At 39.0% G+C, this 72,089-nt stretch overlaps 6 protein-coding genes across 16 annotated transcripts; 2 read left to right on the top strand and 4 right to left on the bottom strand.

Annotated features, from left to right (window-relative positions):
* The first annotated feature begins 8,532 nt into the window (after positions 1 to 8,532).
* LOC148800956 (uncharacterized) lies at positions 8,533 to 9,912 on the top strand. Its single transcript, XM_088899721.1, has 2 exons — positions 8,533 to 9,165; positions 9,286 to 9,912. The coding sequence occupies exons 1-2, from the start codon at positions 8,533 to 8,535 to the stop codon at positions 9,910 to 9,912; spliced, it is 1,260 nt and encodes a 419-aa protein (XP_088755847.1).
* Positions 9,913 to 14,222: 4,310 nt separating this feature from the next.
* LOC104595998 (metalloendoproteinase 1-like) lies at positions 14,223 to 17,048 on the bottom strand. The gene has a single exon (XM_088899884.1). The coding sequence runs from the start codon at positions 17,046 to 17,048 to the stop codon at positions 16,098 to 16,100; it is 951 nt and encodes a 316-aa protein (XP_088756010.1). The 3' UTR covers positions 14,223 to 16,097.
* Positions 14,502 to 15,816, top strand: LOC104596008 (metalloendoproteinase 5-MMP-like). Its single transcript, XM_010256979.3, has one exon. The coding sequence runs from the start codon at positions 14,502 to 14,504 to the stop codon at positions 15,636 to 15,638; it is 1,137 nt and encodes a 378-aa protein (XP_010255281.1). The 3' UTR covers positions 15,639 to 15,816.
* A 13,071-nt stretch (positions 17,049 to 30,119) lies between the features above and the next one.
* LOC104602765 (metalloendoproteinase 1-like) lies at positions 30,120 to 31,089 on the bottom strand. Its single transcript, XM_010266568.2, has one exon. The coding sequence runs from the start codon at positions 31,087 to 31,089 to the stop codon at positions 30,133 to 30,135; it is 957 nt and encodes a 318-aa protein (XP_010264870.1). The 3' UTR covers positions 30,120 to 30,132.
* A 3,545-nt stretch (positions 31,090 to 34,634) lies between these two features.
* Positions 34,635 to 35,654, bottom strand: LOC104595993 (metalloendoproteinase 2-MMP-like). Its single transcript, XM_010256954.3, has one exon. It carries the CDS (start codon positions 35,652 to 35,654, stop codon positions 34,725 to 34,727), a length of 930 nt encoding a protein of 309 aa, XP_010255256.1. The 3' UTR covers positions 34,635 to 34,724.
* A 3,107-nt stretch (positions 35,655 to 38,761) lies between these two features.
* On the bottom strand, positions 38,762 to 67,356 carry LOC104595979 (zinc ion binding protein). 11 transcript variants are annotated; one of them, XM_088901274.1, is made up of 11 exons: positions 67,095 to 67,352; positions 66,813 to 66,893; positions 59,430 to 59,511; positions 50,736 to 50,842; positions 49,831 to 49,982; positions 44,420 to 44,519; positions 42,313 to 42,529; positions 39,939 to 40,284; positions 39,331 to 39,406; positions 39,158 to 39,204; positions 38,762 to 39,044 (listed from the first exon to the last, which is right to left on the bottom strand). In XM_088901274.1, exons 5-11 carry the CDS (start codon positions 49,920 to 49,922, stop codon positions 38,864 to 38,866), a joined length of 1,059 nt encoding a protein of 352 aa, XP_088757400.1. In that variant the 5' UTR covers positions 49,923 to 49,982; positions 50,736 to 50,842; positions 59,430 to 59,511; positions 66,813 to 66,893; positions 67,095 to 67,352; the 3' UTR covers positions 38,762 to 38,863. The 11 variants fall into 11 exon arrangements, with proteins under 11 accessions (XP_088757400.1, XP_088757402.1, XP_010255244.1 ...); XM_088901276.1 differs by having other exon boundaries at positions 50,736 to 50,859; positions 59,473 to 59,511; XM_010256942.3 differs by having other exon boundaries at positions 59,473 to 59,511.
* Between the last annotated feature and the right edge of the window lie 4,733 nt (positions 67,357 to 72,089).

The following is a 72,089-nucleotide window of genomic DNA, read 5'->3' as shown; positions in this document are numbered from 1 at the left end:
ATTCGACGGCCCGCAGTCGCGCTAACCGCACGTCCCCTGAGACCGAGATGTGATTGGCGCACGTCTTTATGAAACTGACAGAGCGCCAGCGCACGTCTTTCTGAAACTAACAGAACGCTAGCGCACGTCTCCTCACATTTAAGGCGGCAGCGGCACGTTTTCAAAATTTGAAAGGACGCCTGCTGTCACGTCTCCCAGCGGCGCGCTTTTTTGATTTTGAAATAAAGCGCGCGCTGTCACGTCTCGCAGCATTTGTAGGCAAGTCGGCGCATTTTCCGTCTTTTGGGCACTTAAAGAAACTAACCCTGACAACGCACCTCGCGCTATTAGTCAACCGAGATTCAAAGTACGGGACAAATCCACCTGCCACCTTGTGAACTCCCCGCGCCAAGGCAAGACCCTTAGCACGAGGAGTGGGGGGCAATTGATGAAGGAAGATTTGGCCCAACCTCGTAATCACTCAACACGTGGCAAAGGCAAACAGCTTGGCACAACAGCGCGCCCAGGGCGCAAGCACCAAGGGAGGAAACCAGTAGTCCGAACTCCCTACAAGGAGCCCGAACTCCCCACCAGCAATCCGAACAAGGAGCCCGAACTCCCTACAAGGAGCCCAAAACTCCCTACTAGGAGCCTGAACTCCCTACAAGGAGCCCGATTTCCCTACTAAGAGCCCGAACTCCCTACGAAAAGCCCGAACTCCCTACTAGGAGCCCGAAACTCCCTACGAGGAGCCCAAAACTCCCTACGAGGAGCCCGAACTCTCCCTTAGGCCCCGAGCCACACAAGGCAATGACCCGAACTGGCCCGCCTCATTGCAGTTCGGGACACTCCCCTATCCGAACTCAAGACTTCACCTCGCTCGCCACTCCTGCACTTCGCCTCCAGGACGCCGAACTGAACAAACGTACCATACCTGACTCCGAGGAGGTCCGTATCCAAGGGCGGCGCACCTGACTAACTTGGGATCTGACGTTTGACAGTCGCACTTCAACGGTCACCTGCCACCGTCATCACCAGTCGTAAAGACGACTCCGACAAAAGGGAGCAGTGGCGGTTCTGTCCAGCAGAGGGGATGACACCCAAACTGGCAGGAGCCCAAGGTAATCATACCCGACCTGACAGAAGCTTAGGAGTGAGTGCATGAGGTGGTTATAAAAGGCTCCCTACCCCCCAAGAACAAGGTATGTCAACTTTGCGCCATCTGGTTTTATCTTGCCTTTGAAAGAATTCTAACTTGAGCTTCGGAGCATTCATACCGGGTTCCCCCCGGAGCTTCCTCATCTTCTCTGTTTCAGGCTCCCTGTAGCTCCGTTCAGAGGCAAGGTCGTTGACAGCTAGGACCAGCCGGATTGCGCACCATCAAATACTTTCTCACCCAACACTTATAAACACCTATCATAAAATCACTTATTTATCCAATAAGCATCCCTAAACGAGAGCTTATTCATATGCACCTTATATACACCAATCAAGTGCACTACATATGTACACAATGAAAATCTTAGATTAATCGAACGTAATAGCTGTTCATCAGCAGCCTGTGGAATCAATGCTAATGCCCCACACCAGTGAAAAAAATATATGAGCTCATGCATTCTATTATTGGCGTGAAAATGTATCATTGGTTCCACAGCCCGCTAAACAATTATTGCCATCAGCTAATCCTTATTTAGCTCATAATCGTAAAATTTCACAATGCCACTCGTGATGGAAGGTTCAACACGACAACACCCACCACAATCCTTATTTAATCCTTCCAAACTGAACCTAGGGGAGACTTCAGAGCGCAAATGGGTGAGATTGAAGTAGCTGAGATTTACCTACGAACAATGGGATTCGGTTGCAACACTCAGGTTTCAGCCCAATCCCAATACCTGGACACAAAATCTTATTCTAAATCCCCTTTAATAGGCCCATCTCAGGCCTGGCCATATGTTCCCCTAATCACATATTTGAAAGGCAATAGTTGTTTGTTTTTTTTACTATGCCAAAGTAGTATTTTGCTTTCAAAGCTTTTAGAATCCAAAAAAAAAAAAAAAACCTGCTCTAAAAAGCTTAACCCCAGTGAGGACTAAAAGACTTACTATGTTCCTCTACACGATAGAAAAACAATGTATTTAGACTATATATGTATAGCTTATAGGTAACATGATATTTGTTGACAAACAGCATTAGGAAGCATGGTACCACTTCTAACTGATTAAAAAGCTCAAGGTTAATTCAACTTAGAAGCTGCTGACAAGTGATCCCCATTTTGAGTGTTTTTGTCCCTACAGTAACCGAACCTCATCTAGTGGGATATTTCAAAGTCAAAACCAAAATCTTAAAGCTAAGGAGTACAAATATAAAAATATACCGTTTAAATATTCAAAATGTAAGATTTTGCACTCTATACTCCTTTCATATTGAGCTTAAAGAACACTTAAAAAGATGGATTCTGAAAGAATGGTAGGATCCATCTAATGGACACTAAGAAGGTTGCGGAATGGGTGGGCGAATTTCAAAAATTTTCCTATCTTCTTCTAACTGGGAATCATATTCCCTAAATTTAGAACACAATATTCAATGATCCTACTTGAACCATAATCGAACCAGATCTGAACCAAAAAGAAAATGGAGGAATATACCTAATCCAGAGAAGCAGTATCTCCCAAAGTTGGTGTTCACGCCCAAAGAAGACACCAAGATCCGCTCCTGCTGAATATGACACAGTTGTGGGTGGAACGGAACCAGCAGAGTGCGTCCTACACAGTGGATCCTTCGCAAGAATCCTCTGGAAGCTCTAAACACCGAATCCTTTTCAGTCTTTTCTGCAAGACTGATGTCAAGAACTGATTTCTTGACTTCTTTCTTCTTCAAAGATCAAATCTTGCAAGAAGGAATGGCGGCGGTTGGAGGAGAACTCCAAGGACGAAGATGGCTGAAATTGCTTCTCTTGTCTATGGAGTGTGAATGAGATCTGATCTCAGTTCACAGGAAGCTTTCTTGCTTTCTCAAAAACCCTTGTTCGAAATCTGATATGTTTCTCTTAGGGTTTCTCCTATTTTCTTCTTGATTAAGAAACCTCCTAATTAGGAGTTATCCCAATCCAAATCAGTATTTGGATAGGGGATGATCTTAATCCTATATGCAGATTAAGTTAGCTTACTCCTGTTCTTATCAGGAGGTTACCAGATTCAAATCTCATTTGAATTTGGTCTCCCAGAGTGTATAAGGTTAAAAGGCCCTATCCTTTTGCTAACATTAATCTCAGATCCGCCCCATAGATGGGTGTCATATCAGCCCAGCTCGAAATGGGCTTTTGGCCCATTAAGTGTTCAGAGCTTAACTAGTTTCCAGTCTGCTGCCCAGTTGGGCTTCTTTGTGTGGCGTGGGACCCAAGCATTGATCTACAGACCAACCACATGGGTTCGGCCCAGCCGAATTCACTGAAAAGCTCAATAAACCCCTGAGCCCATCACATGGACCCTATGGGCCCAACACTTACATTAAGTGGTCCCTGGGCCAAGCCATCTTATAAAAACCCAGGGACTGTGGGTAGGTGCAAGATTAGCCCATCAAGTACTATCCTAAATGGTCTTACACTTAACCTCTCAGCCCATAATGATCAAGCACTATCCGACAAGAGATGACCTCTCCCTCGGCTGCAAGGAACAGTGCCACACTCTCCACTCACATGGATCCTGGGAATTAAAACCATTTGCAAACATTTCGAAACCGTACATATATATATATTAATTTTGCAAAACAAAATTTCAACGATTGAAATCAACTGCCGACAGTTTGGTTTCCATCAGAGAGAGTGCATTTCCCAATCATTACCTTTGTCCGACAAAGGGGCTGATCCTATCACTATGATCACCCACTCAGATGAATTCTCAGACTGTCCCAACATACCCAAGTTTTGATCCCCGCTAAGGATCTCACTGATTGGCATATCAAAGACAGCCCGATCCGACACCTAGTGAAGTGTCATAATTGAGTCTAGGGGTCAGGTGTAACTTTCCAGTTTTTCCCATCTGTCACCAAGGTCCAGGGCAATACTGAAAATCTGGTCCGGTTCAAGGATTCGAGTAATCCCATACTGCATGTGCCTTGGGTCTTACCCTGGTGGCCGAGACAGGCCATCCCAACACTTAGCGGCACACCAGTATCAGCCTTGGCAGGATAAATCTCCCCAGACTTATCCAATGGCTGTGAACATTTAAAACTAACACGAGTCTCTATAAGTATTCAATTTTAGGGTCTTACACAGAATTATACCAAACAACATGAATCAAACATACACTTTATTTATTTACACTAAATGTCAAAAGTACATCAAATCGGATTAAAATTTAGGGCATACCAAACTGTCTAACAGATTCATCCAAGTATCATCTGAACATAAACCGCTAACAGTTGCTGTTACAGAGAAATTAATTAAGTGACAAGGCAAGCAAAATATGAACTTGTCCCAATAACAGACAACCAACAAATCTGGGTTTTACAAAACATTATACAAGGAAAATGAAAATATTGAAGCATTCTTACCAATATTAGCTTACAATAAAAATAATATTTAAAAAAGATTCTAGAATATCTTCCATACTCGTATATACTTCCTTTAGTATCCAAAGTATTGTACTAACTTCTTGTCCCACTTCTTTCATTCACTCTTTTTCTGTCTTTTCTGCATCAATTATCAGTTTCCTTGTTCCATAGTTTTCATTGGGTTTCATCAACATGTACTTCCATAGGCACATTTTCAGGTGCAAGAAATACATATGGTGCAGGTTTAATTTCAGATGCCATGATGGGAGTAAGTGAAAATACAACTATAAAGGGGTCAGATAGCTTTATGAGTTCTTTTCTCAAGTTAAAAAAGCAAACTTTAAGAAAAGGAGTACTGGGAAAAAGAACTTTCTCAGTTCTTTTATGATGATGTGCACTGAATTTGCAAAGCAGAAATAAGTGATTTGCAGATTTTTCGACCTCATAACAAAAGCACACAAGTGGGGTTAGCAACATAGGCTCCACAATATCTTTGATTGTGGCCTTTCCAAGGTTAAGAACTAGAAGTGCTATCCGCACCAAAAAGGATATCTTTGATTGTAAGGAAATCACTACAAACGAACTCACAAAGAAAACAAACATGTTGCATCCCATTTCCATGTCCAACCATCCTTCTGATTACGTTCAAGCAGGCAGCTAATACTTAGCTTGGATAAAAGGGAAATCAAAGATTCTATTTCCATGCTTCTTTTCCAAATCATTAACATCACTCCAAAATATGGGGTGCCAGACTAAGAATCCTATAAAGAACTTGCTCTATTTTGCATCCTTCACACATATTTGTGTCAGATAAGTTTATATATGGTATATGATTCTATGGCTCAATTTGGAAAGAGTACAAGTACAAATATGTACAGCACAAATACCATGCAAAATACAAGGCTTTACACTCTACATATTTGTTGTACTCTTTCCAAACTGAGCCTTGAGTCCAATAGTTCTAGACGTTCCTTGTGGTCAACTTTATTAAGCTCTTGATACAAGAAAAGTGCAACTGTCATGCTTATTCAACAAAAAGATGTGCTTCTGCCAATCTATACAACAAGCTATCAGTTTTGTCACTCTAACATTATCGCCTACCTAGTTGTTTCCATCTTTTTACAACTTAATTTTTCTAGATCTAGTTTCTAAATTACTTTCTTGAATTTACGATGCGTTTGGTTCGCGGACAGGATTGCAATCATAATCAGAATCCCCAGGAATTGGAATCGGAATCACTTTTTTGTGGCACCTGTTTGGTTCAGTCAAGAATCGAATCGGATTCTGATTGTTGCTGTTTGGTTCAACTAGAAGTTGAAAACGGAATCAGCCAAAATTTTCAATTCTAACCTTGTTAATAGAACCTCAAAAGCATCTACTTATTATATATTTTCAACATATACACACATACATAAACAAACAAAAATCTCTCATAATGGTGAAAATATTGCTAGTACAACATGAATGTTTAAAAACAAAATTATATAATAGCAAAGAAAAATTCTTTGCTACTAAAATTTACAAGTTCTCTAAAATTCCTGATACAGGTTGTGCGTCCATAGCCGACAATATGTATGCAATGCAAACAGTTCAAGGGCATGAGTTGTTGCTACCTTTTCATCCAAGACCCCTGTTCTTATGCAAATGTTGCGCAATCTTGGTTCATCATGAGCATCGTCATCAGAAGAAACTCCACCAAATCCCTGGCTCGTGAAAGTCCCCATCTTTAGTAAGCACCATGAAAACTTTCATCACATCAAGAACCCTCTCAGCAAATGGAATGAAAGCATGTTCTGCAGCAACTGCTATAGAACCAACAGCAGACTGCAAGGAAAATCATTTGTTCATCAAATGGGAATCTTAACTATACATAATCAAGATTTTTTATCTATATTTACCTCTACCTCATCGGGTGCATCTTCAAGGGCATTTAAAATGCAAGGAAGTACACTTTCATAGTGAGAAATAATCTCAAGCTGCAAATGCTCTGCAAATTGACCCAATGCAATCGATGTAGCCCCTCTTACCATTTGCTCTTGATCCTTCAATGCTCCTAAGACAGTAAGAATAATGGGTTCCAATAACTTATCTTTCATCAACTCAAAACATCTTTTTGATATGACACCTAATGTTGTCACTGAAGCTTCCCGATATTTTGGGTTAGTGATCTCGATGCTTAATGAAGAAAACTCAAAAACAAGAGGGAAAGCATGCTTGGAAAGATTCAAAGCCATTGTGTCAAGAACCTCTTAAGCATCTCTATCATATGCAAGGTCATCATCCTCATCCCCCTGAGTTGAGTAGACCTCCAGAGAAAACTGCACAATATATCTCATAGATTCTCTAAGAAGGGGTGCAGGAGATTCAATGAGCTCATCAAAAATTTCAAAAGAAGGTACATTCATCAAAAAACTTATGCATATTTTTTATTTACATGTACAAGCATAATCATGTAAGTGATTAAGGGAAAAAGAGAAGAATGGTCTGGGTCCTGGAGCAAATCAATGCTCTAAATAACAAGATTAAGGGAAAAATAAGATAGCAGGTTGAAGTTATGAAAGATACTAAATGACCTGATCTAAGAAAGAAATAGATCTGCACTTAGTTGTAATGTTAGAGTAAAATCCACTATCAGATCCTATATAATACAATATGAGGCTCTAATTGAGTTCGGTTGAGTTGACCTCAGAACTAAAAGAATATTTCTGTGCACAACAAAATTTGCAAGTTGTGATAGAGAAATGCCAAACCAGAAAAAAGAAAAGTCTTTACCTTTTTTTTGTTTATCAGATGATTTATTATCATTTTAACGGTTTCTGGAGTGCAATCTTTATAAACATTGTTCTAATCCAATGGCACTACTCAATCTCATTGTACCAAATAAGTTGCCAGCCATGGTTTTGTTAATGCTCACCTACTGATTGTTGAGTTGAGGTATCAGGCTGAATGTTATCACTAGAGTTTGGGTGCTGAAAGGGACATAAACATAGCTGTGAAGGCAGGGGCTTTGAATTTAAACCACTCACCTGAACTGTCATGAATAAGTTTTGGAAACTATCATTTTCACTTTAGATGCATAAAGGATCTCAGGTTCAAAATTTTTCTTTTATATTCTTTCTTTATCCTGATGAGCACTTTAGTTATTTTTATTTGGGGGTTTGTTGATTAATGATTATTAAATGCTAATTCAAAGTTTGCGTTCTCCTCTGGGTTCGTAATCTATTAGTAAAACCGGTAGAAACATTATAGCCATAAAAAAGCATAAAACACAAATAAAAAGTAGAGATAATAACAACAAGCCTAAGTATATAATGATACGGGAAGGAAGGGTGGAGAATGGTCGTTGGTGAAATTTAAGTATGAAAGGCTGAGCCACTTTTGTTTCATTTGTGGCTTATTGGGGCATACAGATCGATTTTGTGACAAGTTATTCTCTGCAAACGGCGAAGAAGTCACGAAGGAATGGGGGCAGTGGTTGCAAGCGCTGGATAGACGAACCACCATGCATGGTGGGGAACGGTGGTTACGGGATAATGATACGGGAATACAGGGTGAAGAAGGTAAGTTGCATGAGGTTAGGGCGGAAAATATGGAATCGTGCATGGCTAATATGAATAACGGTTATGGAAAGGCTTACACTGTCGAATTTGGAAACTCCAATAAAAGAAGCAATATGCCGAAGACTTTGGCAACGTGTCTGCGTGCTTCTATAATTAGTCAGAAAGATCATGAAGCTGGTAAGGAGCACGTGCAATCAGATAAAGAAAGTGATATGGGCCTGGATCGTGAAGATAATCGGATGACTTTGCAAGATGATAGGAAAAAATGAAGAGCAGTGGAGACTTCAAATTCAAAACTAAAAACGAACCATATGGTCATGGACAGTGAAGACAAAAATGGTGAAGTTGGGAACAGTAGTGTTCACTTACACAGTGAGGATGATATTCTAGCTGGTCATTTTTTAACAGCAGGACCTAGTTCTCAGGCCTACCAAGAACCATGATATGTTTATGTTGGAACTGCCAAGGACTTGGCAATCCTCGTGCAGTTCGTGCTCTTAGAGAACTTATCCATTCTCGTAAGCCAGATGTTATATTTTTAATTGAAACTCTTGTTCATGTCAATAAAATTGAAGAAATTCGAATTCATATTGGCTTTGCTGATGCTTTTGTGGTGGATAGGGAAGGGAGGGGTGGTGGTATTGCTTTTCTTTGGAAAGCTCCTAATATGTGCTCTCTGTTAGATTATTCGAATAATCATATTAATGTGCAGGTATGTGATGATGAGAAGGGTTCTCGGAGATTAACAGGCTTTTACGGTTATCCGGATAGAAGTCGTAGGAGGGATTCATGGAATCTTCTTCGTGCTATTTGTGCTTCTTCTAGGTTGCCATGGTGCTGCATTGGAGAATTTAATGGCATGCTTTCTCCTATGGATAAGCGGGGCAGATTGGATCATCCTAACTGGCTTCTAGCTGGGTTTCGTGAGACTATTTCAGATTGTCACCTTCACGAGATTTCTATTATTGGCTCTTGTTTCACATGGGAGAGAGGTAGAGGGGCTGAGGCATGGGTCCAGGAAAGAATTGATAGGGCTTTTGCTTCAGGAGAGTGGTTGGGGTTACTTCTGGACGCAAAGCTTTGAAATTTGGTTGCTCCTGTTTCGAACCATAATCCAATCCTATTAGAAACAGTGAGTGTTTCTCGTATTCATTGTCAGTTGTGCTTTTGCTTTGAAAATGTGTGGTTACAGGAGCCAGGTTTGAATAAAACGGTGGAGGATGCGTGGAGTTTGTCGAGGATGGGCGATGTTTCTTCTCATTTGGATCAGTGTGGCAAAGCTCTTGCTAAATGGGGTTCAGGTCTGAATCAGAAATTCACCAGGGATATTGCTCAATGTAAAGCAGTTATTGAGAGGCTCAGGGACAACAGTATTCCTTCAGATATTGAGACTGTTAAAGAAAAGAAAATTGAATTTTTAAAGCTTTTAGGGCAGGAGGAAGATTATTGGCGTCAGCGTAGCAAGAGTTTTTGGCTTCACGATGGTGATGCCAATACTAAATATTTTCACGCAGTAGCATCCACGAGGAAAATGACCAATAGAATTTTGAGATTGATGGATGATGAGGGTAATTGGCGTGATGATCCGAGTAGTCTTTGTCAAGTGGTCCAGGATTATTTTCGTAAGTTGTTTTCCTTGTCTTCTAGTCATGCTATTGATGGTTTCGATTTTGTTGATTGTAAAGTTTCAAACTCAAACAATGAGAAATTGCTATCTCCATTTTCTTTTGAGGAGTTTAAGGAAGTTGTTTTCCAAATGCATCCAGACAAGTCCCCAGGTCCGGATGGCCTAAATCCAGCTTTCTATCAGAATTTCTAGCCCTTAATTGGCAAAGATATTTTTCAACCTGTTGTGTCTTGGCTTTCCAAAGAAGAGTTTCCAACTTCACTAATTGACACTACTATAGTGCTTATTCCGAAGTGTGAGTCCTCGAAAACTATGAAAGATTTGAGACATATTTCTCTTTGTAATGTGTTGTAGAAGATCGTCTCAAAGGTGCTTGCTAATCGTCTTAAGGTTCTTCTTCTTAACATTATTTTGAATGCTCAATCTGCTTTCGTGTCTGGGAGAGCTACACTGATAATGTCTTGTTAGCTTTTGAGCTTATTCATTTTATGAGGAGGAAGCAGAAGGGTAAGGGTGGCGAGGTTGCTCTCAAAATAGACATTAGCAAGGCTTATGATCGGGTGGACTGGCAGTTTCTCAAGCTTATGATGCAGAAATTGGGTTTTTCTAGCAAATGGATTAGGTTGATCATGCTTTGTTTCACTACAGTTTCCTATTCTGTGGCTTTCAATGGCATGGAGGTTGGGCCTATTATTCCTGGTAGAGGTCTTCGCCAAGGTGACCCGCTTTTCCCTTATTTATTTATTTTACGTGCCGAAGGCTTATCTGCTTTGATGTATACAACTGAAAGAGAAGGTCTGATTTCTGGCTGTCGTATTTGTCGGGGTGTGCCTCGTGTTTCTCACCTTTTGTTTGCAAATGATAGTTTTTTCTTTTTCAAGGCAGAGGAAAGGGAATGTAATGCCATGAAGAATATCCTAAAAGTCTTTGAAGAAGCATCGGGGCAAGCCTCAGGATTTTCTTTTTCTTTCTTTAATTTTATGCAACTTGGGCAGCTTGGGTTGAGTTGAGGTTCAACCCAGGCCCAACCCTAAGATGTAAACTTCAGGTTTGGCCTTGACCCAACCCTAGTCAGTTCGGATTGGGCTCAGGTTTGGGTTAGGTCAGGCCTGCTGGCCTGCTGGGTCGGAAAGGACATATTGGGCTTAGGCCAGGATCCATTGAATTCTGGCTACCTAAGGACAGCCCAACTTTAGGGTATGGCCCGAGTTGTATATTCCAGGGCCAAACCCTTTAAAAGCTCAAGTTGGATAAGGTCAGGCTCTAAAAAGTCTTTCGTATCATAATTCTACATTCAAGGCCACACTGGCTTCCTATTACCATTCCAGCACTACCACTACCACTACCACATGCCGATGTATATTGTTGCATTTTAAATTGAGAAGATCCTCAAGATATCTCTATAATTAAGATGTGATTTATTATAAGTTTGAAATGATGATAGCTAGGTTAATGGCTTTTTGATGCTGTAGATTTAAACTATATATTAACTCACTTATTCAACAACATAGAGTAGAATTTAAATGGTTTTAGGGTAACCACAACCACGTACTCTGTTATTTATGTAATAGGGTCAGCTATCAAGCATTGGGCATATAAGGGAATCGGTCACATATATAGCAGGGTGAAACAAACTGGGTCCACCAGATGCAAACCTACTTTGATTTGTAGAGTAGAAAAAAGGCGAATGTTAGGGAATTGCATATTCTGTTGGGCCAACCCAAGCCAAACTCGTTAACACTCTGGCCTCACTAAATACTTGAGTGTACTCTCAATAGGTGTTCTATGTGATGTAGCAATCTTGTTTAAAACATGAATGAAACATTATGGTTATTAGAAGCTGGGGATCCTTCTTTGTAGAAAAGGAAGCTGGGAATGTATATATGACATATATCAAACAAGTCTTTCTGAGAGCTAAAGAAATTTATATGCATCTTTCCATTAATTGTGCAGAAAATTCTAATGCCCTAATCTACCTAAAATAATTAAAGGGGCATTTTATTTTAGGATTGAACATAATATTTTAGTTCAAATATTCAGAACAAGACATTGTATTTTGGTCATGAAAAGTTGGCAGTTATTGTTTGCCGTTTTATAAATTAGGGGTGTCAAAGAACCAAATTTGGGATGGATCCATCCAAATCAAGATCAATTTGAACAAAATGGATAGACCAATATATAAGACATTAGGGCATATTGAATTGGACTAATCCAGACTTGATGGTCCAAAATATTTATTGAATTGGATTGAACCTGGTCCATTGTCTGATCGGTCCAAACAATGAATTGGACCAGTCCAGTATTTGGATTGGACATGGTCCATCTATAATTGACTTATACTGGACCGGATCAGATTGGAACACTATCCGGTCCATTGACAGCCCTGATATAAATCATGGTGGTTCAGTTGTTCTTCATAAACTGTGACTTTGTGAGGCGGAGTCTATTGGTTAAGTAGAAATTGTAATTTCAATTAAACCTGGAATAATTCAAGATACCAGCATAAACAAATTCTAGAAAGGAGAAGCGACATGTATTTTGTGACAAAGAATAGAGAGCCAAAAAGGGGATATTTTCTTCAGAAAAAAGTGATTACATCTTTCATCGTTTACTTTTTACGCTTCATTTCTGGTTCTCAGCCTTCAACTGTTCAATGTAACCCCATCCCTTTGTTAGGAAGACAGCGACTTGATTGGTGGTGATAGGGGAGAGAGAGGGGTCTGTTTTCTTTAACATCCCATCATATTTTGGACACATCCCATCCCCAAATTAAAATACATACATACTTTTCATCTATTAAAATATCTAATTCTTTTGAGTAGCAATTAGTGGTGTGCCCCTATCAAAAATGGGTTGTGCCCAAATCTCACCCTTGTAAGTTGTATCCCCATCTCCAAACCCTTTTCCAATGATAGTTTGCAACAAGAGAACGCTCTATTGTGTTAAATACATGCAAGGGGATTGTAATCTAATTATATAGAGGTAAGACATCGATATTGGCCCCAAATTGTTCAATCTAAATTAAATCAAAACCAAGGATAATATGGTCCAAGAAAAGTATGGGAAAATCAATGAATTTATCAAATACAACAAAAAAAGACACAAAAAGGAATTGTAAGATCATAATTCCCTTCGCATTTCCTTATTTAATTTGTGGAATGCATTATTAGAAGTTAGAAACTTTCAAACAAAAAGAAATAACACAAGGAATTGGAATACATTTGTTATTTTTTTCTTTTTAATTTGGTTCATAGTTGTTGGGTTTAAATCTGATGTAACACCTAAAGGAAAGATTAACATCATAATAGTCAACTGAAAATTTCAAACTGTTGAGAAAAAAAGTATATAATAAGAAAGTTAGGTCATCTAACAACAAAGCTTCTCTCTTCATTCTCTTCCTCTACTTTTTTTTTTTTTTTTTTTTTTGAGCCAATAAGTAGACGTCATGATGGAGCCACCATATGAACTCTTCTAAATCCAATTAAGAATATGACGCCACGTGGATAGACACGGCAAGAAGCAGGACTCTTTCCACAAGACTTTGATGGACAGAGAAGCAGCTGAACCCCCCATTTGACCGTGAAGAGTATAATATTTCAACTGAAAATCAAAGGAAAGAGTTCCAATTTTCCAAATGCTGTATGTTTACGCAGGTGGAGACTCAATTTTTGAGTTAAAAAGAAATAAAAAACTAAAATCTCAATTATGATGAAATTTACAGTAAATATTCCAAAAATTAAGTTAAGACATTAAAAGCATGGTTTTCAAAACCGGATTAGATCGGACGGTCGGACCGAAAAAACCAGGAACCAGTAACCTAACTGGTTTCGTTTCCTCCAAAACCACTTTTTTCTCCAAAACCATTGATTTTGGTCAGCAAACTGCTGAATTGGTCGATTAATCGTTCGAACCGTTTGAAGGGTTTTGACCATTTTCTATTTTTTTTTATTTTTTTTGTCAGAACGGACCGGCTGTTTGGATCAAACGGTCGGACCATCTGAACCAATAACCGGACCCCTGATCGGTTCGGTCACCGGTTCGTTTTTAAAAACAATGATTAAAAGCACTCATTTACAGAGCTGACAAGGAATTGCCCTGAACATCTTAGAAGTGAGTGGTTAGAACTTAGAGCTTTGAATAGAGAGAGGAGGTGGTTGCTGGGTAAAAAGGAACGATTAGGGAAAACACAAACATCATTAATAAATTGATAATACCAGTGAACACCCAAAGGGCGCGCTGCGGTGGGTTTCAACGTAAGCGATTCTAACATTTCGATCAGACCTCCATTTCCTTTCATTAACCTGTAATTTGACATTTTATAATCATTCAATCCTTTTCTCACCCTTTTCTTATTACTGTGAGAGCTTAACTTTCTTCTGATCCTGAAAAGAAAAAACTTCAATTTAGAACTCTGTATCGTCTACAGCAAGGAACAAAAGATGTCCCACTGACCCGAAATTCCTGTAGTTGCTGAAAATTATTTTACCAAATCAGAAATATAATTCCGAGCGTATACTCAGTCCTTTTTGAAAAAAAATCTACTTCGAACAGTAAATTTCAACACCAAAACCCAAATTGCTTGACTTGGACTTCTCAACTAATCTAAGCTGCTTCTATGATTCTAATTTCATACCTGAACCTGACGAGCGATTTCTACGAAGCCCATTATTATTTTGTTAAAGTGAAAAATAAAATATCCTCGCTTCCCATAAATTCACATACAAACCCATTCTTCTATTCTTCCCTGGTTCAGTCATTCACCCCGAGGAGCTGAGAGAAAGATGAAGAGGAAAATGAGATTCACCAAAGATTTTCTCTTCGCAACATCAATTATTTTGTGTCTGCTATCAACGCCCGTCTCCGGCTTCCCGTGGTTGTTTCCAAACGCCTCGTCTACAGTGCCCCCATCGTTCCTTCCAAACGCCACCTCCTCGGTTTGGCAGTCGTTCCAGAAATTCGCCGGATGTCACAGCGGCGAACGAGTCGACGGCTTGGCTGGACTGAAAAAGTACTTCCAGCACTTCGGTTACATACCAGACTCACCCTCCAACTTCACCGACGACTTCGATGATGCTTTCGAATCAGCTCTCAAGAAATACCAACAGAATTTCAATCTAAACGCTACTGGGGTCCTCGATGAAAGTACTATACAGCAGATGGTTCGGCCCAGGTGTGGTGTTGCAGACATAATCAACGGAACAAGTACGATGAATTCCGGCAAATCTGCCAAGTCCACCCATAGCATCCACACTGTTGCCCACTATTCCTTTTTTCCTTACCGCCCCACTTGGCCCCCTTCCAAACGCGACCTAACGTACGCCTTCTTGCCTGCTAACCAGTTATCAGATACCGTTAAGGCTGTTTTCGCCCACTCATTCGCTCGGTGGTCGGCTGTGACACCGCTATCCTTCACGGAGTCCTCGGTTTACCTGACGGCGGATATCAAAATCGCGTTCTTTAGAGGAGATCACAACGACGGCGAACCATTTGACGGGGTCCTAGGGACGTTGGCCCACGCGTTCTCGCCACCAGACGGGCGGTTCCATTTGGACGGAGCAGAGAATTGGGTTGTGGATGATGCGAGGAAGTCGTCCATACCATCTGCGGTTGACCTTGAGTCGGTTGCCGTTCACGAGATAGGGCATCTGCTCGGATTAGGACACTCTTCCCAGGAAGAGGCAATCATGTTTCCGACGATCTCGTCAGGGATGAAGAAGGTTGAGCTTGCGAACGATGATATTCAGGGGATCCAATTTTTGTACGGCTCCAACCCCAACACCGACGTTACTTCATCAACGGCGACAACGATACCATCCAGTCGAGAAAGGGAGTCAACAAGTGGAGGGGGCCATGGATTGGGCAACTGCTGGGGTGCCATGATAATGATGGCTGTTCTTTCCCTGTTCTTCACGTTGTAAATACTGATTTTTTTATTGTTTACTTACAGCGGATAGACATTTTTTTTTCTTTTACATGTTGCGAGCAAATTGGTTCTGGTCATAACTCACGAAGAAATTAATCGACAATGATATTCTAATGTCGACCACACCCACTTTATTAACAACCAATCAAAAATCGACAACTGAACTTTCGTCCATGGTTGAATGTTGGGAATTTTGTAGACGATTGGACAGGATGATCAAACAATTTTCAAGCATTGGATTTAAATCATATCATGCACTGCAGCTATAGAAATTTCAATAAAACAACGAGGAATAGTGACTAATGCGAATTGCACTCTGAATCTACAAAACCTGTAGTAGTGTTATAAAGCTTTATTAATCCTAGTCTCTCCCTATTAGGCTATTATACGGTAAGCGACTATTATCCGCGATTAAAATCCTAGTAATTTCTACGCGTAGAAGTAGAAGTGATAATCAATGAATGCCGTAAAGAGCTCGTAATCCATCTATGTCATCTTGGTGCAGATTCACCTTTTGAGTACCATCCTTTAGGTAGGCGAACATGACAGCTTCGGTCACAGGGGTGTGCCAAAGCCCAAGCAAGTGACCGATTTCGTGCACCGCCACGGATTCCAAATCAAACGAACCGGCTCTGATACCGGCTACCCAGTTCTCCTCCAAATCGTAATGCAGTCTTCCACCGGTGGGTGCAAAGGAATGAGCAAGAACCCCTCCTGGTCCGTCAAACAGATGTCCGTCGCCGTGATCACCTTTGAAAAACGAAATTAGGATGTCGGCACTGGAAAGGTCGTAAGTCCTTTCGAACGTGAAATCGCTTATCGCTGCCCACTTGTCGAATGCGACATAACAAAGGGGATTCATTACTACGTCGTCAAATGGAACATTAGTATCAAGCGCGTATTTGAGATGCATCTTAGAAGGTGGCCACTTCAGGGAGTTGTTGAAGAAGGCATAATGAGAAGAGAAGCCGACGGCAGTCTTTCGTCCACCAAGACGACGGTTCTTTTCCTTGCCTGATCTCATCCATGTCTCGCCGTTTATGATGTCGGGAAACCCGCATCGAGGCAGCATCATTTGTTTCACCGTCTCGAAGTCCAGGCTCCCCGTCTCGTTCAGATTGTAGTACAGCTGGTACGTCTTGATGGCCGACTCCAAGTGATGGTCGAAATCGTCATCGTCGTTATGGTGGTCGAGGTAGCCGAATCTATGGAGATAGCGTTTGGCTTCGTTGAGACCTTTTACTCTGTCACCCTTGCGGCTTCCTTCTAAGTGACGTAGAAACTGAAAGGCTTCTGGTCTGTCGGCTTCGCCATGACCATGAGACTGAGACAGGAGGAGGGCGAGGAGGAGAATGAATGCCAAGAGAGAGGACTGTGTAGCTGCCATTACTAGGATCTGGTTCATTCACGTATGGTTTCTGTTCTGCGTCATTGTCTGTTTATATAATGAACCTAAGCCTACTATTTAGGAAAGAATTTAAAGATTTCCAGACCAAATCTATTCATAATGACCATAATCTACGCCTGCGCCCTCTCTCCTCTCTTCTCTTGCTTGAATTGAATGTTCCCTTTTCTATGCCTATGAATCTATGATATGATTTCCTCTATATTTCCATAAAGAGATATTGTGTCTTATTTTACTGCAATTCCTGCACTAACCAATCGCCCAGTGGCAAGTGTCCCACGAAATGTAAAACTCAGTTCAGAAGACGTTATAATAAACTTGATTGAAAATGTGTGGCAGAGTTATTGGCTAATGCACAAAAAAAAAAAAAAAAAAAAAAAAACAGGAAATCCGGGTTCAGATTGTGTGTGTCGTTAGAGAAAGAGAATCCTCAAGTTTAAGAGAGATATGTAACTCTAGAATTTATAGAAAAATATGCCAAACGCCCTAATTAACCGGCAATTAATAAATAGTGTTAATTTACATAGAACCCCTTGTACTATACGATCAGTGACAAAGGCCCTGCATTGTTTTTAGACAAATACCCCCTTGAGCTTTTACCTTCCGACAAATACCCCTTTGGCCGTTAAGTTAGATGACGGAAAGCTTTAAATTATCAAAATAGCCCACTGACCTTTTTCTATTTTCTTTTTCTTACCCTTTTCTCTTAAATCGTTACTGACCCAAAAATATATACATCTTTGATTAGTCGCCCAGAAAAGGAAAAATACCGAGTTGTGCAATCAATAACTTACTCCAAGATTCATTCACGCCATACTCGTTCATTACCATCAATACGAAACTTACAGTAATTACAGAGTATACATAAAGAAACGTCCTCTCAGAACTCCCAGATTCATATGAAAGCAATCTCGGGAAAACTAGGGAGTGGCATCACTCGGGATTCTTCGTCTCGGAAGATCAAAAGAATAGACTTGGAGACCTTTGAATCAGAATCCCATATTGTCCCTATCCAATGAAGCACAAATTGGCAAGCATCCCAGATACCTCGTATTGAGGCTGAAAGGGGCGTCCCCCAGCCTTTTCCAGGAATTGGAACTCAGGGTGTAGACCTTGAATCCAGAGTCAAAAAGAGTCATCATCATCCCCATAAAACTGGACAATCCTCACAACCTTATAATCGTCGGTGATGGGATCGTAAGCAAAACTATATACGATATAACGACATTCTCCTGGAAATTCTATATATGGGCGTATTTGCCCGTTAGGTAACTTCTGATGCTATCTAGTGGAGGGGTTCCAAAGGAAGATGGCCTCCTCAGCGTTGTACATACAGAGCAACCCGTCGCAAGAACCTACTACTTGGGTTCCATAATTACGAGACTTGAGTGGATGGTCAAGCTCTACAGCTTTATTACATGCATCAAACTCAAAGGAATAGTGGTAGCTGGTGGCATCCTCTAATAAAATGCTAATCTTTTCTTCGGACCTTTTATCTTATTTCTGTTAGAAAAATGGTCACAATCAAATGGTTATTACGTTTACAATCTATATTACACGACGGAATTGCGAGGAGAGTGTCTTGGCAACCGGGAGCAAGGAGGACGGGAAGAGAGGAAAGCACATAAGCATGACTGTGGTGGAGCGTTCCCCAAATGGAACAAGCAAATGTATCCTCACCGCGATTGCTTGGTGCTCCATTGTCGTCGTCACAATTGCTGTCATCAGCCAATTTGATGGTCGTTGTCATGCCATACCCAATCTTCTCTTTCATGATTCCCAGAAGGATAATTTGCAGAATCGGTATGGTGCAAGGCGGTTTTGAGTAATGAGTAACGACTACGATTATGCCACTTGAACACACAGTAATCTAATCTACAATACTATTTAGAAATTTAAACAGAAAAGAGGAAAAGCTGGAGGAGTACTAACTACTAAGGAGCTAGAGTGAAATACAGAGTTCATTCGCTCCCCATGGCTGAACCTTCAAAGATTATAAAAATGGGCACCACAACATCTAGAAACAAGCGATATATCAGGCTAAGATTTCCAATAGTTTCTTTTCAACTGCTGTAAAGCGAGTTGGGTGACTTGCTGCACCCAGTTTCTCTGTAAAGCGACATAAGATGATAAGATTTCCAATACAGAGTTCCTGTGATGCGAGCTACCAAGCTTTAGTGTTTTAAAACATAGAAGTGATGGAGGCCTATCCCAAGGCCCATCTCACCCCTAGGCGCGGCAGCTCCTAGGATAAGGTCAAGAGTCCAAGATAAGTCAAGAAAGGATAATAGGATAATTCAAGATCCATTAAGACTCTTCCAAGACTCCAAGACTTATCAAAAATCCAAGATTATCAAGACTCTTCCAAGATTAGCAAGAATTCAAGACTCCAATCAAGATCCAACAAAGACTCTAAGAAGCATCAAGAAATCCAAGACTCTCAAATTCATGCATAAGGGGAGCCAGGGAGATCGGACGGTGGAAGATCAAGCCCAAGAATTCCAAGAGGGTTCGACCTTATCAAGACAGCCCAAGAGGATCAAGACTCATGTTCTTTCCTAGTTCTTTTACAATTCCCAAGTATATTATAAATACTGCTATTTTCCCAAAGTTATTCATCAATTCATACTTCAAATTTTCAGAATTTCTTCAAGTTCTCTTCTTCCTATTTTCGCCACCTTTTCTCTCTCCTAGAGAAATCGGTGTTTTTCGCTAAGTGCTAGCAAACGCCCGGTGCTTGCATAGCCAGCCCCGGTTCTCATTGCTTCCACGCTACGTCAGGTGGTATCAGAGCAGGGAATTCGCCCAGTCATGTCCAACCCAGACGGTAGCAGTCGCAACCCACCCCGTGACGGAGATCAGGGGTTCCCAACTGTTTGGAGAGCAATCGAAGAGCAGCATACAGCCACACGTAACATTGAACGGCAGTTGGCAGAGGTGACTGAACAACTGCAAACCTTGTTACGGGAGGTGGTCCCACGAATCCGGGAAAATCCACAGCAGATCGCAGGAGACGACCACGACAGACCACCCGTCGCTACTGCGTCCCGACGTCCAGTTCTTGACGACGACAGTGATGATGATTTCGAATTTGGTGGTGCTCCAGTTCTTCCCGACAACGATAAAAACGGTAGAAATTGGCACAACCAAGGTAATTTCAACCCCCGTAGGAATAATGATGAATTTAAACTCAATGTAGATATTCCTACTTTTAGTGGAGATCTTGGTATAGAGGGACTTCTGGATTGGATCACAGAAGTCGATAGGTTCTTTGATTACATGGAAATACCAGAGTAACGAAGGGTAAAATTAGTAGCTTTCCGATTAAAGGGAGGCGCATCTGTTTGGTGGGAGCGGATGAGAGAGACCCGGATGAGAGAAAGAAGGGGTCCTGTTCGAACCTGGAGGCACATGAAACAATTAATCAGAGGTGGATTTTTACCTCCTGACTATGAATAATATATGTTTGAATCTTATCAGAGGTGTGCGCAGGGTTCTCGTAGTGTTAATGAATATACATCTGAATTTTTGAGATTAGCTGAAAGAAATCAATTATCTGAAAGTGATAACCAGCAGGCAGCCCGTTATCTAAGCGGTTTAAAACCGTCTATCAGAGATAAAATTGGGGTAGATGGTTCTTAGTGTGCAGGAAGCAAGGAACCTAGCCTTGAAAACAGAATTAATGTTCCAGGACAAGGCATGCAGTGATAATTATCGCCGGTACAGCGGGAGCGACAACTGTCGACGGGAACAAATCAGTTCCGGCAGTACAACCTTCTCACCCGGCAAGTACAGGAGGACATACTTGAGGTAATCCTTCCAACCCTCCTAAACCCAGTAACCCTTATGCAAGGCCTGCTCCTATTAAATGTTTTAAATGTAATGAGGTTGGACATAGATCCAGTGACTGTCCCAGGAGGAAGGCAGTTAATATGGTAGAAAGGGAGGAGGAAGAAGATATTGAGGAGGAAGTATATTGTGGACCTGATGGGGATGATGAAGAGGGTCCATATGAACATGAGGAGTATACTTGTGTGGTAAGAAAATTAATGTTGTCCCAAAAAAATAAGGATACTTCTCAAAGGCACAAATTATTTCGTACCAGATGTACTGTCAAGGGAAAATTATTTAATTTAATTATTGACAGTGGTAGTCAGGAAAATATTATTTGCAGGGATATAATCCAACAATTACAACTGATTCCTGAAAAACATCCCAACCCATACACAATTGGGTGGATCAAGGAAGGAGGCGGCGTACGAGTGGAAGAACGCTGCAAGGTACCTTTTTCAATTGGTAAGTACCATGATGAAGCATATTGTGATATTGTAGATATGGATGCTTGCCATATTTTGTTAGGGAGGCCTTGGCAATTTGATACAGATGCAAGGCACATGGGTAATAAGAATACCTACCAACTTGAAAAAGAAGGTACACGTTATACTTTGTTACCCATAGCAGAAAAAAATATTACAAATATTCCAAAGGCACATGAGAAAAATTTCCTTACCATCACCCATCATCATGCTGAATTTGTTAAAGAATGTAAGGATACTCATGCGATACATTTGTTAGTAGTAAAAAGAGAAGATGTTAATGAAGAAAATACAATTACAGCTAAAATACAGGGACTACTGGATGAATTTAATGATGTAGTTCCAGAGGAGTTACCAAATGAACTCCCTCCTATAAGAGATATACAACACCATATTGATTTTGTTCCAAGTGCTAGTCTACCTAACCTCCCACATTACAGGATGAGTCCTAAGGAGAATGAAATTTTACGAGAAAAGGTAGAAGAATTATTGAAAAAGGGACACATTCAAATCAGCATGAGTCCTTGTGTAGTACCTGCCTTATTAACACCTAAGAAGGATGGCAGTTGGAGGATGTGTGTCGACAACAGGACCATTAACAAGATCACCATTGGGTACAAATTTCCCATTCCTAGGCTGGACGACATGCTGGATCAACTAAGCGGAGCTGTAGTTTTCTCAAAAATATATCCCAAGAGTGGATATCATCAAATCAGGATCCGTTCCGGAGATGAATAGAAGACGGCCTTCAAGACTAGAGATGGCTTGTTCGAGTGGTTGGTCATGCCCTTTGGACTAACCAACGCACCCAACACTTTCATGAGGCTGATGAACCAGGTATTGCACCCCTTCATTGGTAAATTTGTGGTAGTCTATTTTGATGATATTTTGATATACAGCAAGTCTATCACTGAGCATGTGAGACATATCAGGGAGGTCCTGAAAACATTGAGGGAAAATAAATTATATGCTAATTTGAATAAATGCATCTTTATGAATGATAATTTATTATTCCTGAGATTTATTATAAGCAATGATGGTGTGAAAGTAGATGAGGAAAAGGTGAAAGCCATTAGGGAGTGGCCGACCCCATCCACTGTCACAAATGTCAGGCGATTTCAAGGGTTGGCAACCTTCTATAAGCGTTTTATTAAGAATTTTAATAGTATCATGGCTCACATTACTGAATGCTTGAAAAAGGGGAAATTTCAATGGGGAGAAGAACAAGAGCAAAGTTTTGCTCTCATAAAAGAAAAGTTATGTACTGCTCCTGTTCTTGCCTTACCAGATTTCAATAAATTATTTGAAGTTGAATGTGACGCCAGTGGAGTTGGCATAGGGGCTGTATTGTCCCAAGAGAAAAGACCCATTGCTTTCTTTAGTGAAAAATTATGTGAAGCCAAGAGAAAGTGGTCTACTTATGACAAGGAATTTTATGTTGTGATAAGAGCCTTGAAAACATGGGAACACTATTTAATTGCAAAAGAATTTGTTCTCTATACTGACCACCAGACCCTAAAATATTTTAGTGGGCAAAGGCAATTAAGGAGTGATTTACATGCCAGATGATCTGCTTTCCTAGACAAGTTCCCATATAAAATTGTGTATAAGACAGGACAGCAAAATAAAGTGGCTGATGCACTTAGTAGGCGTGTAGCTCTCATCAAGACCCTCAGCGTTGAGATTGTGGGTTTTGAATGCCTAAAAGACTTATATGCCCAAGATGAAGACTTCCAACAGGTATGGGAGAAATGTGTGAATAAGCAATCAGCAGAAGACTTCTTTATTTATGACGGGTTCCTTATGAAAGGGGAACAGCTATGTATCCCTTGCACCTCCCTCCGCGAAAAGATCATCAGGGATTTGCATGGGGGTGGACTACCAGGACACTTGGGAATGGACAAAACAATAGAAGCTGTTAAGGGGCGATATTACTGGCCGAAATTGAGAAGGGACGTGTCTACCATCGTAAGCAGGTGCTATGTTTGTCAGACAACTAAGGGACAAACCCAGAACACAGGTCTCTACATGCCTCTACCCGTTCCTACTGCTATATGGGAAGACTTGTCCATGGATTTTGTGCTAGGCTTGCCAAAGACCCAGAGGAACATGGACTCCGTTTTCGTGGTAGTTGATAGGTTCTCAAAAATGGCTCACTTCCTCCCATGCAAGAAAACAGCAGATGCATCCACAACAGCCAAATTATTTTTCAGGGAGATTGTTCGCTTACATGGGGTACCCAAGACCGTCACTTCAGATCGTGACACACGGTTCCTCAGTCACTTTTGAATGACCCTGTGGAGGTTTTTTGATTCATCACTTAATTTCAGCAGTACAGCCCATCCGCATACAGATGGACAAACAGAAGTGGTAAATCGAACCTTAGGGAATTTAATTCGCAGCATATGCCGGGAACGGCCGAAACAGTGGGACTTCGCCATAGCCCATGCTGAGTTCGCCTATAACAATGCAGTGCATAGTTCTACAGGCAGATCCCCATTCTCCATCGTGTACATGAAGGTCCCTAACCATGCACTGGATTTAGTGAAACTACCCAAGGTACCCAACGCCAGTATCTCAGCAGAACAGATGGCAGAACAAATCCGGTCCGTCCAAGACGTCGTGAAGCAGAAGCTAGAGCAATCCAACGCCAAGTACAAGATGGCCGCAGACAAACACCGCCGACCTCAAGTGTTTGATGTAGGTGATGAGGTTATGGTCTTCTTAAGGAATGAAAGAATTCCCGTAGGTACCTACAACAAGTTGAAGCCTCGGAAGTATGGTCCATACAAGATCGTGAAGAAGATCAATGATAATGCCTATATAGTGGACCTACCAGATCATATGGGTATATCCAAGACCTTCAACATTGCTGACCTTCACCGGTACCTGCCAGAGATAACACTTGCCTATCCTCGTCACGACTCGGGGTCGAGTTCTCTCCAAGTGGAGGAGAATGATGGAGGCCCATCCCAAGGCCCATCTCACCCCTAGGGGCGGCAGCTCCTAGGATAAGGTCAAGAGTCCAGGATAAGTCAAGAAAGGATAATAGGATAATTCAAGATCCATTAAGACTCTTCCAAGACTCCAAGACTTATCAAAAATCCAAGATTATCAAGACTCTTCCAAGATTAATAAGAATTCAAGACTCCAATCAAGATCCAACAAAGACTCCAAGAAGCATCAAGAAATCCAAGACTCCCAGATTCATGCATAAGGGGAGCCAGGGAAATCGGACGGTGGAAGATCAAGCCCAAGAATTCCAAGAGGGTTCGACCTTATCAAGACAGCCCAAGAGGATCAAGATCAAGATCAAGACTCATGTTCTTTCCTAGTTCTTTTACAATTCCCAAGTATATTATAAATACTGTTATTTTCCCAAAGTTATTCATCAATTCATACTTCAAATTTTCAGAATTTCTTCAAGTTCTCTTCTTCCTATTTTCGCCACCTTTTTTCTCTCCTAGAGAAATCGGTATTTTTCGCTAGGTGCTAGCGAACGCCCGGTGCTTGCATAACCAGCCCCGGTTCTCATTGCTTCCACGCTGCGTCAAGAAGCAAGGTGAGAAATAACAAAATCTAACAAAAAAAAAAGAGAGTAAAGCATAAAGAAAAGAAAACAAAGAAAGAGCATGGCCACTACTGAAAGAAGAGAAAGCTTGTTCTTCTTCTTCTTCTTATGAAACAGTGCTCTGTTTTCCATTGTCAAACCAAAAATAAGAGAAAGAAAAGGAGATGCAAGCAATGAGAAATTGGCTTTAATATGGAGAAATGCAGAGATGGCTCCAAGCAGGGAAGAAAGATGAGGGCCATTTTGAATTCTAGAGAGGCAGAGAGAGGAGTAACGAGCTGAGAACAAGCTTTTGGCGTGAACCGTAACGTGTAAACTTGTGGCTGATTGATACCGGAAAGGGAAGCCGAGGAAAGGCAACAATAGTACAATGTATAAAAAATTAAACAGTTGGATGAGATTCTTTTTCAAAGTTAACTGAGAGAAGGCTAACGGAGGGGTTTTTGTCTAATGGCCATAGTATAATTTACCATAAACTAATAAACATGCCAAAATGAAACCCTAAGATATGGGGCCATGTGACATTAACTCTAATATTTTTAAATTTCTAATCGACAGCAATGGCTCCCTATTGAAGGATGAATTACTTCCGCGCTCTCCTTATAAAAGGAGGGAAACATCTTTCTCAAGGTGAATGTTAAAAGCTACCTTACTCTACATCAACAAATAGAAGATTAAAATTTTCAAAATATGGGGAGACATGATCTCTATATCCACCCTCAAAACGACTGTTCATCCTCACACAGTTACACTATAAGATAGGTTCCAACGACTACCCATCACCCAACCATACCTATCCATTTAATTTTTTATTCAATGGGGTGCCAATTTAATGGATGGATTTAGGTGGGTTGCAGGTTCATAAATTATATTGCCACCCTTAACAAGATTTTCACATATTTTCATAAATCAAAAAGGTACCATGCCATGCTAGATAGAGAATTATTTTGGTGACTAGGTTACAGGTCAAATGGTTAGGCTATCTGGTTCAATTGCTTGACTTGTTTAAATCAAATGTGAAAATTAAAATTATTTCTAGATTATCTTTTAAGTTATTTTTCATCAAAATTAACTTCAACAATAAACATTAGAGGGTACAACAATACACAATTAACAATGTAAAAACCAAGTACATTGGCAATCCTACCATCTTATCCAAGTCCAGGGCAACATGCATTAGAAGAATCTGGCTATAATGTTGTTGTAAGGTGTATTAACATTTGGCACATGCTGTTAATTCTTGCAACTTAAATTGCAGAAAAGTATCCTTTGTTAGTTAATGAGAGGGGATTTCTAGTCGTTATAAATTTCTATTTGTATTTTAACAAAGATTATGTGATAGAGGATACTAAGCCTATCTCTAGAAAGTATGGGTTCGATCTATTTAATTACAAAAGTATAGTAAAAGCCTATCTATACTATTATATATAAAGCATACCTCTCCTTTCTCCAAACCCCCTTTTCTACTTCCTTCTTAACTCTCTCTCTCTCTTGCATGTAATTTTTGAGCGCCTCAGAGGAAAGGAGATAATTTCACTTTATGTGATGGATGGGAAGGATGAGCTAGGTTTTATTTTATTATTATTATTACTTTTTTTCAAAACCTGCATTCATACATAATGCTTCTGTCAGTTCAGATCACCAACAACTAATTCAAATGGCAACCATAGCGGTAGTTTCAAGTGTGGTGCTTTGAGTTCTCAAAACCTCGTGGGCATGCTTCGGGTGATCATATTCCTCTTTTCTTTTTGTTTTTGTTTTTTTTTTCTGTTCTCAAATTTGTTAATTTTATCCTTCATTTTATTTTTTTTTTTCACAAAGATTTTCTCCTCAGTTTTCTAGAAAATCAAATAGAAAGATAAGTTTGGTATCTTTGAAGAAACCAAATAAAAGCAGACTATCCTTTGCCTAGCCAAGAAGTTCCATAGATTTTTGAGGGGAAAAAAAAAGAGTGAAACAATTTTGTAAACAAGTTCCATGGAGATTGGTTTTCTTAGCTTCTGACATCCTTAGTTTAAGGCGAAGAGCTTCACATGCCTTCTCCCTCAATACATCGACAGTGTCACAAAATTTTCCGTTACTCCCAAGTTCAAGCTTTGCGATATTCACTTTATTGGAAGAAGCTACGCCATCAATATTTACTTTTAGTATATCACCAGTACGAGGTCTCTACTGCTACTTGTTTCATTGTTATGGTGAGGAAACAACTCTTTTCCTTTAAAATATCTTCTTGCGAAGTTGCACCATCATTTCCATGCCTACCTTAGAACAATTCTCAAGAGATCGATTCAACCTCAACAATACATTGCAAATAGGACAAGGCTAGGCAGATATTAAAGAAACAATCTAAGCGTCAAAATATGAAGATGTTAAAAAGGATGAAGAGAAATTGCTATTTCTTTCATTTTTTTTTTTTAATATGACAAGGTCTTTCAGGTTTTAATCGAAAATAAACTAAACCCCCAAAATAATCTTTCAATGTAATTGCTTCTTCTGAAGAACTTTAGTAGTTATTTAAAGCTGTTTATGATTATTTTCTGAAATTCTGATACCTTAAAATTTTAAGCTGGAAATAGCTTTCATGTCTCCTCGTTAAACTTCAATAATACCTAACACACAACACAGAACATCACAGGAGTTTCATAGTACTTCTATTGCTTTAAAGTCTCGTAGTCTCAGTAATCCCATAGTTCAGCAATATAGTTTAAGTTAGGGGTGCAACTTTTCTAGGTTAGGGTTGGGATTTTGTTGGACTTAACCCTGATGTCTAAACCTAAAACAGTAAAAACTGTTAACTCGAGCCAACTCAAATTGCACACCCTAATTTAAGCACGGTAGCATCTGCTCATAAAAAAACACGGTAACATATAGAATTAATCTTGATTCAATTAATGATTAGGAATTTTGCAGCAATAATAATAATGCTTCGGAGTTAGCTCTTAGTACTAATTAATAGGAATCTCAAGTTACTTTTAAAGAGTTAAGGTTTGAAGATAATGTGATCCATCGACGTGCCACGACTTGGGTGGGTCAAGAAGATAGCTCATGGGCCGGGTCCAACTGTCCAAGTAGATCTATGATAGGGTTGACCACAGAATGCAAATGGGCAGATGCTTCAAGACTTGACAAATTGATGGGTAGTCCAGAAGAGATGATCTGTTAATTATTTTATTTTCAAAAGCGCATTGAAAAACACCTCATCAGTGGATTTTTAACAAGCGATTGAACTATTTTTGGCCATTTTCATGTGAATTTTCAGAGACGATGTTGAGATCCAACGTTTTTAATCAGAACTCAAAAAGTGAAGGGCATTGACTTTGGATGGCCCATTTTAAGTCGGTGTAGGAGATCATTATTATAAACGAGTGGAATCCATTCTGTTCTAGTGGATGAAAAAGACGACCTAATCAGGTTTAGGTGACCCATTTTTTTAATTATCCATAATTAGGCCTAATACCCGAAAACCCACGGCCCGATCCGATATCTGATCTGATAATTTCGGATTCGGATGGGTGGATATTACATCGAATCAGATTCGGATGGTGAAAGTAGAATCCAATTAAAAATCGATATATAATATATTTATTTATATAGTGTCATAAATGACATCTAGGAAATCTGTTGTTTCTCAAACCCCCAGCCGGTCAGCCCTAACCAAATATAATACTTGACCGACATTTTCTTTTCTCACTTAGGGTTTTTCATTCTCATTGTTCTTCATAGTTTTCAAAACTGGATCCGACCGGTTTCGTTTCACCTCAAAACCGGATTTTTTCAAAAAATATTGATTTTGATCAATAAACCATTGAACCGGGTAGTTAATTGTTCGAACAGTTTTAATCATTTTTTTTTTTTTATATTTTTTTTTTGTCAGAATGAACGGTTCAACCCAATAACCAAACCCCTGACTGGTTTAATCTACGAATCGGTTTTAAAAGCCATACTTTTCTCTCTCTCCTCTCTCACTATCTTCTGCAACTGCAATAATCTAAAACAATACTCGCCGTTCTCTTTCTATCCTCTCTCACTCTCTTTTGCAACTCTCTGCAACTGCAATAACCTAATACAATATTCGCCGTTCTCTTTCATTTTTCTTCTCCCATTCCCCCCTTTGCAACTACTGTATTAGATTATTGATTTACATCGATTCTAAATGCAGCCTTAGGCTCAGTAATACATACAAGGTTTTGCACTCTACATATTTATATTTATATTTATATTCCTTTTAAACTAAGCCTTATATAGCAGTAGAAAACCTGTATTTTATATTATTTTATATATATTTATAGTTTTATATATGTTTGTATTTGTACTCTTTCCAGTTTCCAAGCCTTATCGCCCCACTTGGACCCCTTCCACAGGCGACCTTACATACACCTTCTTAACTGCCAATCAGTTACAGATACCGTTAAGGCGGTTTTTGCCCGCTCATCGCTCGATGCTTGGCTGTGACAATGCTAACCTTCACGGAATCCCCGCTTTACCTGACGGCGGATATCAAAATCGCGTTCGATAGAGGAGATCACGGTGACGGCGAACCATTTGACGGGGTCCTAGCGACGTTAGTCGACGAGATACCATTGGCAAAGAATTGGGTCGTGGATGATGCGAGGAAGTCGTCGTAGTAGTATACCTTGAGTCGGTTGCCGTTCATCGAGAATGAAGAAGGTTGAGCTTGCAAGAGATGATACTCCGGGGATCCAATTTTTGTACGGCTCCAACTAACGTAACCCAAACACTGAAGTTACTTCATCAACGGCGACAACGATACCATCCAGTCGAGAGAGGGAGTCAACAAGTGGCGGGGTCCCATGATCATGGTGGCTGTTGTTTACCTGTTCTTTACGTACGTTGTAAATTTATTCCATTTTTGCATTTTTATCTGATCATATAATCATTACTTATTAACAACCAATCAAAACCAACAACTATAACTTTTAATTTGTCCATGGATGATATGTTACTGCAGCTACAGAAATTCAAATGCAACAACGAAGGAAGAATAATGACCAGTAATTGCGAATTGCACTATGAATTTACATGTTGCAGAGCTTTTATTAATCGCATTCTCCCTAGCTTATTACTGTAAGCGACTGTAATTCGACCGCCATTAAAAGGCAAGTATTTCTTCGTATGATGTACGGGAGCAGGACGGGCTCGGCCGGGACGGAACAACAAGTTGAAGTGGTACTGGTAATCAATGAATACCGTAAAGAGATTGTATTCCTTGTATGTCGTCTGGGTGCAGATTCACCTTTTGAGATCCCACATCAATGTAGGGAAACATGACAGCACCGTGCTCAGAGCTGTGCCCAAGCCCAAGCAAGTGACCGATTTCGTGCATCGCCACGGATGCCGTGTCAATCCAATCGGCGCGGATACCAGTTGTCCATCGCTCCTCCGAATCGAAATGCACTCTTCCATCAATGGGTGCATAGGCATGAGCAAGAACCCCTCCTGGTCCATCAAACGGATTACCATCGCCGTGATCACCTTTGAAGAATGAAAATCTAATGTCGGCACTGGACAGGTCTTGAGTCTCTTCGAACGTGAAATTGCTTACCGCTGCCCACCTGGCGAATGCCACATAACAAAGTGGATGCATTAATAAATCGTCAACTGGAACAGTAGAATCAAGCACGTATTTGAGATGCATCTTATAAGGTGGCCACTTCGGGGTAGGAGTATTGTTGAAGAAGGTATAATGGGAAGAGAAGCCGAGGGTGGTCTTGCGTCCACTAACACCAAGAAGACGCTTCTCCTTCTTCTCCTTGCCTGATCGCATCCATGTCTCGCCTTTTATGATGTCGGGGACCCCGCATCGAGGCAGCATCATTTGTTTCACCGTCGCCACGTCCAGGCTCCCCGTTTCTTTCAGATTGTAGTTCAGCTGGTATGTCTTGATGGCCGACTCCAAGTGATGGTCGAAATCGTCGTCGTCGTCGTTATGGTGATCGAGGTAGCCGAATCTCTGGAGATAGCGTTTAACTTGGTTGAGACCTTTTACTCTGTCTCCCTTGTGGCATCCTTCTGACTGACGCAGGAACTGAAAGGCTTCTGGTCTGTCAGCTTCGCCATGACCATGAGACTGAGAGAGGAGAGAGAAGACGAGGAGGACGAAGAATGCCAAGAGAGAAGACTGTGTAGCTGCCATTACTTGGATCTGGTTCGTTCACGTATGCTTGGTTTCGTTCTACTTGATTGTCTGCTTATATAGTCAACGTAAGCTTTCTATTTAGGGAAGAAATTAAAGATTTTCAGACCAAATATATTAATAACCATAATCTACGCATGTGTAGCTGTGCTCCCTGTCTCGTCTCTCCTCTCTCCTCTTGCCAGAGGCCCAGAATGTTTCCTTTTCTATGCTTATTTGGAGGGCCCTACGGAAACATGAGACATGAAATCCGGGTCAGTTGGCTCAGGTTGAAGCCTTGAAGGTAAATCTAGGCCAAATCTTAAAGGTGTAAATCTCAAATCCAAGTATACTAATTAATTAATTTATAGTAATTTCTGTTAATAGTAATATGTGCAAATTTAAGATGCAAATCTCAAATTCAAGTCTACTAATTAATTTATTTATAGTAATTTCTGATAGTAATATGTGCAAATATTTATCGAAGACCTGAAGTATAGTGAATCTACGTACGCTAACATAATTTATAGTAAATCGCTGAAACCTCCCCTGAAATTTCGTAATTTCAATACATGCCTTGAACTTTTTGATATAATTGTAAGTACTAAGTAGACCCTCTTTTTTAGAATTTTTACAAAAAGGCATGAAAATGTCTAAAATATCATGCCATTGCTTTTGACCAAAATTCTTATTTTCCAAATTCTATAATTATATGAATTTTTAGCCTAAATCCTTCCAATCTCTTTCCTTAAATTAATTTTTTTTCTAAATTTGCCATTTATATCAATAGCTCAAAGATGAAATTGCAACATCTTTTTGTTTACAAAGTTTGTATTGTTTCCTCCCTAGAAACTAGCCTCAATAATAATTGCATGCATACTTTTGACATTTTTGTACTTTTTGTTAGAGGATCCTAATATAGAGGGTCTACTTGCAATTGTGTCAAAAACCATGGTTTTTAAAAACGAACCGGTCAAGGGTCCGGTTACCGGTTCGAACGGTTCAGCCGTTCAACCCAAACGGCTGGCCCATTCTGACAAAAAAAATAAAAAAATTGGAAAACGGTCAAAACCGTTCGAACGGTTAATTGGCCGGTTTAACGGTTTACTGACCAAAATCAATAGTTTTGGGGGAAAAAACAGTTTTGGAGGAGCGGAGGTGACCGATTCCCGATTTTTCCGGTCTGGTCCGGTTTTGAAAACAGTGTCAAAAACTTTAGGGGACGTTTCAGCAATTTATCCTATAATTTAACATACTTACCATTAATTAACAGTAGTTAATAGAGAGCAGTAATAAATAGCATTACTTAAAAAGTTACAGCTAATTGATAGTAATATATAGAATTCACAATTAAATATTAATGGTTTCATTAAAATTAACTTTCACTAAATTAAATTACCAAAAACATGAAAATTACTTTATGAAAATCACTAAATTAAAATTTCATGATACTTATAGAAAACAAATATATATTAGCAATAATTATGGAAATTATTAATAATTACCAAATGTAAATTATTAATATTAAAGTTATCCAATAATTTTTCATTTGAATAATTACCAAAACCAATTTAAAATACCAAAAATTAACTATGGAAATTATTAAAAAATTCTGATTTAATCTTTTCCAAATTACCAATGATTTCAAATTTAATAACTCTAAAAAATTAAAATTCCACAAAAAATTTCCAAATATAGTTAAAATTCCCAAACAATCCAACTTAATAATTACCAAAATCAATGTAAATTACCAATAATTAATTATGGAAAAACAATTCTCGAAAAATTACAAAAACTTTCAAGCAATAATTATCAATATTGAAAACCTAACCTTCCAAGAATAATTTTTTACTCCAAGAGATAGATACTTTATGTTCAATACACTTATTATTTTTTTCAAGAAACTCACACACACACAACAGAATTCTTGGGTTGAGGAAGAAGAATGGTATTTTCAACCATGAGGGGTAAAATTGGAATTATAATAAAATATAATAAATACTCCATATCACATGTAAATGGCCTTACAAGTTGTATATTGCTCAGTAGCACCCTAGTACATGGTTCTTTGAACCACCGTTTGACCTGGACAATTGGATTGTTTGGTCCAGGAACCGTTTAGGCAACTGGTTCTATTTTACCCCAAACCCAGTCCCTAGCCAAAAAGTCGTTGAATCGGTCAATAACCTGTTGAGTGGTTGAATTGTTGGCCCGTTCAACAGTTTTGGACCGCTTTTATTTTAAATTTTTTTTTTTGTCGGAACTAAATGTCATAAAAGTGGTAACCGATCAAGGTGATATGTTTATCAAAATTCATAGTCGGTCAAAGTTCTTTCAGTATCATGTCTCATTGGCAGCATAATTTTTTTCTATTTATATATAAAAGGATATAGTTATTATGCTTTAGAAAAATTTTATCAAAACTTAACATTGCTTTTTAATTTCTTTGATGCCATCTTAAATTTGTTAGCATAGATGCACACAATTAAATAGATAGATGTACACACGAGTTTGAATTGGTTAAGGCCTCAACCCTAATCCAATCCGAGTTCTGAATAATTCAGGTTCATACTTTTGCACCCCAATGCCCTAAACCAAACTTCAACCCTACCTAATCCAACCAACTTTTTCAGGTAGGTTTGGGTTAACCCGGCCCACGTTGCAGCTAGCCCTAGGAGTATTCTCCTGCTTCGCAAGTCTTTCGTAAGTCCTAATCCAACCCAATTTCCGGTGGTGCATGAAATCCTCTGATACAAGGGTCTTTTTTTGGAGTTCAAATCAGCCCGCCACCAGATTGTCCCCCAAAACGTTCTACAGCATATTTTGCCATGTATTGTGAACATCTTATGTTGATGACATCATCATTTCTGATATCATCATGGGGAGATGTTCCCAATACACGGCTTAAATGTGCTGTGGGACGTTGTGGGGTGCAATCTGGTGGAGGCCTGATTTGCTCTCATTTTTTTTGGTATTCCATACAAGAGTTTAATTAAATAGGCAATATAATAAGAGCTACGTGTAATCAATCAACACGTCAGTACTGATCTGGACATGCTTGAGGAAACTATAGCCAATTAGCCATGCATGAACTGAGATTGGGCACTTGGTTGGACTTGGGCACAGCTCCGTTAAGAATGCTATCATGTACCCCACCGCTCCTCCTATCGGAACTCAGAAACTGAACCTGCACCTGGATGACATCGTACGTCAGAATAAAATGCTTGTACCGTTGAATATTGGTACGTACGTAGGAGGGGTGCTAGCTCTTGCTGCGAATAAGCCGATCGATGTATGATGTATCCAGGTCGACAAAATAATGACTACGTTTGAAGTGGAATTGAATGAATTTGCCACGTGTGACGGTTGTGAAATAAAAACTTTGTTTCAAAATATAAGTGTGGAGTTCGACTACTTTTGGCTCCATTCCCGCTTGTAATGCAATTTAATTCCATTTGCAATATTATGAATGTATGGGAGTACAAATTATTAAATTTTCTCGATCCATCTGCATTTTACTTTATTTTACATATTATTAATTTCATCTTATTTCATTCACACTGCAAACTAACAAACAGAACAGACTAATTCTTCTAATAAATCATCTAAATCACAAAGAGCTGGAGCTTGAGCTGCTATTAAATAAAATATAATCCTCAAGCGTACAAGGATCTTATTCCGTCGATGTCATCCTGGTCCAGCTTCAGCTTCTGGGTTCCCATAAGAAGGCTGGGGTACATGATGGAGTTCCCAACGGAGCTGTGCCCGAGTCCAAGCAAGTGCCCAATCTCGTGCATGGCCACGGATTCCACATCATACCCATCCAAGCTCGCACCAATATACCATTTCTCATCTGCGTCGTAATGAAACCTTCCATCTGTGGGTGCATAAGCATGAGCAAGAACGCCACCAGGCCCATCAAATGGATATTTGTCTCCGTGGTCACCTCTCTCAAAGCTGATCTTAATATCGGCTGTAAGATAATCCTGAGTCTCTTGAAACCTGAAACGACTCACAGCTGCCCACCTCTGGAAAGCTCTATCACACACAGGTCTCATGGAACTCACCGGGGTTCCAGGAAGAAATGCGTAGGTGAGAAGGGTCTTCGAAGGTGGCCACCTTGGGATGCCGGAGAAGAAGGAATAACGGGAAACAGTGTGGAGGGTTTTGCGTTCATGAGGGTGCTTCTTCTCCTTGCCCGATCGCATTGACGTTGTGCCATTCGTGATGTCGGGGGCTCCACATCTAGGCAAGCTCATCTGTTTCAAGGTCTCGGGGTCTAGGCTCCCTGTGACGTTCAGGTTGTAATTGAGTTGATAAGTCTTGATGGCCAACTCCAACAAATCATCGAAATCGTCATCGTCCTTGTGGTTGTTCAGGTACCCAAATCTCTCCAGATACCGTTTAAGCTCGTTGAGACCTTTTACAGTTTCTCCCTTGCGACAACCCTCTAAATGCCGGAGGAACTCGAAAGGTCGTGACCTGTCATCTTTGCCATGAGAGAGGAGTGGAAGGAGGAGGAGAATGAGTGCCAAGACAAGAGACAATCTGTGAGCCATTTGGTGGTAATTAATTAGTTGTTGCATTCGATCAAGGATGTTGGTTCTTCACCCTTCTAGTACTCTGCTATTTATATATAGATTGATAGATACACAATATCCCACAGCACAGAACAGAAAACGCTTATTCATTTTTTTTTATTTATTTTCTTTTTCGTATTAAAGAAGACATTAGAAGGAATCGTGGAAAAATCAAAGTCTCATCTCATCAGCAGTCATAGAACAACAAAGTCTTCTCTCAAGTTCGGTTGCCATGATGAGATACCTCTAATCAACCAATGGATGGAGGCATCCCCTAACCAATACATATTGATCAAAGTCAATACCATAGACATTGCTGAGGTCAACTCAATAGCCTAAGTTTTGTACGATTCAGATTAGTGATGACAGGAAATTAAAAAACCAAACAAGAAAGAGAGGAAGAACATATATTCTCATCAAGGGATATTAATTGTTAGTCGGTACAAGCTTTTCCCATTGTTTATTCGAGGATTTGCAACAAAGACTTTGAAAATCCGGGAAAGAGAAGAAAAAAAATAGGGTTTTGGATATTGATGCATGCTTGCTTCAAGTCTTCAACAATGCTTGAGAATTTAGGCAAGCGAGATGCAACAGATTATAAAGACATCTAAAATACGGGCAAGGAATGACAAGCCAACATTCCTGAAATTCAGCTTTTAACTCCAATCTGATCTCGAATGGGTTGGACTGACTGTCACTGATAATAGCTCAAATCAATTGCGAGCATTATGCATATAGTACACATACATTAATTATGGATATGCTAATGGGTCGGCTCTATCCGACTGCCCGAACTGAACTGAACCAATAATATATTGGTTTTGGTTCCATGATTTTGTTCTAGCCTCAATATAGATTTGGACCTGGAACCAATTATTATTAAATTTATAAGATTTTCTTAAGTTTTTATAATTTTTATCATATTTTATGTTTAAAATGATAAATTTGATGAATAATATATAAGATAGTATTAATTAAAAATATTTAATTGATTAACAATTAGTATTTTACTATAACATCAATATTATCAAATTTTTAAATTTTAAGTTATTATTTAAATAAATAGCTATTGTTTCGGTATACTTGAGTGTGGACCCAAGATTCTAAGTCTGCGATTTTGTCTCGACTAGTAAACGGTTCAGGACTGAGACCACCCTGTCCCGATCCCGATCCCGATCCAGATCCGACCATTAACAACCCTAATGTCATGTGTCTTTTCATGAGTCCCATCCTATGGTATGGCTCAAAGCATAAGCTCTTAACTGGTTAACAACAGTTGAGAAGAGTCCTTAGCAAAGTTTGGTAAGCAGTTGATGTTTTGTGATGAAAGAAAGCTGCTAATGGCGTAAAAGGAATAAAATTGAGGTAATTAAAGGAATAATATATGTTAAGAAGGATATATAAAGGATATACAAGTAATTAACTTTTTCTTAATTAATGTTCAGAAAAGGGTTTAAATACAAAGAGAAGCTTGAGGTAACGTCGGCCAGTCAGCCGAACAACCACCACCTCTAGTTCTACCGTTGTCATTCGCCAGTAGGTTGCTTGAAAGCGGAAAACCAGGCGATGAACCTTTCCAAACGGATACTAGTAGATGTACTATATATTTGTACTACTTAATCTCATAGTATATTATCTTCCAATACTTTGAACAAGCAAATGTGAGCCACCTAATCATTCTTTAGTTTATAGTTTATAGTAGGGAAAAAAAACATTATTTAGTTTAATGATTTCTTTAAAACTTAGGGGTGGTAATTTGTACTCCTTCGGGAGGGCTTTCATGCAGCGGCTTTTAAAGTTGTGTGAGCGAAAAAACCCGAGTTGTTAAATCCTGGCAGCTAAAAATTGCCTTACATGAGCCCAAAAAATTGACTTTTGGTGAAGCTATTGTAAGTGGCTTCCATTTTTATCACTGCAAAAACCATTCCAAATGAATTTTTCATTCCAAATCCACTAACCCACCCATTTATTTAGCAAGTTGGGGAACAGTTAAATCACCTATTGGATCAACTTAAGATTTGGAATTTGTTCCTCATACCAACCTCACAACCACATCCCATCATGTATTAGGAACATTTCCTATAAATATTTACATACAAAAATGGGAAATGTTCCTGATGTACGATTGGGACATGCTGTGAGGTCAGTGTGAGGAGTGCTGAAGAGCAGATCCAAACTTTAAATGGATTGGTAGGTTGAGCCAATAACAACCTCGAAGATCAATCTGGCTGGGACTAGCAACCATCCTCAAAAATTAATGGCCCCCATCAGGCGATTTTGCCAGCAGACCAATTAATTAAGCCGAGATATATCGCCGCACCAAACCCAAATTAAGTGTTCGACCACATGATTGCTTTCGTTTTTCAAAACCAAAACTGCAATAAGTGATGTGGCAACTGTTTTTGCTTTCAAAAATAAAACCAATCATATTGTCCAACACCCACTAAGTATATCGTTTTATTTTATTTTTCACATAAACTCACAATATTGAGCGAAATTGAGTCATCCAAAGTTCCAAACGATCTGGGAAAGCTGGAGCAACCAATCCCATGGGCCATGTGAATCCAAGGTCCAGGTCTCAAAACGTTGGTAATATAAAATCATTGCCGACTTCAGGGCCAGGTTTGAATTACAAAATCATGCTAGAGCTAGCCAAATTGGCCCAAAATATATGTATAATATCAGACCATGATTTGGAACCCAATAGCTTATTAATTCGCCACCCTAATCAAGCTTCAAAACATCAATACGTCCAATACGCCAAAAGGCATATCGGGCAATATCGATAGCTTTTTGTTTTCTTTTTTTTAGTTTTTTTAAATCTGATTCAGAAGGGCCGATTTAAGGTCCACCCACCCCCTGAATTGATCAAAACCCCGATACACCCTGTAGGAACGTATCGGAAAGCTCCCAATACAATACATATCTATACTTTAAACCTTACCTCTAACATCCAGAAAATGTATTCCGCTGGTAAATAAATACATAACGCGAGGGGAAAATCAAAGTGTCACTAAATTGTGAGTGACTGAGTGCCCATGATATACAGGTTTGGACTGTGTGTAACGCATCACAAGATTTCCCCAATGAGATGAAAACAGCAGTTCAAAATATAAAACCAAAAGACTTGTATGAATTACGAAATTCTTAATTAATAGTCCCATCAAAAAATATTACATCACAAAGGCTATATTTTGTAGATTGCTTTTACGTAACTAAATATGTTTAGCTCTCCAATCTACAGCAAAATCATCATCATTGTCATCTTCGTCACTAAATGACTCCTCGTTGATGGGCTCCTTGTTTGTCGTTACAGGAACTTCCTTTCTGGCAAGCATAGCAGCCTTTAGTTCCATTTGCTTCTTCCTTAACATCTCCACTCTTTCCCAATAAGCCCTACAACAAAGAAGAGAAAACTTGAGGAAAACGATACAAGGATAAACAAATACTGAATGGCCCAAAGAGGAGGCAAGAACAAGACATTTATAACTTTTGGGTCCAGAACTCACTTTTGCTCCAAAGACTCGGCTCCTTCTATCACTTCAGCTGCATCAAACTGCATTTCCAATACCAAATTAGTTCAGTAAAAGGTTATCACATTAGAATGTCTTAACTAAAAAATGGAAGATATCATTATTCTCCAGATCGGTAAAACTTTTGATCAGGATGAATTGAAACTCACCTCTTCTTCCTCCAAACGGTCATCTACTTCCTGCAAATCCCCTTGGATGACCTTTTCAAATTCCTTGTACTCATCCCTGAAGAAGTTTTAGCATAGTTTTATGATTGTTCTTAAACGAATAGGGCATAGTTTCAGTTTTAATGTCAAGGAGTACAAACAGGTAATGGTGCATGACAGATACAGGTGGTTTTCAGTTTTTCACCCAGTATTGAGACAACAGAAATCTGCAGTGTGAGACAGCAATAATGGAAAACCCCACCCAAATGCAAATTCCTGACCATGGATCCATCTATATTTTAGATAAGAAATCTACAACACAAAGTATTAATAGCCAGTGGCTGAGGAATTCGGATTAGCTGAATGCTTTAGCTGTTCAGCGGGCTGTGGAACCAATGATGAGGTTCCACGCTAGTAATAAATTCATGGGCCCCACTGTAAAAAATGTGGGCCCCATGTATTTAAATACTGGCGTGGAACCTCATCATTGGTTCCACAGCCTGCTGAACAGCTAAAGCGTTCAGCTAAACCTTGCTCCTGGCTGAGATTACCCAAAACAGCAACATACAACACAGGCAATATGCACAGAAAATAAAGACAAAGGAACTTACTTGATGTCAACTTTTACAGGCTCAATGCCACGTGCACGTAGATCAGCATCCTTATTATCAAAAAAACCTTCTGGAAGAGCTCCCTTGGCTTGCTTCAGTTCTGTACCACCCAGATTTGTCGATGTGTAGGTGAGCTGGCTGGAGGATTTAATTTCACTTCGACCCTTTGCATCTACTATATGAACATTAGATAGTCCATCTATCTTGCTTTTAAAGTCAGAAGGCTCAACACGATGAGTTAGAGAAGAACTAGCTGGTTTCCCATATTCATTAAGAGAACCAGAACCTACCAACTTGACAGAAGCTTGCGGAGCACCAGAATTAACCTTGCTTCCAATATCTGATCCTAGAAATATGCCAATAAGTTACATTACTCATCAGTTCAATATCTTGGTGACTTTGTCAGATAGATTTAAGTCCACTTCTGAAGATAAGAAACATTAAAAAATTACTTATCAACTTGGTAAACAAACAAATATGAAAAAAGAAAAAAGAAAAAAAAAAAAAAAAACTAAAACAGAATCACAGATAAAGATAATCTAAATAACAAATATGCATTTGCAGGCAATCAATTGATATGTATTAACCTGAAGCTTACATAAATGCCTGTTCTGTTCCTAGCAGAATAATAGGTGCTTCGCTCTCCAAAATAGCATGGAATTTTTCATAATCGTGATCCCACAATAATTTGTGCAACTTTGTGTATCTCTTTTATTCATATATAAAAGCATTGGTTTTATGAGATTATAAGAAATGATAGAAAAATGGAAGAGAGCACCATCTATTAATAAAAGAAAGATAAACCCACATCTGTCCAAAATAGACAGATGGGGAAGTACAAAGGCAGCATCAAGCTGATCACACGGAAATGGATAATACAACAAGATTACAAACAAGGATTATGATACGTCTGATACGGGGCGAATCATATCGGTATCGGTTAGTAGTGGTACGGGATACGCTACAAATAGAAATGTATCCCATAAGTCGTCCGTATCCAACCGATATAAATGTGTATCTGCCAATATGCACCGAAACGGGCCAATACATGTGATATGCAGCATATCTTTTCTCAACAAAAATGCAATAAGGTGACTCGAACTCAAGTCACCTAAAGCATGTCAATCTTTCGGCACGATTTTAAACCACCGAACCACATTTCATTTTGTGATAATAAATGAAACAACATAAATTTTACTAATACATGTTTATATTTAACAAAAAAACACATGTAAAATAGTATTTTATAAACTAATAGAACAAATAATCCATCAAATCCATATTTATATAAAAAGATAATTTTCAATATCAAGAAATTTATACAAACAAAATATTAATAACAGAATAATTATTTTAATAATTAAAATTTATAAATTTGCACTTGATATGCATCTTAAAATTTTTATACATTTTACAAATTATTAATTAATATTTTAATTTAATAAGTAATAACAACATATTTATTATTTACAAAAAATAAAAATATTGTTTACAAAATATTAAAAAATATAATATTAAATTGAATCTATCAAATCCATTAATCTACGTTTATTTCAAAAAAAATATTTTTTATTTCATATAATTTATAGAAATAAAAATATTAACAATGGAATAATTACTTAAGTAATTAAAATTATGAATTTGCATATCACATGTATCTTAGAAATTTTAACAAATTTGATATGCTTTAAGTAAACACTATATTTTTATAAATTATTAATTGATATTTTAATTTGCATTTGATAATTTAATATTTATTTATTTTTTGTTAATATTAAAATTAAAAACAATTTATATAATAATTAAAATATCATAGGTGCATATATTTAGTGTCTTGGACTCTTGATTGATGCATTATAAATAAAATTATATGATATCTACGCATCCTAGTATATTAATTGTAATATATTTCTTCATATATACCATTAAAATTTTGTGTTTATATACTATTTATGACTATTTTAGTCTTAAACTTAGTGTCTTAATGTATTTATGGAAGTTGTATGTATTTCCCTAGTGTGTCCATGTATTTCCCTAGTGTGTCCATGTATTTGTATCCATATCTGTATCCAAGTTTTCCAATATGATACTCGATACCAATACTTTAATCCTTGATTACAAATGGACCCCTGGTTCAGGCATTCCCCAATAACACCCCTGACAGTTCACCCCAGCTTGAGCTAAACTGTCAACTAGGGAGTTAGCTGATCTTGGGACCCACTTAAATGAGCACTTCAGGTTTCTTCCCAGATTTTTGGTCTCTCTAGCCAGAACTCTAAATTCAATCCTCATGCCCAAAATTCAACTTAACCACCTGATGCAACAAGGTACAGACAAATAAACAAACAAAATGAGATCAATAATACATACTCACCAGTTTTTGGCTTCTTTGCCTCAGGATTATCAAAAAATCCTTCTGGTAAAGCTGATGATGACCGAGGTTTATGCAACTCTTTTTGGGGCTCAGATTTAGGTTTATGCAACTCCATAGATGACTCAGCTTTAAGTTTGCTAGATTCTTCATGAGGCTGAAATTTTCCATCAGAAATTTGAGATCGCCCAGCTGCAGCAGCCTTGATATTATTAATTGCCTGAATATAAGCATACTTTAATCAACATACTTAGTTACACATACCACTCATGAAAAAACATTATCACTGATTGTGGACACTACTACTTGTTGTCTTTTACAAAATAAACAAACCATTTCATGGTAAAGTGACTTATGTATAAAATATAGGAATTATGTTATCAAGGTCTAAGAGGACATAAAAAGAATGTACTGATATCTTTCTGTGAGACAGAAGATAGACATTTACTTACATAATTTCAGAAATAAATAAACAAATAAAATAACATTCCTATGTGCCAAGAAAACTCTCAAAAGATTCTATTGAAAGCTAAGCTTGAAAAAAGAGCAAGAGTTTTAGATCCACTAGAATGCATTGAGAATCAGTGAATAAGGAAAAAGAGGAAAACAAACCTCTTAACCCAGCATAGGTCATCCAGAGAATCATAACCTGGTTCAGTGGTTTCTAGATCAGCAAAATTCATCCTCGGATTGATATTTTCCTTGGGATTTGAGTTTATGGAGGTAGGGGGTAATGCAGATAATCACTAGATATAAGGATGAGAGATGGCTCCAATGGCTCCTGGAGAATGAGACAACTGATTAGGGAGACAGACCCTTGGCATTCAAAGTGAACATCTTGTCCAATAATAGAAGTATCCAAGGTCCATTGCTGTATTCCCTTTTATTGTTCAAAATCAGAGTGGACATCCAGAGTGGAATGACCAGGCTCTGTTGTACTAGAAGCTGAATCAGAAGATATTCCAGGAGTCATACGTGTGTTCCTTCTTATTTTTCTCTGTGGATCTGGGTATCCTACTCCTTTCTTCGGAGTGGCAGTTGTATATTGTACTTACATTACCACACTGGCAAGCACAGAATTTGGGTTTGACACTGAGAGTGGCCACTTAGTGCCGAAAAAACACAAAAACAAAAGCAAAAACAAAATAAAAAGCCAAAGTTTAGGTCCATATCCAGTGCAACCCATTACTCTAAAGCCTATACAAATTATTCAAGAGTCACAATCTGGTTCAATAATTTTTAAACAAGGCAATACTCATTCATCCAGGCCTTCATGAAACTTTCATAGGCTAAACAAAATGCCTGATGACCTGAAAGCTAATTTTTTGGATTTCTCTCTAGATTTTGTCCACATGATCGTTTAGTCATTGCCCCTGTGTCATGCATTTAAAATTGGAGTTTTATTTATTTATTTGTTGGGGATAGCAAAGTTAGGATTTAAACTGCTCTAGATGTTCCACAATAAGATATTTGTTGCATAAACGAAGCATGTGAAAAGCCTCTTGGGTATACATTGTTGGCATAGGCATGGTTACTTCCAAAGCATAATGTAGTCATTCCAATGCCCAAAATAAAATCTTTAATGAATTTAGAAGACTTACAAGTGGTACACAACACAAAAAATTCCTACATGCTTCCTATTAGTTCGTTCATCAAATGACAACATTAATAACACTTAAATCCCTTAAGCCATTCTAACATGGGAAACTATCACTCTAAATATAAGCAAATGAAACTAAGATAGTAAGATGCAACAAGTTCTGCTCATAAACAATGTATTTGTTAAGATTCTCCTAATCTCCTTTCCAATATCAAGGCAGAAAAAGCTTACATATTGTTACTGTTCCATCATATAGAGGAGCAGTGATATAAGATAGCAATGTGACATAAAACACAAAAGTGAAGGTTTTAATTGGAAATGATGATGCGACACTTGTAAAGGACAATAGGAGAACTTCAATCTAAGCTGTTTGGCTAAAAGAAGTTTCACATATACATATCGTCCTCTCAAAAGCAAGTATTTCAGGACAAAATACTAAGCAAATATAAACCATCTGGAAGCCCCACAGTTGGAATACTCCATGATTACAATTATTCAGCGAAGTATAACCTCATGATGTTTACGGGAAGCTTGGTGTGCAGGCCAGAGGGATTCAGACTTCAAAGTGACATCACAAACCCTGCAGACAGGTTGGTCATGTTCATTGTACCTGCAATTGGTGGGGGGTGGGGGAGTAGAGTAAATCAGAACTTGAAGGATTATACTTCTCAATTAATGCATGGATAGTCAGCCTTCTTTACCATTACGGATTTACCACCAAAGTGTCTACATTGAGCTAGAATATTTTATTTAAAAACAAAGCCCCTTGTATGCATGAATTCATCTAACTTATTTGACTCGTATAGATTCTTGGGAATCATAAGATACATTATAGTTACATTTACATTTACACCATGATTATCACTTTATCAGGTTATGACAATGTTGCCACTGGTAATGCAAAACTCCTTTCCACTTTCAGACTTCTGAACAAAAATTCCTTTACCCCATAGATCTAGTACAAATTTATGAATCATCATATTTCTATTTTTCAATTGTGCCAAATAGATGGTTATTACATTTCCATAATGTTGCCACTGGTATGCATATCTATGCACACCAAATAGATGGTTATTACATTTCCATAATAGAATGATTATTCAAATTTTCCTCTTTAAATTATAATCCTATGAAAACTTCTTCAGTCATCATAATCTGTGGACATTCTTTGGTTCTCCAACATCAGTGAAGGGCAGACATTGAAAGCGTGACACAAACACCTAGAATATTTAAAATTCCAGCAAACTTACAAGTTACATCTCATGCTGGATTTTCTTTTTTTTTTTCCTTTTCTTGATAAATTTTTTTCAATGCTAGATATTGTTGAAACTAAATACATATTGTGTTTGCATTTTCATTTCAAAGGTTTTTACATTAGGCATTTCAACACTTCAAAGCTAAACCCATATGGCATAAACAATATCAGAATGTAAGGGCCAATCTAGATGATGTCACCTTAAGAAAACAGCGGATGGAAAAACAGTGAATCACTTGTTTATAAATCGTATTTTTGCATCATTAATCTGGAATTACTTTTTTTTTTTACTCTCTATTTGATAGTGAATATTCTCTTCCTAAAAAACTAAACAGCGTTCCATGGAGATGGCTCTAGTGCCCTTTTGTCCTCAAGGGCCAGATAATGTGGAAATGCCCTACAAGGCACTGTGCAAATCAATATCTACTAGGGAGCAAGAGTGTTTGTTCTCCAATGACACATGAAGAGTTGTTGAAAATGAGGTTAATATTTGCATGCTAAGCAGTAGTATATACAGTATCATATGAACAGGCATATGCTTTCCTCCATTTTATTTGGGCAACCATTTACAAACGTGTTTTCTGGTTGATTGGTCAAGAAATCTTAATTTAGAATGTACAAAAATTATTCTAACCAAGGTTCAAAATATTGACACACAATACCAAAAAACTGGGTATCGTATGTATCAATTGGTCGATACACATATGATATTATGTTTATTTTTTTCAGCCTGATAATTGAGAGATAGGCTGATCAAGATGACTACTATCATCTGAAAGTTTCAAAACCCCCAAACTATCAGTGTTATGTGTGTCAGTGGCCTTCGAAACCAATACAATACACCCCATATTGGGCATAGCATATCAATAATTTGAACCCTGATTCTAACCAAACACTATCCTCACGGAGCAATGGATTTCAGCAAGTAATTTTAATCATGGTTCAAAGTACACCTTTGTGTATCGGCAGAAGCATATTGGTACTTTAAACCATGCACCTTTTTTTGTAGTTATTTTCCAAATTAAAGTTTTATGTTTATTTTTATATATATTATTCTTTTTTTTTTTTGAGAGAGAGAGAGAAGGTAAAGTAATGATTTGTATTAATACTACACTGTAAACACGGTATGCTCAACATGTACAGCCAGGAACTATACATCAGATTCAACAAACGACCCTAAAAAATCTTCTTAGAACCAAAAAGTGCTCGAAAGCAGGTCAAATGATACTAATCAACTTATCTGACTAGCCGAATAGGATGCTGTTATCAAAAAATTGACCATGGGGAATTCTTCTGAAGAGATCTGCGACTGACAAACCACAACTCACCCTTTCAAAAATCCTTCTATTCATCTCCTTCCACAGCCCCCAACATATAACATGGGGGACTGTGCTCCACAACAGCTTCTCTTTTCGGTTTAACCCCGGCAACTTCCAGGACTGCAAGAGCTCAAACAAACACCTTGGCTGACACCAACTTACATTCAGCAACCTACAGACATGGTTGAACAAAAGACTGGCTGCATGGCAGTGCAGGAAAAGATGAACACAAATCACACACTCCAAAGAGTTCAGAGACATTCCCCTTCTTGCTAGCTGAACCTTTGATAGGCACTTGCCATTCACAGCTGCCCACATGAAGAAGTTTATCTTGGAAGGAATATGTAAAACTCAAACCTCCTTCCAAGGAAAATCCAGAGTGGGTAAGTCTACAAGATTCTCATAGAGGGATTTGACAGAAAATTTACCCTCTTTGGACCTTCTCCAAATTCTTTCATCCTGCCGAGTCCAAGAAAGTTTTTGAGCAAGGAGAGGTTGGAGTAGTTACCAGATCAGAAATCTACCAGTCATTAAGTTGCCGCCTGAAAGTTGAGCTCCAAACTCCCTCATTTCCGACCCAACCTATCTGATCTGCAACCAGAGCATCTCTTTTATGTGCTAGCAAAAATAGGGAAGGAAATTCATTCATCAAAGCACCATTACTGCACCAGGGGTCAAGCCAGAACCAAGTCCATCTTCCATCCCCAACCTTTAACTTAATCCCCCGGATGAAACTTGAGAAAGTTTTCTCTATTCCTTTCCAAACTGAGAAACCAACCAAAGAGATATCATTACCTGGGTCCCAACCATTACTGCTCAAGCCAAATTTCTCCTCAACTAACCGCCTCCATAAACTAAGAGGCTGAGCATTAAATAGCCAGAACCACCTCCCTAGCAAAGCTGTATTCATCTTCTTCAAATTTCTCACACCCAAGCCACCTGCTGAAATAGGCTTACAAACAGTCCCCCAGTTCACTTGATGGATTTTCTGTCCACCTCCCTTGCCACACCACAAGAAATCCCTCTGCAACTCTAGCCTATCAGCCACTTTGGCTGGAATAGGAAAACACCTGTAAACAGGTGTATCGCGTACCCAAAGATACAAAACGATACGCCCAATACGGGTGTATAGTATCAATACTTTAGAATCTCGATTTTAATTGGTTCCTTATATATATTCATAACTTCCCGGTTGATCATGTTTAATTTAGAAGTTAGAACTGCATGAAATTTTCATACACTACTAGCTTCTGTAAGTTAACTTGCTGAATTGGAGGCCTATATTTTGAAGTACAGCCTACACAATCCAAGCCAGTGATCTAGATAAGCTAAACTATAATATTACTTTCATGAGAAAATAGACCATGTGGGAGTAATGAGGCACATTTCTTGTCCAAGAAATTGTCTAAGTTTTATAAATTATTTTGCTGCAGGCAAAAGTTCATGTAATTCTCAGGTACTGAATGACACCGAGAGGTAGGGGTGTCAATTGGACCGGATTTGGTCCAATCCTATCCAGTCCAAATATGAGTCCATTACAGATGGACTGGGTCCAATCCAATCCAATGAATACTCTGGACCTTTTTTTTTGAGAAAAGGTAAGGTAAATTTTATTGATATAAAATACTAGTACAAAGGGACCCCCCCCCCCCAAGGAAAACACCTTAGTAGGGGACACAGCCCAAACAGAACAAGATTACAGATGTCATAGGCTCCTAGAATTCAGCCTAGCCCCCAACTGAGAAGCTTGAATCCCCTTCGAAGCAGAGACCCAAGAAATCAGCTTTCCGAAAGAAATACTCTGGACCATTTTGGACCAGTCCAGTTCAATGTCTGGACCGTTCAAACTGTTCAAATTGATTTTAATTTAGACTGTTCAAGGGACTGGATATTGATTCAATCTGATCCAACCAATATAAATCCATTACGGACGGGACCAGGTCCAATCCAATCCAATAAATACTTTTGACCATTAAGCCTGGACAGATCCAATTCAATATGTCTTATTAGTCCGTCCAATCCATACAAATTGATTTCGATTTGGATGGGGCCCAACCCAAAACCAGCCCGTTGACATAGAGGAATGTTCAGGTACAGGTGATTGCTTGGCATAAAATGTACAGTTTGCAGCAAGGTTTGCACAGGGGTGATGTGTCAGGTTGAAATCAGTGAAGCAACCAGAGATCAAAACAGTTTTTTTTTTTTTGCCAACAGATTTAAATAAAACATCAAACTGAAGGAAAGGTTGGCAGGAGACCAACTGGGTCTCCTTTGGTACGGGTTTCTCAGAAAGACAATGGTTCAGATTTGGCTTTGCTTTGCTTTATCCATTTATTGATAATGATGGAAATAAGGTTTCAAGTGAGGCTGAAGTGTGGAATTAAACATCTTACCCATACATTGAGCTCTCAATCAGAAGATTGGCTATGAACTTGAGCCAGACAAGTTAATGAATGCCACCAAGGCATTGGAAACTAAAGTTGATGATACCTCAGAGGTGGAGCAAGAAAGTAGTTTGGTGGGTAAGGCTAAGGGAGTTAAAAGTCATTGACTCATTGATTGGTCTATGTTCCCAAGATCTTTTGGTGAATGAGGAATGCTTTTTGAAGCACGAACTAGAAACAAATATAAAGTGGTTTAAGAAAAGAAAATTTTGCAGGTTTAATGCTGGAGAGGCTCATTGTCAGGTCTGATAGGACGATTTTTGTTTGGGAGGCAAGACAGTGGTAGAGGAGTGACAGATTTTGAGTCTACAAGTAGTCCAATCAGAGATCTGATAAGGTTGAGTTGGTTGAGAAAGAGGAGTTGGAAGCTGACCATTTCAGGCACTAAGAAATCATGTTCTAAGCTTCTAATGTTCCCAATCTAAAAATTATGTCAAATCCAGTAGTAGTGCTTCCTCAAAGAGTGCAGGTTTCTTAAAGAGGGTCCTCCGTGGAGGTTCCTTCACAAGAATGAATATATTTGAATTATTGTATTAAGCTTCTTATATGGCCTCATGTACAATAACTGATTTGAACCTGCCTTCACAATTTCCTGATATGTTTTAGGTGCTACACAAGATGAGTTTGGTATTCATCTGCTACTATCACCAGCTAATTATAATTCCATCTATATTGTAATCAGCTAACCACTATGCCAAAATGTACCTCACATGTGCTGGACCTAGGTAGTATCAATAAAACCAAGATAAAGAAAAACTAAAAACAAAGATCAGAAAGAATACGTTCAATTACGAGCATATCCATCTATTATTGGGATTTAAAAAAGTAATAGTAATAATAATAATAATAATAGAAGTTCACCTAACAAGGGGAGAACCCCTGCATTATTAAAGAGAGGTTCACCTTACAAGGGGAGAATCTATGCGTTTGTCCCGCTTCTGAGAAGATTCTTTCAATTTAGCACGAAATAAGGCCTTCTTTGCTTGAGCATCCATTGATAATACAAGAAACAAATTCCAAGGCAAATGCAAACAGATGAATCCAACCTAATTAGTCTGACAAAAAATAGAATTCTTTGGTCAAAAGAATAAACAACACTGAATCAAGATGCAAAAACCACAACCACCAGTAGGAAGAGAGAGAAAAAAAGTGTGAGATGGTTTCCCACATTTTAACTCTCATTTGGAGAAAATCTAAGAAATACACATATAACAGTCATAAGAAGTATTTTTCCTTTGTGAACTGTTTGGGTAAACAAACAGAGCATGCAACCCAATAACAACTTAATTTTGTGAGTTTTAGATAGTAACGTTCCAAAAACAGTGTCTTTGGACAGACCTCTGAGTGTTCAACTACTTTTGTTCCTTCTCAATTGTTGCTATTATGCTGATTCAATAGATACACTACAGTAAAGCAGGACTTTTATCAATATTTATAGCTGAATATACACTAATTTTATAAAATATTTCCATACTACAAGAACTCTCTACAGTGCTCTAATCCTTCAGCCAGCGATTTATGGAAGAGAAAGGGGAATTTCGTTCATCTTTATTGAGATATATCGTCAGAAAATGGAGTGAACCAGAATAACCAAACACCTAGTATACATGAGTAATCAAAAACCAGATTACAAAGTAAATCTTGACTTTCTTGCAAAGGCAGAAGCAACAAATAGGAACCAGATTTAACCTTTACTGCAGAGACTAACAAGTTTATCACAAAGCAATAATCTTTTCTCTAACAATTCGTAGAGGAAATAGAAAATAAAAGAAGCAGAAAAACAAGGATGGTTCAAATTAGAAAAATACCTGGTTAATTAAATGACACATAATACTCTCCCTCCTTCGCAATATGGTTTTCTTCTTCACAGAGGAAGGCCAAAGGCAAAAGCTCTGGCTCTGTGGTTACAGGACCCCTGAAACGGTGTATAGTCTGGACTTCAATTTACAAGCATGACCAATGGGCCAATCAAACAAGTGTGGCCCAGTCGAGATCCACTGGGCCAAAACCCAAAGGCAGAGTACATGTACAAATACGTAGAGTGCAAAACTTCATATTAAAACATTCTTGTATTTTGTATGTATTTGTATTTATACTCGGCATGAATTCTGCACTGTAATACAAATTTCAAATGGCAAGTTAGTCTCCTCCTTTGAGGGTGAACTCCGACGCTGGCTTGGGCGGACCATTCTCCAAATCAACGGGTCGACTCAGCCCCCGTACTGAACAGGAACGCTCTCCAGCCTTATAAACTTAGGCTGTGTTTGTTTGAGGTGTAAAGGCAAAACCCCGTCGGTGTAAAAGAAGACTGGTCCAACATGTAACCGCAAAAAATGAACCGGATAGATGCAGCTTTTACACTGCTGTGCGTTTGGAAGTGTTATGATTCGGCCTGCCTTGGAGTTCTATTTGTCCGAGATCGATTATGTAGAAAGAGGTAGAAATGTGGAAGAAAGAGAGAAAGAGAAAAGGAGAAAGTCTGGTTCGAACTGGAAGTCTCAAGAACATAACTCCCATTCGGCCAGACAGTTCTTTTTATTATTAAAAATAATTGAAAAGACATATGTGCCCTTATTAAGGAAGGAGCATTGGTTCTAAAACAACATTACAGATCAGCAACCTTAATCTGGGTATAAGGACAGAAATACCCCTACGCTAACACTCCCCCTCAAGCTATACTCACCAGCTTGTTACATATGTAGTCCACTCTTCCCCGACTCGAGCCTTTTGTAAATAAGTCAGCCCACTGGTTTCCTGTATTAACATATGTAGTGTCTAACTCTCCATTCAGCACCTTCTCCCTCACAAAGTGACAGTCAACTTCAATGTGCTTGGTTCTTTCATGAAACACCGGATTAGAGGAAATATGAACTACAGCCTGATTGTCACAATAGAGCTTCATTAGAGTATGGATGTTATACCCTACTTCCTGTAGAAGGTTCCTTAGCCACACTAATTCACAAGCAGTGTGTGCCATAGCCCTATATTCTGCTTCTGCACTACTTGCCACGACCGTCAGATTCTTACTTTTCCATGTCACCAGGTTACCTCCTAAGAAAGTGCAATAGCCTGTAGTAGACCGCCTATCAGACATAGAACCGGCCTAGTCAGCATCAGAATACCCTTCTATTTCAAATTTTCCGCCGCTCTTGTATATCAGACTGCGACCCAGAGCCCCTTTTAAATACCTCACAATTCTCAGAACTGCACTCCAATGAGGAATCAGAGGTTTCTGCATGAATTGGCTTACCACACTAACCGCAAATGAGATGGCTGGTCTAGTAATGGTTAGGTAGTTCAGTTTACCCACAAGTCGTCAATATCTGCCAGGGTCTTCAAACACTTCACCCATATCACTGCTTAACCTGGTATTTGTGTCCATAGGTGTTTCAGTTGGTTTAGCACCCAACAAGCCTGTTTCTTCCAACAAATCAAGCACATATTTCCTCTGGCACAAATTAATACCATACTTGGATCTTGCTACCTCTATCCCCAAGAAATATTTCAGTTTACCAAGATCCTTTGTCTGAAAATGATCCTGCAGATAAGTCTTCAGCCTGTCAATACCCATGTTATCATTTCCGATGATAACAATATCATCTACATACACCACCAACAGTATTTTTCCTCCCGGAGAGTCATGACTAAATACAGAATGATCAACTTTGCACTGTTTCATACCAAACTTCTTCACTACCTCACTGAACCTACCAAACCATGCTCAAGGAGACTGTTTAAGCCCATTTATAGCCTTCCTTAGTCTGCACACCTTACCATCCTCCCCCTGAGCAGCAAACCCTAGAGGTTGCTCCATGTAGACCTCCTCGAGTAAGTCACCATGCAAAAAGGCATTCTTGTTATTAACCTGATATAGCGGCCAATCATACATGGCTACAAGAGAGATCACAACACGAACTGACCATATCTTAGCAACCAGTGAGAAGGTCTTTGTGTAGTCAATACCATAGGTTTGGGAGTACCCTTTTGCAACCAATCGCGCTTTCAGGCATTCAACACTACCATCAGGCAGATACTTAACCGTATAAACCCATTTACAACCAACAGCTTGCTTCCCAGGAGGAAGAGCGGTGAGGTCCCAAGTATGATTATGATGAAGGGCAGAGAGTTCTTCTTCCATCGCTCGGCACCACCCTGAGAGGCAAGGACTTCCTGGACATCCTTAGGGACAACAACTGATGATAACAAGGTGACAAACTGGCGATGGGAAGCGGAAAGGTAAGTGAAACATAACTAGAAATGGGATGAAGGGTGCAAGTACGTTTACCTTTCCGCAAGGCAATGGAGAGATCAAGCTTAGATGCTGAGTGCGGGTCTGGTGCCGGATCTGTCGACGGAGATGTAGCCGGGGAGTAGTAGCTGGTACGCGTGGACGATGTGTATACACATGACGGATAGGTGGGCGTTCAACAGGTGGTGGCACCGAAGGCAGGGTTTGGTCACGGATGGAACAAGGGGAAGAGGGTCGGCAACGGGAAGTGGAAGAGGAGGTGATGAAGAGAAGTATCACCGAACCCCAAAAAGAACGGAGTAGACCCAAAGAAGGTGACATCAGCACACACAAAGGACCGTCGAGAACTAGGATGGTAACACCTATACCCTTTCTGGGTCCAAGAATAGCCAAGGAAGATGCACTTGAGAGAACGGGCATCAAACTTGTCATTCCCGGGACCCAGATTATGGACGAAGCAGACACACCCAAATACCCTAGGCGTAAGAGGAAACGGAGACAAAGCGGGAAACAAGACCGTAAACGGAGAATGACCATCAAGGATGAACGTGGGCATCCGATTAATCAGAAAGCAAGAAGTAAACACTGCATCACTCCAAAAGGGTGTAGGAACATTCATGTGATGCATTAGGGATCGTGTTGTTTCCAGGAGAAGGCGATTCTTCCTCTCAGCCACCCTGTTTTGTTGTGGGGTGTAGGTACATGAAGTCTAATGTATAATGTCATGTTGGTCCAGGTATTCTTGAAATGATGAGGATAAATATTCACGGTCATTATCAGAACGGAAAACTTTAACGTGGGTACCAAATTGATTACGAATCTCAGCATAAAATTTCTGAAAATTTGTAAACAATTCACTTCTTTCTTTCATTAGATAGAGCCACGTCATCCTTAAAAAATCATCTACAAAAATGACAAAATATCTATATCCATTATATGACATCACTTTATAAGGACCCCAAACATCGGAATGAATTAAAGAAAAAGGACTCGACACACGGTTATCAACCCTAGAACTAAAGGGAACACGATGGTGTTTCCCAAACTGACACGACTCACAATCCAAAACAGAAAGTTAACTCAAAGACAGAACCAAAGACTTCAAAACTTTTAGCGACGGATGACCAAATCGGCAGTGCCACTGGAGAGGAGAAAGGGATGACTGGAGAGCTGTTGAAGTTTTGCCACCACCGTCAAGATAATACAGTCCACCAGCTTCATGCCCTCCACCAATCTTCATCCCTGTCTTGAGATCCTGAAAAACACACATAGAAGGATAAAAAGTAATGGAGCAATTAAGTGATTTGGTCAGCTTACTAACTGACATAAGATTAAAAGGCAATTTAAGAACATACAAAACTGATGAGAGGGATACAGGGTCTAGGTCAACATTACCAACACCACAAATTGAGGATGTGGAACCATTAGCAAGGGTGACAGATTGTGATGTTGAGCAATGAGATAAGGAATAAAGCACACCTGGAGTTCCAGTCATGTGATCGGAGGCTCCAGAGTCGATGATCCAAGGATTGGGTGTGGATGCCAGACAAGCCATACCTGAGTGAGCGAAAGTCGCCGTGTTCTGCTGTGATTGGATAAACCTCTCATATTCATCACGGGAAACACTCACCATCTCCTTCACGGAACCATCTGTGGATGTAGGAGGTATCTGATCAGATGAATGATTCTCCTGTCTAAAGCTGGAACTGGAGTCACTAATCGCGGCATGAATGGCCCAAGTTGAGGGTGGACCATGTAGATCATAACAATAGTTAATGGTATATCCATCCATACCACAATGAGTGCACTTCCTCAGGCCTGAGCCACATCCTCTACCACGGGCTCCCCCTGAATCTCTGCCCCCAGTACGACCACCACCACGATTATAAGTAGGCCCACCATTGCCACTTCGGCCATACACAGGACCACTACTACCACCACGGCCAGACTGAGCTCCCCGAGCTCTCCCCTCTTTGATCCTCCTAATATCTGAGCCCGTACTGGTTCATATTCAGACTTCAGTCCCACCAAAAATCTAGTCACATCAAGTTGTTCTCTCAGTTGTTGCTGAATCTTGACATCAGAAGTGAGAGGGTGATAGACATTCAACTCATTACGTATGTTTCTCATGCTGGCATAGTACTCCTCAAGACTCAGATTGCCCACAACCATGTGATGATCTGAGCATCCTCTTGCTCCCAGTCTTAATACTCGTGAGAGTCAGTGGAGGGTTTCTCCTCTCTTATGTGTTTTACCTTCTTCTTTGCCTTCAGAAAGACTTCGACAGATTTAACCCAAGGCACATAATTCTCTCCATTTAGTTTAATGGAGGTCATCTGAACATTCAAGTAGTCTGTAGGCACCATCACATTAGGTTTATAATCACTGTTATCTCCCATTCTGTTAACACCGATTCTGCACACTTGCTGAATTCTATTACCACTGAATTCTGCACACTACACACGACTAGATCACACTTGTCACACTAATTTCAGCCCTTGTTGTTGCTGAAAAGTGTGCTCTTTACACCACAAACCCTACTCCTACGGCTACCTGAAATCTCACCACTATATGATCACAACTCTTCCTTCGAAATACACAAAAACAGCATAAACCCTAGCACGCTACTATCTGAAACCCCAGCATATGATCTGAAACACACTTCTTATTTGATCCATAACAGATCATGCATAGAAATCTCTTACCTTATCACTGAAGGAACAACCACACGAGCAAGAAATCAGTCCACACAAGACAGCCACTGCACCACACAGATCGGCCCTCTATTCTTCATCGATTAGGGGAGGGCGATCTTAGAAACCATAGCAACCGACCACACAAGACCCGACTGGAGGCATAGAAACCTCCAAGGGAAGAGGGCGATCACTCCTTTTCAACCCTTTCCCTTATCTCCAGTTGAATGCAGAAAAATCAAGAGAAACCCTAGATAGGGTGCGCAGAGAATAGAAATCTAGGCAGACAAAAATCTAAGCAGATTCAAGTGGCTCTGATACCATGTTATGATTCGGCCTGCCTTGGAGTTCTATTTTTCTGAGATCGATTATGTAGAAAGAGGTAGAAAGGTGGAAGAAAGAGAGAAAGAGAAAGAGAAAAGGAGAAAGTCTAGTTCGAACTGGAAGTCTCAAGAACATAACTCCCATTCGGCCAGACAGTGCCTTTTATTATTAAAAATAATTGAAAAGACATATGTGCCCTTATTTAAGGAAGGAGCACTGATTCTAACACAACATTACAGATCAGCAACCTTAATCTGGGTATAAGGACAGAAATACCCCTACGCTAACAGGAAGAATAGTGTAAAATATCAGTGTATTTTCTGTATGCATTTGGATGAACAATGGTGTAAAACTACACCCATGTATCGATGACAAATAAGATTGCCAACACTATAGTAACTAAGAGATGAAGCAACAATAATTAATTATATATTTATATCTGTTGCTGTTGTTTTCCTGGAGCTTCCTCCCTTACTTTTTGTGACAAATTCATCATAGACTGTGTGGTTTGTGGTGTCGGAGTGTTAGTATATAAACACGTCTAAGGTCTAACCCAATTCGTCAAACTCAATCAGCCCACAAAGCTTGTATCCTCCACACAACCCTCCTGTACCAATACTGGCTTTAGCTGTAATATGCATCTTCCACTGAGCGTCTTCGACAGTGGAAGATTATTCTTCCACTATAACAAGCACGTGTTATCAAACCCAAGCTCCAAGATTGTAAAGCCAAACTACGAAGGAGATATTTCTCCTTCAAACATTGCTCGCATTCCTCTAAGCGTCTTCAACAAGGTCACCTACAACACCCACATAGTTGTAATCTATGCGTACCAACCACCAACCCCTCCAAATGCAACCACAGAGCAAGGCCTCGGCAAGGCCCTAGCAGAGTACAGAGAGTGCTGGCAGATTGGGAGTAGATGACAAGGGTGACCCTCTCATTCTACTCAACAACCGTGGCATCAATTTTGCGGAAGCATCGGCCGACTACACACTCGACCAGTCCATGCCCTTCAAACCATTGCTAGCTTTGTTGAGCCTCCACCCCTGTCTCAAGGAGACAGAAGCCTTGCTGTAGGTTCAACTCACAAGGTTCACTTGTGGGTCGTTGGTGGTAGGGTTTACAGCCCATCACCTGGTCGCCGATGGCCATTCCACCAACAACTTCTTGGTTGCATGGGGACAAGCTTGTCGGGGCATCGAGATGAGCCCTCGTCCCCTGCACAACCACACCATGTTTGCTCCCCAAGACCCTCCTTTGATCGAGTTCGAGCACAGTGTGGAGTACATGAGTAGGAAGTTCACCTAGCCCAACCAGCAGAACGGCGGTGAGAGGGCTTGCGAAGTGCTCGACGGTGAGAGAGAGATGATCAAAGGAGACGAAGATGAAGAGCCGTTTGCTTTACACCTTGTTTACTTCGATGGATTTTTACATCAAAAAGAGACGAAGATGTAAAGCCGTTTGCTTTACACCTTGTTTACTTCGATGAAGAGCCGTTTGCTTTACACCCCATCCAAACGCAGCCTTAATGTCATGATGAAACCAAAAGCGGAGCTCATTTATATATTCACAACTCACAAGAGTTAAAAGATGAAAATCACGTAATGACAGCTGATGTAGGGGTACTTGGCCGACCTGCAGATCCCAACACATGGCATCGATCGGATGCATTCCAGCCATTTTGCGGATCCCGACACGTGGCGTCAACCTAATGCATGCTGACCACCCATCACCAACTACTGTCAACCGTCACCACCTGCTCCCAACTATTCCTCCTCTCAGGCAACTCCAACTATAAAAAGGGCCCACGTTGGGGTAAAGACAGACTGGAACTCAAGCTCTAAGTCTCTTCTCTTGTTTGGTCCAACCCCTTAGAGCCCTTTGCTAACTTGACCGTCGGAGCCTTCGCCCCTAAGATTACTCCTGGGGCCTGTGGCATCTTCTTTCTTTCTCTCAGCAAGTTGGACTCGTCGGCCTTGGACACTAGAAATTACGTTGTTGCCCCCGACTCCATATTTGATAGCAACAACAGCTTCAATTTCTATTTAATTTAACCACAAAAATGCAAGATAAATTATGACAGAAAGGGACCAAAGTCGCTATGCTTTACGTCTTCAACTCAAACAATACACTAAAATGACAACAACAAACACACGTTACACATCCAATCAACATAGTTCACACACGAAATCGACCAGATAATCAAAAATAAACCTGAAATGGACACTACAAGAAAGTAGGTTTTTAACGATAGGAAAAACCATAGTTAAAAGTCCAAATTTTGTCGTTGAAAGTTTTTAACGACAAGATATTATGTCGTCGTCACTCGTCGCTAAAGGCTTTGCTGTTAAAAGTCTAGACTACGAGTTGAAAATTTCGGTCCTTAAAGTATATTAATGATGGAAATGCAATCCGTCGTTAAAATATTACAATAGCAACAAAAAGAACTTGTCGCTATTAATTCAAAACTATTAACGACAAGTTATGTTATCACCATTAAGCATACATTAATGACCACAAACCACCGTCGCCAATGATTTCAAAATTATTAACAACTTATTCCGTCGCTAATGGACACATCATAATGACTAAAAATATTGTCATTAATGCATTTAAAACTAATAATAACCATTGTATATTGTTGCCATTTATCTCATTTTTTTGATAATATAATCACAATAATGATCGCTTTATACCATTGTGATTAAATGGAGTTTATTAAAAATACAAAAATCAACATATTGCATAGTTGAAATTCCTTGTATTTCATTATAATACTGAATACTTATATATTTTACCCAAATAAGTACAAAATTAATAAAAAGAAAATCAATCATAATTTTATTAACAAAATAATTCTTTATTAACTCCGATGTCCAAAATAAAAGATTCAAAATGGATAGCTGGATAAAATATAGTCTCGTTGATTTGAACCCTTCATCTTCAATTACTTGCACAAAAGAGGAAAAAATAGATATATTAGAAAAATAAATAAAAATATATAACAAAACTCAAAAAAGGAAAGCAAAACCTAAAAATGCTCAATCGCCCAACTCAAATAAAACTATAACAAGATTGAAGTGATTATGACAAGATTTAAGAGATTTGTTTTAAAACCGATTTAAGCAATTGGTACCAAAAGAAGGCAATAAAAGATATAGCCACACATGTAAGAGATTTCTGCATGAATAAAAAAATAGAATATATGGATGACTTGAAAAGGTTTAACATACTTGAGAAGATATGAAAAAGTAGTTTCAACATGAAGCTCAATACCTGAACCTTGAAAATACTTGAGAGGATAAACCTGATAACCTACAAGTCATAAACAAAAAATAATTAACAAAAGAAACATTTAAGAGAATTTAAAGGAATATGCAAATAAAAACAAAGTGTACTAATGAAAAAATAACTAAAGAACTAAATGAAAGCAACAAATATGTGATGCTCTTTTCTTTTATTTTCTTTAATACTTTTTTAATAGGATGAAAAATGGAGACTACTAATTCATAGAAATGTACAATATCAGACATTCACATAAGAACAAATCCTGACCAAGTAGTGGTTTGGGTGAAAAGTAAATAATTTAGGCTTTGTTTGGATAAGCTTTTGCTTTTGAGCTTTTGAGCTTTTAGCTTTGGAAAACAGAATTTAAGTGTTTTGAGTATTTAGTAAGAATTGTTTTTAAAATATTATAATCCAAAGCCAAAACACTTTTAAGCCCCAAATAACAAAGTATTAAGTTGGGGCTTTGTGCTTTTGGGCTTTAAAAGCAAAAATCCTAAAGCATAACCAACGTCCAACGACAACCTTAATCATCAAAAACTATAGTAATGATGTTAGTTTCTACCCACCATTTATAAATTTCTTTAGTCTCGGTTTGGAAAGAATACAAATACAAATATGTTAAATGCAAATACATATAAAATAAGATAAAATACAAAGCTTTTTCACTCTACATATTTGTATTTATACTCTTTCCAAACTGAGCTTTAAGAACTTTTCATCAGAAACAAAACTAAATAGATACCATATTCTTCCAACCTATCAACTATCCTAGGAAAAAAAAGAAAGATATTGCACTTTTTTTTGGGGAAAATATATAATTTAAAAATATTCCAATTATCAAAAAAATATATTTGAACAGTTATTGGTGGTGAATAAAATAACAGAATGAATTACTTTTCTTTCTTTAAATAATCCAATCATCTTTCCAAAGAGTAATTTGAGAAGATCATCCTTCCAATTTTCATATGGTTGTAGGATGGTCATTAATTAATCTGGACAGAAATGTTGCATCTGCTGGATCATGCCTGGTCCAATTTGCCAGGTTGTGATCTTCATGCCTGTACCTTGGCATCCATAACACCTAGATGCCCCACTTTTTGACCCTTTACTGAAACAGATGAAAGTACAAATTAGAATCAAGCCCAATTTGTGATTACTACGTTGCAGCCTTGCAGGACAGTAGGTAAACTGAATTTTTAGATCAGAACTAAAGAGGACCAATTTCACTCAATGACAAACCAAGCACATGGATTGAGGCAACAAATGAAGATTTGTGTTTTGGCCATAAAAAAGAATCCTGGTTGCATGATAATGCTACCAAAACCCTTGGGTAAATATCTAGGTGCCTGGAGAACTAAGACACGTTCTAGGCTATCTTTATTCTCTTTCTTCTATTGCCTTTGCTCTTTTCTGTTGTCAAAGATTGTGCTTCCTCACTCAGAACATCTGAAAATCATCTCCAGTGCAAACCACCCATACAGATCATCCTAATATATCGTGCTTTCATTCCACATGGTGTTTTATGCAATATTTTCTGCACTCCAGTACTTAAGACCTTCCCATTTTATGTACAAATTTCAGCACATCTTTATCACTCCTCCCTAAACCACATTCTAGACCCTTAAAACCATAAATTTTCCTTACAAATATCAATTATTACAGCCTTACATCAATCTGAACCCAAATGGCCAAATCACCGAAAAACCCAATATATGAATTTCCTAATCTGTCACATGTCACAACTAGGCCAAATTTGTAAATAGTAACCATGGCTTGAGCATCTACCAATAACTCTTATCTACTGGTGCAGACTCCAATAGCTCTATCTGTTTTTCTGTTACTCTTTTTTGCTTGTGTTATCATGTATGTTACAGAATTCTAATGCTATATTTTTCAGCCCAACATCTATCTTTAACCCTTTTCTTAAGAATAATAATAGAATTTTTTTTAAAACAGAAACTGATTCATGATTACTATCTCATACATGATCCCTTGGAGAGGTGCGATCGAGCTGCAGCCTCTGAGCCCAAAACCATCTATCTTATCTTTAACCCTTCATCCCCAAGGATCAAAATATTGATACGCCCCGATACCAAAAATTGGGCATCAGTGTTTATCAGCCTGAGAAGGATAACTACTATCATCCCAAACTTTCAAAATCCCAAACCCTGTGTACATCAGTGTATCCATGACCTTGGATACAGATATGGTATGCCTGATACAGGGCATACCATATCAATATTTTGATCTTTGTTCATCCCAAGTTCTAGACTCCTAGCATACCATCCTTTCATTATCTAGCCTTTATCCTACATCCAAACCCTTGATCCCCATGAAACCCATCAGCCATTCCTTACACAGTCTAAACCTTTTCTTAGGACTGGTATGAGAACATCAGGTTGGTATCCTCATATAGTCTATAAACATTTGCAAAAACCGCATTGCTGGCACATAGACTGTAACATCAAAGTCAAGCCTCAAACTAAACAAGCCAAGACCTTCACAGTCAGTTTCCAGTTTAATATAGATCCTATCCTGCACAATTTTTTAGTTATTGTCTGGCAGTCACATCATTTTTTATATCAGAACTTATGGTCTGTCACCATGTTTTTACGAAGTAACTGATTCTGTATGCCCAGATTCATTGATAACCAACAATCATAAATCCAAATTCATTAGCATCCAACAACGTTCTAATGCAACTTGATGAACAGCTCAATAACTCAAATGAGCATGCGAATAAACAGGAATAAAAAAGAATGGTGTTTTCTCCAGCACCCGTACAAAGGTTCAAAAATCTAATAGCAAGAAAGAACTAGAATATGCAAGGAAAGACATCAAGAATTTTTTATATAAGGATTGGATTGGACCAAATCCAATGGCTAGTACATTAAAAACTTCAAATTCATTTTGCCTTAGAAATGAAGTGTGCTTATTCTGGTGTTAAGGATTGGATTGGACCAAATCCAAATCCAGTCCAATTGGCAGCCCACCCCCCCCCCCCCACACACACACACATACACCATCACTTCCCATACTCCATATCCCATATTCTAGTGTGTGTGTATATTTTGTAAAGTCAACTAGGACTGAATGGAAGTGCATGATTTTTTCTGAGAGAAATTTAACCAGAATTCATTGAAATAGACAAAAGTACGTGAGCAGATGTACTAGATGAGAAAGCAGCAGAAAAGCAAAATTACAAGAGGGGGAGCTTGTTGCTGTATAAGTTTTCTAGATTTACTCCCAATTTAGCTAAACCATCTGCAATATGATTCATTTCCCTTGAGATCCACTGCAGGTTAACATTCAAATGTTCCAGAGTGTCTCTAGCCTCTGACAGGTAGTGACTCAACCTCCATGGGCCCCCCTCCTTCTCTTTCAGCCATTTGATGGTATTGGCTGAATCTCCTACTATGGATAATGCCTGAATGCCCAGGTTTTTTATTATTCTGATACCAGTGAGGGCTGCCATCACTTCAGCATTTGTTGAGTCTGTAATACCTAGAGGACCACTAAACACCCAACACCCAACAAATCAGACCCTGTTCATCCCTCAGGATTCCACCTATCCCAGCTTTGCCCAAATTGCCTGCAGCACTCCCATCAAAGTTTAAAGTCATCACAGCTTCAAGATGAGGGAGTTGAAGACTTTTGATTGGATGAGGTTGATTTGGGAGAAGTAAAATCAAATGGATATTTCTGTTAAGGTCATTAAGGGATAGGTCTTGAAACATCTCCGTGTTAACTGCCCATGAGTTACAACATCTCTGTGCACGATAACTATAGTAAATCAAGACTAACATGTAATGGGACAATCAACAAATTGGATTTGCATCCTTGCCAATATGCAAAAGGAGAAGAAAAAAGGATCCACACCAAGAGTCCAGCTGGGTACAAATACCTTACAGGTGGATAATTTAGCAAGCCTTTTATCTAGTGGGCGTGGGCCCATAGTACAAGTTCACCATGTCAAGATTTCCATATAGCAAAGGACTCCTACAATTGGGTAAGGGAAAGAGTAGAATCACAGATCACCCTTAACTTTCTTTTTGTTATTTCTTTTCTATTATGTTTTTAATTTGCTGTGTGAAATCTTCTGATATATTGTTCACTTTTTGGTGAGGTGTTTTAACTTTTTTCTTGGTAAACAAAAATCTATTTTGCAATCAATTGATGCATGTTTCTATTACAGGGTAAAAGAAAATTACAGTTACTAAAGAATAAAGATCTTACTCTTGCATGAACTGTAGGCTAACAGTTGTTTACTATAGAGCAAGAACAGTTTTAACCATGATGTGACCTTTCGATACTCCAACATTGTTTATTGATTTATAGACATGGTTAGACACCATGACTAAAATTATGGTACTAAAACTAGAGCATGCATTAAATAAGATGGTGCATTGTCTATTATAATGATTTAGCAACCACTTCTGTTATATTTGACTACATTAAGGATTTGTATCTTTCAAGAGGTCTTAAGGATTTATAATTTAACAAGGGCTGAGTAATAATAAGATATAATTTAGAAAAGGATACATCACTAAACTAAATAAAATTGTAAAACAGGATTCGTGTAGCCAACAGAGCTTAAATAATGATGATGACCTGAAATAAGATCATTTAATTGTAACTTTGCTTAGAACATGAAAATTAATATTAGTAATAGTAATAAGTACAATCTTTTAAATTGGATCCACTATCAGATTGTTACTGGAGATGGATCTTTTTCTTGGATTATAAAATGGCTTGATAACCATACTCCACTTGAATTCGATTTTATGTGTGCACAACCATTGACAGCCTTAATTTCAGTAGATCCCTAGCCCAAACCATTAAAGTTTGAGCCCTTGATAGAAGGAGATTGTATTCATCATTCCAATTATCATTTTCTTTTTCCTCAACTACATGAAATTTCACTCTTATTCCAAGGGTGGACAATGTTCAAAGTTTGAGGTAGATGTTACCTTTCATCATTCACTAACAAATGTGCCATTATGAAGCATTGACCTATGTGAAATAGAATCAATCCAATTACTTAGATATAAACTTAATAAGGTTATGGATATCACCACTAGGTTTCCAGGTCCACCATACCACAAGTATGAATTTGCATTCCCATGGCCAATTCAGTGTTAGAATTTGCACAGTGGAACCCACAATTCAACCCATGGCAAGTTGAACCACATAGTGAATCACTAACATATCACAAACACATGACAAAAAAACTATACAAAATGTAATTCTAGGAATGAGTTGGATGAGACTGCTCATACTTAAAAACTTGAAATAGATCTACTCCTAACTTTCCTTCAGATAACTTCTTGTTCACACACATGCACAAGCAACAACATGTTTACTTTTGGCAAAGACTACAGGGTATTTGGCTAAGATTTTCAATCCTATGTTTACTTTTGGCTTAGGGTCAAATTTGGTGTATGCAGTTCAATTCTACTTATCTGAATCCTGTGGAATTGAAACCTCATCCCTACTAGGAGATCAAATCCAAGATTCTTGTGGATTTGATACCCTAAATCCCTCAAGTTTCTAAGTTCTGAAAAGTACCATTCCTTGGAGCTAAACCATGAAATCCATCTACTTGAGGAATTTGATGAAACCAACAACATTTCCATGTCAAATTCCACTAATGCAACCCAAAAGCAGTTTGTGATAGTTAGGAATATCCTAATATATAGTAATAGTAAGTTAAGGCAACTATAATTGTGTGGTATCATCTTATTCTCTTGAAGAGGCTAGGGGTACCAACTTTAGACCCAACCTGCCATTCCACCCAATGCCATCAAATTTTGGCTCTTGTGGCTTAATTCAGACTATCCACTTATGCATCAACTTGGTAGGCAATTCAACATTTTAACAATAATGGGTGCATAGGGTGCTCACTAAAAATAACAATAAATTAAATAAAAAGAAAAAAAATGAAGAAATAATGGAATTAAACAAACAAAAGACAGTTTCAACTTTCAATGTGTTCATTGGAAGTAAAGCAAAAAATAATTAGGTGGCCATGGAGACTATGTCCTATATGGGTCCATTTGGGTTCCTAGTAAACACTAAGTCCCAAAAAAAAGGAGGCAAAGAGGCAATAGACCAGCTACATGCCACCCCACTAGGGGTGCAACTTAAGCGGGCCCAACCTGAACATGGACTGACCCAACCCACAATTTTACAGTCTGAGCTTGAATTTTTGGTTCTCAGGCTGGACCTGGTTCCAAAGTTTAGGCTTTTTTATTTGTTGGGCTAGGCTTAGGTATCCCAAACCTGGCCTGAGCTCGACCCTATTTTATTCTAACCCAAGCATGGCCCACCCATGTACATACTTATGTATATACAAACACATATATGCATTTATATTTTGATAAATCATACACATATGCATACATGTGTGCATATATACATACATTCACATTAAATTTTAGTGTGGGCTGATTGACCAATCCAAGCCCGGCCCAGACTCGAGCCCAACCCAAGGGCATCAAATTTCAGTTTGAGTCAGGCCTGGGTTGAACAGTTTGGGCTTGACCTCAGGCTCGGGCCTTAGGCCCAATTCTTAGGGTTAGGCCTAGGTTGAGCTTAAACCCAACCCAACTAGCCTGACTTGCACCCCTACACTCCACCTCAGCATGAATTTAAGGGATTTCACCTTGTAAGGCTCCATTGTTTCCATGAGGCAGCATTGGCCACTGAGGCACTGAAGCAATGAGTGTGTCAATTGCATATTCAGCAAGCTAGGTCAATGGTTAGTTTCTAGGAGACATTCGATAGCAGTTGAACTGGCTGAACTGGAAAACTTATTGATTTGTCTTTTACTGAATAACTTTTGAATGAGGTGCTTATGAGTTTCTGAATGGCTGAACTTGAAGTTGGACAGAACCACACCCTTGAATATTTTCCTGTTTAAACATTTACTTATCCATTAATTAAGTTGAATAGATAATTCTATTTAATAAACTTGTTCATTATTTTCTAAATAAAATAAGAGAGAAAGGAATTAAAGTCGAGCCTGTCTTCAAACAGTCAAATTGGTGGCAATTTGGTTCAAATTGAATAGGGCATTTGAGTCAATCCATTTTAGGTAAAACAATGATAGATGTTTATTCATATATGTATAAATATGAAATTTAATCGAACTCAAATCTTGATGGGAGCAATTGCCAATTGGAATCAGATATACAATTTGTTATCAATTAGATAAAGTTTTAAATCTGACTTTAATCCATTTACATAAATAGTGTCCAAATCCGAAATATTAAAACACCCTAAATCTATCAATTGAAAGAGGATTGATTAAAAATAAAGAACTTTACCTCTTGTGCAAAACTATGAAGTCACTGTAATGGTTTCTCCTTCAAGTTGATGGTACCTTCCTCAAATGTATTTGTTGTCATCTTTGGTGGTAGTTCAAAGAGAAAAGAAAAATAAAATCATATCTTATGGTTCAAGAGAAAAGAACCCACACAGATTATTCGGTGGCAGCTCTAAAATCCACTTGACAGGAAAGAAAAGCAACGATTAACATTAGGGCTAAGGGGGAGAGAGATAGGAGGAGGAGGGGGGGGGGACGAAGAGAGGAACAGAGGAACTTGTACCTTTGATCAGCTTGATACCTATCCCGAATTTATCCTCTGACCGTCCGCAGAACCACTCTATAGAGAGAGAGAGATAGAGAGAGAGAGAGAGAGAGAGGGAGGAGGGAGGGAGTTTTAGCGGGATACAAAATTGGAAATCGGCGCGAGATAGATATTTTGTTTAGCTTTTATTAACGATGGAACTGCCCGGGAGAAAACTTGAGTTCGCATATCCGTCCCACCGCCTGCCTTAGCTCCTGCCACGCGGGTAGTTCTACGGTGGAAAGAAACCCGTGCGACGTCTAGGCCAAGGTAGTTCAAGACAAGCCTTTGTGCGCTTAGAGACTACGAGTTGCTCCGTGAGATGGTTTCACCAAGATCAACAGTACTGGATCATAACCTCAAGTTGTATGGCCGGGGCATTCGATTGGCTCTGGCTGGACCATGGGAGACGCTATTTATGTGCTAAAGGAGAAAGGCCATGATGTGAGGCGACTGTGCGTCGAAGAGAGGTGACTTGGCACCGATGTGATTGGTCTCCTATATACCGATGATGATAGGCGCTTATGTGCCATGTTGATAGGCAACCGCTGGGACAAAACACACCCATGCGCTAGGGGCAACGGAATAGCTCATTCAGTTTAGGCAAGGGGCTGGCATGGTGAAGAGTATACTTGAGCTAAGCCCACATGCCAAGTCTCACTTGAGTGTCGGTCCATGCACTATCCCCATGAGCATGTGTGAGTCCATGAGGAACCCTGGTAGCCATGCTAGCCATTAACCAGGGCCGCCCCGCAAGGGAAGTTGGTCTAGGAGTGCCAAGGTTAGGCACCCAAAGAGGCCAACCACCCATCCTCAAAGTGTACGTTAAGCTTTTGGTGGTCTGTCTAAAGATAACATCAATTCTCCCAAAAATCTTATAGGCGAAAATGACGGTGATGTCCCTTAACGTAAGCTTGCCAAGCATATGCAAGGCTAAACCTATGTCAGACCGTAATAATTAGCTTTGCAACAAGCCCAAACCTCTTTCTCTCGTATTCTCGCCCCCTCAACCTCAAATCAACATTTTAAAAAATGACCCAGAAACGGAACCATTTTGGCCACCGTTCGATGGTCCAATCATCCGGTTTGAATAGACGAATCATTCTGACAAATAAATTAAAAATATATATATAAATAATTAAAAATAAAAAATGGTAAAAAATCGTTGAATGGGTTGACAGTTTGGACGGTCGAACCATTAAGGTTGAGGGGGTGGGAATATGGGAGCAAGGTTTTCAAACCGTTGTTGATTCAGACGGTCGAACCATTTGACTCGAGAACCGTCTAGGCAACGGGTTCCATTTTACTCCAAACCCAGTATTTAGCTAAAAACCATTAAAAAAGTCAGCAACCCATTGACCCGGGTGGTCGAACCGTCAATCCAATCAATGATTTTGACTGTTTTTTTTTTAATTATTTTATTTATTTGTCAAAACGGGCCATCTATTAAAATCGGATGGTCTAACTGTCGACCCGGAAACCAATAACCAAAACGGTTATATTTTTTAAAACGCTGTATAGGAGAATGAAATTTAAATTCGTTTTAGGTCTAACGGGCTTATCCCATTAGCCCACACGAAAAAACGCTCTACCACGTGTGACTGAACATGTGGCAGTTTCACGTTATGTGGAGCGTTTGTGGGGCAACAGGCAATGAGGCGGAGATGCGAACTTATTTAAATTAGTGTTTTAAATTTAACGACGGAACCGATTGGCAAATAATGACGACACTTGAAATTGGTGGTTAAATAATCGTGTCTTGTAGAGTAATAACGACGGGAGACAATTCTTGACATTATTAATGTCTTACAACGACAATTTTTGTAAGTAATCGTTAATTAATGGTCGCTAAAAACCTCCTTTGTTGTAGTGGGAGAAGACCAACTCTAATAAACAAATTTGCATAAGCTACTTCAGATACTTGATCAAATAATAAGGTTAACAGGCTCCGTGACCATTTGGATACAGAACCTGTAAGTACAACGATTTTAAAGTCATTCTTGTAAGAGTCTCTGCAACATTTTGCTCTGTAAAGATCACGAATTTGCTCTTGGTCTGTTGGGTAAAGAATGGACTAAACATTGAATACAACATAATAAAATACCACGGAACATTGAAATAAAGAGAGGAGGGGGATGACCATAACATGATAGCAAGAGTGTTGAGAGAGTGGAAAGAGAGAATAAAGAGGTAGAGAGTCAGCTGGACTACTGCTGGAGGGTAGTTCATGAACACAAATCCTTTTTCCCAATTTGCCTAACCGATCCTATGATTAACTTGATCCAATCCATCCATCCTGACCCTAATGGGCCGTTCAACCCATATTGATCCGTTATAAAATGGGTGGATTGGGTGGATCAATATTGTCGGCCCTGGACTTTACAGCTTTGAGGTGCCAAAATCATTTACGCAAGTTTCAAACAAGATTCTTGGTTGATCCAGCATTAATTCGATCTCAACCTAAATTTCATCAAGCTTTCTCAATTCAAAGTTCTTGATGAGCAACCTCTATTCATAAATTCGTGCACTTTTAATTCTTATTAGACAACAAACTATAAAAACCTAAAAGCCCGTACAATATATTACACAAAACATGCTTTAAACAGGTAATAGAAAATCATTCAGATTGGGCTGTCAATTTGGGATTTGCTCTTCACATATAGCATCTAACATCTCCCCATACCACATTGCAGCCGTGCAGGTGCATGAAGATTATCTCCCCATGAATGACAATACAAGTACCGGAGATATTCCAAGTTTTGTTTGGCATTTATGCCATTGCCTCATAGCCATTTTCTGAGAAAATGGAATTCACATCTGTGCCCTATAACACATTCCGACCGGTGTTTTGGGAGCATCTCCCTATACGAGTAAGGGAGATGTTTAAAATGCACACTAAGATGTGCATCTGGGGCACAGATGTGAATTCGAGAAAATGGTGCTGTATGGATAAGGGCCTATTGCACAGTTTTCTCTGAAAAAATGGCTTTTTTTTTTGACACCGATGCTGCCACATAGGATGTTTTATGGGGAAACGACACTGCTTTTGTTTGGTACTAATGCTCTATAACCGTTTCCAGCATTGGTCCACATTATCTAATGCTTCATATGATGTCATATTGGTGTCACATTATAGTAACGTTGGAAACAACTGTTACAAAAATGAGAAAATGTCAAATTTGACATTTTCACAAACCACACCTTCCCAAATTCCAAGGCATAGTTGTTTTCTTTGCATTTTCTGGAGAAATGGACCCAAACAAATCTGCATTTATTGACACACCATTATTTTTTTCTGATGTGGCACCAACGTGAAATCATTTTCCGAATCAACAGCATTGATGCCAAACACCACCCAAATGTGCTACATGTGTTATAGCGCACTATGCGAGGAGCAAATCCAAACTTTGGGTATCCCTTTTTCTTTTCATTATTTCGGAATATTAGCTTACCATGTACAAGAGCATCATGCACCACTCATCTGGAACATTGTGTCAGTAAAATTAGATGTGCTTGAACCAGCACACTATTTCCGCATCTGATTATGTGGTGCATAAAGCATAATGTACTTGTTTCAGTTGCAAGGGAGCAAAAGGGATGCATGGCTTGGATTCCTCTTTCATTTCCCTTTATCATTTTTTTAGGCTATGTTTGGTTTGAAGGAAAAAGTAGAGAAAGGAAGGGAAAGGCGGGAACCTATATAAGGTTTGTAAATTGTAAAGGTTTTCTTACCTTTCTCTTATTTTCCTTGCATTTTCCTTCAAACCAAACATAGCCTTATAGATTTTAAGGCCCATTTGTTTCACAGGAATGGGGGTCTAGAACCAGAATTAGAATGGATCATTCCAATTATAAGTGTTTGATTAGGTGGAATTAGAATCTCATTTCCATTCCTGCTGGAATGGCATTCCCCCATTTGAAGGAATGGCCATTCCCTCCCCTCAGGAATGAAATCCTGTTATAGCTTATTCCAAATCCTGTTTGAACCAAATAAACCATAGGACTAAACCATTCCAATTCTGATTTCAACGGATTTTGATTCTAATTCTGATTCCGGTCATATCCAAACGGATCCTTGTATCTAAAAATAAAAAGTCTCTAACTAAGAAAATTAGAGAGCCTTCCCACACGCTCTGCCATATTTCTGCTACATTAGATTATGTGTCTTATATCTACCATTTTTGGGTCCCAAACCAGTTTGCTACGTGGAAGATTCCTTGCCGGACGACCTGCCTAGCACTAGCAGACCCACTCCTAGTAACTTTAATCCTTTATATTTACGTGCATAAAGGGTTTAGGCTTTCAGCACCGACTCAAATTCATATAAACGCATTAGAAATTTATAAGTTAGGCTCTCTTTGGTTTGTGGGAATAAGGATATGAAATTGGATGGTTTGTGGGAATAGGGATCTGAAATTGGAATGGAAATGAGAATAGCTATTCCTTTCCCCTCTCTTGTGAATGAAATCCCATTTCTGTTGATTTTAATTTTCATTTCCATTCCTATCTAAACCAAATAGACTACGGGACCATTCTGATTCTAATTTCAAAGGATTTCAATTTTGATTCCAATTCCAACTGCAAACCAAACAGACCCTTAGATTACACACCATCTACATTAATCACTCTTTGTTCAGATTGCAATATTGATCACTGCATATTAAGGTACACGTTCGCAGCTTCAGTGTATTAAAGGGTAAAGCCCATTTATGTTTCAAGCCTAAGCTTTTGATCCATTAGCTCATTGATAATTAGATAAAGGCAAATCTAGGAGACTAGGACAGTAAAAAATGAGACCCGAGTCACCTTACCTGACTTAAACTTGTTCAGTAAAAGATACCAAGAACCAAGGAGAAATATTAAGAATAGAGATCTAGTAATCTTCTCATATTTGAGGTTTCTGATAGAAATGGATACGATGCCCGAACAATAAAATTATACATATTACATAAAGCTATTTCTTCTGCTTCCAGT

This window comes from Nelumbo nucifera, chromosome 3, assembly GCF_055504915.1.
Source record: "Nelumbo nucifera cultivar China Antique chromosome 3, China Antique-T2T, whole genome shotgun sequence".
NCBI classification, from domain to species: domain Eukaryota; kingdom Viridiplantae; phylum Streptophyta; class Magnoliopsida; order Proteales; family Nelumbonaceae; genus Nelumbo; species Nelumbo nucifera.
This window is presented reverse-complemented; position numbering and strand designations above follow the sequence as displayed.

What these genes read in the sequence shown, in the direction of transcription:
- LOC148800956 (XM_088899721.1), top strand. Translation starts at nt 8,533, where the DNA reads ATGATATGTTTATGTTGGAACTGCCAAGGACTTGGCAATCCTCGTGCA. An exon ending in GGTTGGGGTTACTTCTGGAC is followed by an intron (nt 9,166 to 9,285) that starts GCAAAGCTTTGA and finishes GTGTGGTTACAG; the next exon opens with GAGCCAGGTTTGAATAAAAC.
- LOC104596008 (XM_010256979.3), top strand. Translation starts at nt 14,502, where the DNA reads ATGAAGAGGAAAATGAGATTCACCAAAGATTTTCTCTTCGCAACATCA.
- LOC104595998 (XM_088899884.1), bottom strand. Translation starts at nt 17,048, where the DNA reads ATGAACCAGATCCTAGTAATGGCAGCTACACAGTCCTCTCTCTTGGCA.
- LOC104602765 (XM_010266568.2), bottom strand. Translation starts at nt 31,089, where the DNA reads ATGGCAGCTACACAGTCTTCTCTCTTGGCATTCTTCGTCCTCCTCGTC.
- LOC104595993 (XM_010256954.3), bottom strand. Translation starts at nt 35,654, where the DNA reads ATGCAACAACTAATTAATTACCACCAAATGGCTCACAGATTGTCTCTT.
- LOC104595979 (XM_088901274.1), bottom strand. Translation starts at nt 49,922, where the DNA reads ATGGATGCTCAAGCAAAGAAGGCCTTATTTCGTGCTAAATTGAAAGAA. An exon ending in CTTCCCGTAAACATCATGAG is followed by an intron (nt 42,530 to 44,419) that starts GTTATACTTCGC and finishes GCTTATATTCAG; the next exon opens with GCAATTAATAATATCAAGGC. An exon ending in GGCAAAGAAGCCAAAAACTG is followed by an intron (nt 40,285 to 42,312) that starts GTGAGTATGTAT and finishes GCATATTTCTAG; the next exon opens with GATCAGATATTGGAAGCAAG.